Consider the following 72089-nt stretch of genomic DNA (forward strand, 5'->3'; position numbering starts at 1 on the left):
ACGAAGTCGGCCAAAACTTGGCCCTTTATTGCTGTTCTCGGCCTAAACTCCAGGTCAAACTGGCCCAGGGTTACTGCCCATTTTGCTATCCTTCCTGTTAAGTCTCCTTGTTGCAACAAGGACTTCAGTGGGTGCTCTGTTAGGACCACAATCTTGTGTGCCTGAAAGTAATGGCTCAACTTCTTTGAAGCCATTACTAAGGCCAGCATTAATTTTTCCAGTGTTAGGTATCTTGTTTCTGCGTCGGCCAAAGTTTTACTTACATAATAAACAGCCTTTTGTTCTCCTTTTTCCTCTCGGATTAGCACTGCACTGACTGCGTGTTCTGAGACTGCTAAGTACAAAAACAGTTCCTCCCCTGGTACTGGGTTGGAAAGAACCGGAGTTGTGGTCAAGTACTTTTTTAGGTCGGTTAAGGCGGCTTCACATTCTTCTGTCCATAGGAAGTCTGTGGCTTTTTTTACCAGGTTGAAGAAGGGTCTGCACTTATCTGAGCTTCTGCTGATGAATCTGTTTAGGACTGCGGCCCTTCCAGTAAGCACTTGAACTTGCTTTGCCGATGTCGGGCTCTGTAAGTCCAGGATGGCCTTGATTTGGTCTGGGCTGGCCTCAATGCCCTTTCTTGTTACCAGATATCCTAAAAATTTACCTGATCCAACTCCAAAGGCGCACTTCGAGGCGTTGAGTCGGAGCCGATATCTTTTGAGTATGTCAATGACCTCTTTTAGGTCGGCAAGATGACCCTTTGATTCCTTGGTCTTCACGACCATGTCGTCGATGTAGACTTCTACTGTTTTGCCAATCAGGTGCTTAAACATCTTTGTCACTAACCTCTGATAGGTTGCTCCTGCGTTTTTTAACCCAAAAGGCACTACCTTGTAACAGTACAGGCCTTTAGGGGTGATGAACGCGGTCTTCTCCTCGTCTGGAGGGTACATGGCAATCTGGTGGTACCCTCTGTATGTATCCAAAAAACTCATCCTTTCATGTCCTGAAGTGGCGTCTACCAGTTGGTCGATTTTTGGCAGAGGAAAGCTGTCTTTGGGGCAAGCTTTGTTGAGGCTAGTAAAGTCTACACAAACCCTCCATTTGCCATTCTTCTTTTTTACTACTACTGTGTTGGACAGCCATGTTGGGTACTGAACTTCTCGGATGGCCCTGGCCTCCAGGAGTCTGTCTACCTCTTCTTCTACTGCTTCGACGTGCATCAACGTCGGTCTTCTGGTTCGTTGAATCACAGGTTTTGCCGATCTGTCGACATTCAGTCTGTGGCAAGTGACCTCGGGGTCAATGCATGGCATGTCATAAGGTGTCCAGGCGAACGCCTCTATGTTTGCCCTTAAAAAATCTTCCAGTTCTTTCTCTTCTTCTCTAGCTAAGCCTGAGCCAAGAAGAAAGAAACGCTCTTCGTCGTCCTCCTGGACGAAGATTTTTTTTAGCGCCTCTTCGCTTTTTTCGACTGGTTCTTTCCCGACGTCTTCTAGGACTTCCATGTCCTCATCTTCAACTTCTGCGTTCCTTGGCTCTCGTATACTACAGGTGGACTTCATTGTTGTCGTGGACCAGTTTTTTGCTTGCAGTTGATCCCCTCTAACTTCTTCAATCCCATGCTCTGTTGGGAACCGCAGTAGTTGATGCAACGTTGAGGGAACTGCCCCCATTGCATGCAACCACGGCCTTCCCAAGATGATGTTGTATGGTGAGGGTGTGTCAATTACCAGAAATTCCGTCTGGATCTTCTTAGTGCCGGCTTGTACTTCCAAGCTTGTTGCGCCTAGTGGCCATGTCGGCGTTCCATTAAAGCCGACCATCGGGCCGCTGGATTATTCTTAGTCATCAGGGTGAAGGCCCGGCTCCTTGTAACATCTGACATACATGATGTCACAGGAGCTGCCTTGATCTATTAGGATGCGTTTCACTTGGCACTCCCCAACCTGGAGGGATACTACCAAGGCATCATTATGCGGATGTTGGACCAATTCCAGGTCGGCTTCAGTAAAGGCTATCATCGGCCCTTGGCATTCTTCTGGCCGATGTCTCTTCTCCCCGACTTGGTAGACATGCTGCAAATGTCTTACCTTCTGGGTCTCCCCTTTGACTTCGTTTTCGTTGACCCTTGAGTGGATCACATTAACCACCCTCGGTCCTCCTGCTTGTGGTGGCTGTGCTGGGGGAGGCGGCGCTGCTGGTGCTTGAGGCAACCTTGCCTGTTCTTCCCTTGTCCTGGCTTCATCGACCAGGTCCCTTAGAAGGCCTTGTCTCACCAGGTCCTCGAGGTGTGCTTTCAAGGCTCTGCAATCCTTGAGTTGGGTGTCCTTCTTCATTGTGGTAGGCACAACGTCTACCAACGTTCCTTCCCATGAATTCCCCTGGTGCTCTTGTCGGAGCCCTGAAATAAGGTTGGTTTCGAATTTGATCTAGGACTTTATGGATTGGGATTCGGAATACCGTCGTTACCGCCTGTTTACTTCTCAACTCTGTTTCTTGTTTGGTCGGCCCATTGTTGCCTCGGCCTCGCTTCGGCGAGCCGTTGCCCTTTTTTTGCTTTACCTCTTTGTTTCCCGATGTATCTTCTTCGGCTCTGGCATACTTCTCAATTCTTGCCATGAGTTCTTCCATGCTTTTTGGCAATGTTTTTGCCAAAGACTTCCGTAGAGGGCAGTCATCTTTCAGGCCGTTCTTGAAAGACACGACCGCTACCTCTTGGTTGCATTCGGGTATTCGGTTGAACACCTCGTAGTACCTCTTCGCATAGGCCCTAAGGCCTTCTTCCTTGGTGATTCTTAGAGCCATCAAAGCATCAACCCTCAGGGGTTGCAGCTTGTTGGTCACGAACCTGGCCACAAACATCTCGGCCAGGCCTTCCCATGTCTTTATGCTTCCCTTTGGTAATTTATGGAACCAATCAGATGCAATTTCCCCAAAGGATGAGTGGAATACTTTGCAGAGCAACGGCTCGTTCCCGCTATATAACGCCATTGAATTCAAGTATAGTCCAACATGAAAGTTTGGATCTGACTTGCCATCATAAATTTGAAACCTCGGCATACTGAATCTTTTTGGTGGTTCGAATTTGTCCAGTTCCACCGAGAAGGCTGTCTTCGGCTTTACTGGGGAGTTTACCTCGGCTTCAACATTCTGCTGCCTCCTTTTGTGGTAGTCCCTCAGGTCTTCTTTGCTCCTTCCTGGAGCTCGGCTGTCTATGGATTTTAGTCTTTTTGGTACACTGCTTTCGTCCTCGTGGTGGGCCCGTTTGGATCTTTCTCCATGGGTTGTGTCAAAGCAGAGTGCTTGCCTTTGAACATGCCGATGTTCTTTGGGCTCTGGATTCTTCATATGGTGCGTCCTTCGGGACTCTTCTTGCCTCGGTTCTTCTCGTCCGACTTCCCTAGAAGGCCGGTGAGAATGCCTTCCGCTCCTGGTATGCTGAGGGACGTCGGGGATTGTTTTTCTTCCGCCCTTCTGGGCGTTGGTTGCTGGCATCAGCGTATCTTGCAGCGGGTATGGTGGCTGCATAACATTATTCTGTATCATGAAGTTGACGACTGACTGAAGGTCTGCCAACTTGTTCGCCAATTCTTTTACTTCCTCATCCCTCCGTAGGCATCTGTCCCTCCATACCTAGAGGTTATCTTCATTGAAGTACTTTCCTTGGTCTGTCATTTTTTACGTGTCGCCTTCCTGGATGACGTCTTTCTCTCTGTGACCCTGGTCACGGGCTTCTGTATTGTGGTTGTCTCCTTCAATGTCAAGGTCAATTGGTCTGCCACTCCCAACGGGAGCGTCATCCCCAATATTTTCCTGCTGTCCGTTACTGGCCATCTATTCTTCCTTCGTTCCCACAGACGGCGCCAAATTGTGTGGGTGAAAATCTGACCACACTGCCTGCTTAGTAACCAGCTGGAGAGCACAGGCAGAATAGATGGCTTCAGTAACCTGTAACAGAAAGAAAAGGCTCCGGCGGTGGTTCTTCCACCCGGGGGCACTCCGACGATCAAGTCAATATATCTCTCAAAGATAATCAAGTGCAAAACTTAATACTCAAAACATAAATTGCATACCTTAGACCCACGGGGGTGCCTCTCTTTTATAATATACTCAATCCAAGTCCTACTAGAAGTATGACTTCTATGAACTCCAATTTAGTGCTTACTTTGGACTCTTTAAGAGATAAAGATAAACTCCCTAAGAGCTTTATCCTTATCTTGGTTAAGTCCCCTCTTCGTCTTAGGACTCTTGTCCATTATTCGTTTATCTCGGATTCCGATATCTTCGGAGTTAACCTCGGCCTCGCCGAGATCATCTCGGCGTCATGACCAGGACACGTGGCACCTCGGCTGACACGTCGGCGTCACCATGCCACGTGTTGGTATTCAGAAAATATATCCCCACAGAACATATCTAACACCTGATCTGGATTACTGTATTAGTGGAATGCATTGCTCTTGTTGCTATCTTGATCCTTTCATAACTAAAAGATAGTTGATTTGATGTGTCCTCATCGATTCATATTATCTCTCTCCATAGTCGACCTATTTTACACTGTGTTTGGAAACCTAGGAGAGAAAAGAAAAGAAATGATTATTTAAGTAATAAGAGAAAAGAAAAGAAAAGAAAAAAAATGATTGTGATTTCTCTAATTTTTGTTTGGAGAAGGAAGAAATAAAAGAAGAGAAATGATTACGATTTCTCTCATTCTTGTTTGGTTGGATTTCATTAAGATAAAAGAAAAGAAAAGAATTTATTTTATGTTATATTACCAAAATAACCTTTTTATATTTTCAATCATTTTATTTATTTTATTTTTATAGGGACAAAATTGGTATTACGAAAATAGTGGTTTCTTTTCTCTCCCAATCTCTCCACTTTTGGGAAGATTGAAAATGAGGCTTATAAGAGAAATGAGTTTCTCTCCATTTCTCTCACTTTCTTTCCATTTCTCTCCACTTAAGTTATCCAAACAAATAAGAAAAATGCATATCTCTCCATTTCTTTTCTTTTCTCTCCAAATCACTCAATCCAAATATAGCGTTAATGAACATATCATTGCTCTAGAGATTTAGGGGTACTCCATAATAGCTTAGCCACATTGCCCTTTCTTGGACTAAGTGTAATCCATTCCTTCACTCAGTGACTAACTCGTACCATTCTTTTAGGCATTCATCCAAGAGGATCATCTGAGACTTCATGTCCTCCACTGACATAAATGACACCATAGTAGTCTTTCCTCCTCCTTTTCTTACAACAATATCCTTAGATCCAATCTGAAGAACATCATTTTGAAACTCTGAGAAAGCATCGTAACTTTTCAGTTTGACAATGACACTATCATATAGCCATCCATTGCAAGCTTCCACCCCCATTATGACATGCCCTTCATTTCCTTTCCTATTACCCTGTAGTACTGCTTATGCGTAGGACTGATGAACCATCTTCTCCTTTCCTACCTTTCATCATTTTTATCCAAATAACATTTTGGTTTACCTCTTGGATCAACCACATTATTAGTCATCTCTCATTCCTTCTCATATCTTCTTACCTTCTCAAACTCTGCCCTCTTCACTTGAAGTTCTTTCTTTATTATTGCACCACATACCATTAGTTTTTTGAATTGCTACCTCGGCTGCCACTAGGCAGTCATATCTAACAAACCCAAAACTTGTTCTTGTGGATTTTCTAGTCTTACTTGGAATGAAAACATCTTTCACAATCCCAAACTTGGAATATATGGAGAACAAACCTATTGGATTCATTGACTATAGAAGATTATCTACAAACACAGTAAATACACCCAGTCTACTCTTTCCAGTACCATCCCTCTGATCATGGCTTCTTTTCCCATATAGAACTAGCTGCCGTCCTCCTGGTCCTCCTAATTCTCCTGCTCCTACTGGTATCATCTCTCATGACTAGTGATATTGATAGATTTATGATTCTACTTGTCAACCCGTGATTGTTTGAAACACTAAAACCTTAAAAAGCCAAGACATATATTACAATCAGCACTCGAAATTACATAATTTTGATACATGCATGGAAGCTCCCACAACATAAAACTACTCATATATTGCATATTATATGCATGCATTTTTATTATAGATTTTTGTGATTCGAATGATATATTTTTATGAGATGACTTATGTAAGTTTTTGAAAATTTAAGGAATTTTATGAACTTAAAACTTTTACAAATTAGACTTACGTAAATTTGTGTTTAACTTAAGTAATTTTATAAGATCACTTACGTAAGTTCATAAAAATTTATATAATTTTTTGAATTATGCCTATGGTGTGCAACCTTTAACATCCAAACACTGATGCAGAGAAAAAAATCCCTCTCCCACCCTAAACCATGGTGTTTAGGGGGGGATTTCAATGAAATTAGAAACATGGGTTAAATGAGAGGGTGTTCTAGGAGGGACAGATGTATAAGAGATTTAAATAATTTCATTGATAGATGTGAGGTTACAAATCTAAATTTTCTAGGAAGAAAGTTCACTTGGAGTAATGGCCAGGATGGTGGAAGATGGAGTAGGATTGATAGGTTTATGGTTCACCCAGAATGGCTGGAACATTTTAAAGTAAAATTGTGGGGCTTACCCACTATAATCTCTGACCATTGCCCATTATTACTGATGGAGGATGAGAGAGATTGGGGTCCAAGGCCTTTTAGATTTATCAATGCGTGGATTATGCACCCAGATTTCTCTCATTTCTTGAAGAAAGTGTGGAATGAAACAAATGTGGAGGGTTGGGCTGGATTCAAGCTACAAGTTAAGCTAAAATCTCTAAAGCTAGCTCTTAAGCAATAGAATTTGGAAGTGTTTGGGAATGTGAATACAAAGTTGAAACATGCTTTGCATGCTTTTGATTTGGAAGCTGAAATCAGAGAGCTAGATGAAGATGAAAAGGGGAGGAGGGCAGCAGTGAGGGGGGAAATTTGGAAGTTAAACAGAATGGTGGATAGGATTTGGCTACAAAAATCTAGGTTAAACTAGTTCTTGAATGGGGACAAAAACACTAGATTTTTCCATATCATGGCTAGTTGCTGGCAGAATAAGAACATGATAAGTTCGTTCAGTGAAAATGAAGAGGTAGTTGATGATCCTTTAAGGGTGAGGCAAAATGTGAAATTACATTTTGTTAAGCAATTTTCTGAATCATGGAAATGCAGACCTATACTAGGTGGAGATTTCAAACTTGTCAGTCATAGCCCTATGTCTGATGGTTTGGAGGTAGAGTTTACAGAACTTGAGATCCTATCAGTCATCAAAGAGTGCGATGGCAACAAAGCTCCAAGGCCAGATGACTCCAATTTATTCTTTTTTCAAAAGTCTTGGAAACTTATGAGGGGTGATGTGGTTCAATTTATGCAGGACTTTCATAGAAATGGCTGTTTGGTAAAAGGCATCAATAGCTCTTTCATAACTTTGATTCCAAAAACGGAGAACTCTGTGGATCTAGTAGATTTTAGACCAATAAGTTTGGTGGGCTCACTGTATAAGATTCTAGCTAAGGTACCTACTAATAGATTGAAGGATGTCTTACCTGAAATTATCAATGAGGCACAGTCAGCATTCTTAGGTGGTAGAAATATACTTGATCGAGTTTTAATTGCCAATGAAGTAGTGGATTGTTAGAAAAAATCAAGGAAGAAAGGGGTTAATCATCAAACTGGACTTTCAGAAAGCCTATGATGCTGTCAATTGGGAATTTCTATTCTCCATGCTTTCAAGTTTTGGATTCGGGCACAAATGGGTCTCTTGGATTAAAGAGTGTGTAACCTCTGTGAAATTATCTATACTTGTCAATGGTTCCCCAGCTGAGGAGTTTTGTCCATAGAGAGGGTTGAGGCAAGGTGACCCCTTGTCCCTTTTCCTATTTAATATAGTGGCTGAAGGATTGAACATCTTGTTATCAAGGGCTCTCCATATGGGTTTGATTAAAGGTATAAAGGTTGGATCCAATGGTGTTCTAATTTCTCACTTACAGTTTGCAGATGATTCAATTCTATTTTGTGAAGCTGAAGAGAATGAAGTAGTGAATCTAAAGAGGATTCTGAGGTGCTTTGAGATATTATCTAGGCTGAAAATTAATTATCACAAGAGTATGGTGTGTGGTGTTGGTGTACCTCATGACAATCTAGCAAACTTTGTTTCTCTGCTAAATTGCACTATCCAGAATTTGCCTATCAAGTATCTTGGGCTACCTCTTGGGGCCAATCCTAGAAGAAAAGTAACATGGCAGCCTGTTTTGGAAAAGGTTAGATCCAGACTTGCAGGGTAGAAGAGGAAGCTCCTATCATTTGCAGGTAGGCACACATTGATCAAAGCAGTTGTGTCTAGCCTACCTATGTACTACCTGTCACTATTTAGAATACCAGAGGGAGTAGCTAAGGAGATTGAAAGGCTTCAAGCATCTTTCTTATGGGGTGGCTCTGATCTGGAAAGGAAAATTCATATGGTGAAATGGGAGGAGATCACAAAAAGAGTCGATCAAGGTGGGTTGGGGATTAGGAGAATTAGGGAGGTGAACACTTGTTTACTCATCAAATGGTGGTGGAGATTTGGTCTTGAAGCAGGTGCTCTTTGGAGGAGAGTGCTTTGTAGTAAATATAAAATTGGGATTGACAAATGGAGTCCTAATTTTAATCTCACTAGCAGATATTCTAGCATTTGGAAGGACATCATTGCCATTGCTGATCAGAGATGGGACTTGGTTGAGTTTTTTGAGCAAAATTTTCAGATTCAAGTTGGGGATAGATCTAGAACCAGATTCTAGTATGATAAGTGGTGTGGGAATGTATGTCTCAAGAGAGAATTTTCTGGTCTGTTCAGCCTTGCTCAAACTAAGGAAGGCTCTGTTAAGCATTATTTTGATTTGAAAGGAAGTTCAATCGAATGGGTGATACCTTTCAGAAGGGCTTTGTATGAGTGGGAGGAGTTGGAAGCATCAAGATTGCTTAATTTACTAGCAGCAGCTCCTTCCCTCAGACTTGGTCTTGCTAATGTCCCTTGTTGGGCTGCGGAAACCTCAGAAGTGTTTTCCACCTCTTCTGTGTATAAGTTCTGTTTTGATAATTTCGGTTCTTTAGTTTGTCGTTGCAAGTTGGTGTGGTTCAAGCCTATTCCACCCAAAGCTCAATTCTTTGGATGGTTGGCTTGGACGAATAAAATCAAATCTGCTGAGTTTCTGCAGAAAATTGGGGTCTTGAGTAGCAAGTCAGATATTAATTGCGTTCTTTGCAAAACTGAGCCTGAGTCTGCTCGCCATGTCCTTCTCCTGTGTCCTTTTTCTTGGCATATCTGGGCTGCTATGTTAAAGTGGTGGGGTTTTTTTGGGGAATTGCCAGATGTAGTGGAAAAGGTGCTTCTCTGGTGGGATGGAGCCAAAGTTAGGAAATCAGAGAAAGTGATATGGAAAAGTATTCCTCTAATAGTGTTGTGGTCTATTTGGAAGCTCAGAAATGAGTGTAAATTCAAGAACTCAAATCCTAACCTTGATAAAGTTATTGAGTTGGTCAAAACTAGAGTTGCTATTTGGGCAAGGTCATCATCTAATTTAACCCAGTTTTCTGTGAATGATTTTATTTTTAACATGAATCAAATTAGAGCATGTATTGGTAGAAATGTAAATGTGTGAACTTTGGTGAGCAGTGTGGCCTTGACTGTCTCAGGTCTCTGGAACATTGGGATCCTGCTACTGATCTGTTTGTGATTGCTGTTCTATTTAGCTGGTGTATTGCTTATTGCTACTGCAGGTTTGGGTGGTATGGCTTGGGAGGCTTGCTGAAGTTCGATCATGTTCTGAGTTTGTCTGCTGCTTTATGCTGCTATCTTGTTCTGCTCTTTGCTGTTGTTATATATGGTGGTTCAGAGGCATAGTGCTGTTTGGCCTACTATTATATGAGATTGTTCTGGTCTGTGCAGATACTCTGAGGTTGCCTATAGTCAAAAATTGCTTTGCTGTTGTTGGAAGCTCTTTGGTTGGGAGCTGGTGTTGAATTAGAAATTGGGTCATATAGAATCTGAATTGCTGCTAAGTATGCTGGTGCTGGTTGGTGGTTTCTTGCTATTCTGTTTTGGTGAAATTTTGTATCAGATATGGAGGTGAATGATTGGGCTCAAAGTCTTGTGGCATGTATCAGAGGTTAGGTGTAGAGGGTTAATATGGGCTGTTAATGGTTCAGAAATGGAGGTGTGTGCTGCTAATTTGAGCTGCTATAATGAGGCTGATCCTGGTGGTGCTGTTATTGGTGCTTTTGTTCTATTTTTCTCTTTCTTTTGTGGGTTGTTTTTGATTGGTTTCTCACCAATCTTGGGTCAAGTGCTAGCAAATGATTTTACTTCCTTTGCGATGCTAACCTAGTTGGGATTGTTGAGGTTAGCTTTAATGCTTAGTGCACTTCCCTGCTTTGTTGATGTATTTTTGCATGTATTGTGCTTTTTTCATCAATAAAGCTTTATTTTGCTGATAAAATAAAAAAATAAAAAGAAAGGTTTCAATATTTCCTTTGCTTAAATTCTGAGAATATGAGACCCATTACAAACAAGCATCTATATTTTATTTTATTTTATTTGTGTAGCTAAAACAGTGAATAAAGTAAATATGAGAGTTCGGCCCTACAACAAAAACATACTTTAATGGCACTACACTAGTGGCATATTTTTAGAAAATGCCACAAAAAATGATATTTAGTGGCACGTTTTTGAAAAATGCCACAAAACGACAAACATAAAAGGCTCTAGTGACATTTCAATGAACAAGTGTCACAAAACTACAACAAAAACATACTTTAGTGGCACTACACTAGTGGCATATTTTTAGAAAATGCCACAAAAATGATATTTAGTGGCATGTTTTTGAAAAATGTCACAAAACGACAAACATAAAAGGCTCTAGTGACATTTCAATAAATAAGTGTCACAAAACTAAAACAAAAACACATTTTAGTGACTATATTAGTGGCATGTTTTTAGAAAATGCCATGAAAAAAATATTTGGTGACACATTTAGAAAAATGCCACTGAACCACAAACATATAAGGCTTTAGTGGCATTTCAATAAAGAAATGTCATATCAATTTTATGGCATTTTATTAAAAGCATGACACAAGAAATTTGTTTAGTGACATTTATCAACAGATGTCACTAAACTTTAGTAGCAATGGCATTTCCTCAAAAATGTCACTAAGCTAGGTAGGTGCAATTTACTTTTTATGGCATTAGGCAAAAAGTGTCATAGACAATATTTATAGCATTTTGAAAAATGCCACTAAGCTAAAAACTTTCCAAGCTATATAATGGCATTTTTTGGAAAAACAAAAAATGACAATATATTTTCAAAAAATTTAAAATGAACAAAATAAATTAAACTCAATATAACATATTTTTTTAACTGTACTTGTTACATGTATAAAATTGATCAACGACTTTATATGACTAAACAGGAAAAAAAGAATCCAAATTGCTCTCTTGTACAATGATAAAGTTTCATGAATTTTAGTCCCTCTAGTTTCAATTAGCTCGATTTTCACTCTGAAATTACGAATTTATCTCAATTTCTTTCAATTGCTTATAATTGTTGGGTAAATTACATCAATAATCCTTACATTTTGTTCTTCCATATAGGTTTAATTGATTCACTTTTGACACTTAATTTTAGATTTTACCCAACAATTTACATTTATAATTGTTGGGTAAATTAATTATTTTTTATTTCTTAACCAAATTAATTTTTAATTTTTAAATTTTTTTTCTAAAAATCAAACTATACATAGCCTAAGAATCTTTTGATAAGTCATTTCTTATGTTGGTAACTTATTTAATTATTTGTTAATTTTACGACATTTTTATCATCTGAGGCCTGTTTGGTAACCATTTCATTTTCAGTTTTCAATTTATATTTACAAAAATTTAAAAAACTGTCATAAAAACTTGTTTGATATTTTTTTTTGGTTCATAAATTGTTGTCTCAGTTTGTAAATTTGAGAAGAAAACGTAAATTCAAAAAATGAGTTTATGTTGATTTTTAAACATAAATTAAAAAAATTTACTAACAAATTTTTTTTTTCAAATAATTTTTTTTGACAAATAATTTTTTTCCCAATTAATTTTTTTTTCCAAATAATTTTTTTTTCCAACTAATACTAAATGAGGGGGCAATTGGTAATGCTACTTTAAACCTTAGGGAGGGGATTATAATTTCTAAAATGTGAGGGGTGTTAATGTAATTTACCTAGTGAGGGCAAAAATGGTATTTAAGAAAATTAAATTGTTGAGAGGGAATCTGTAATGAAACTTTAAATCTCAAGGGGAAGTGTAATTACCAAACAGTGAGGGGAAACTGTAATAAATATAAACTTCAGAAGGGTGTCAATGTAATTTATCCATATTTTTAAATGACAAATATACATATAAGTGACATATGTCATACTTTAAAATAATAAATTTGCTCAACTTGTTAAGTTAACCACAACAAATTCAGTGATAATTTTTTATTAAAAATATTAACAGTATTATTAATTACACTAAATTGACACAAAATTAAAAATTATAAGTTACAACTGATTCAATAAAAAATATAAGGACCAAATATTTACTTTTTAATTTAAGATAAGTTTTTTTCCCTTCTATGTTATACAACAAAGTAAATAACGAAACTGAAGAAACAAACCAAATTTGATACAGCAAAATCTGCATACCAGATTGACATAGAGACAGAGAAGGAAGTCCAAAAATTCTGAAATTGGTGAAGTAAATTTGATTTTGGCGGGTTAAAGAGGCGGGAGCCAAATCATGAAGCAAGGGTTTATCAAATGCCATCCTTATCTACCATCTACACCACAAATTTCCTATGTTTTCATCTTCTACGATCAGAGTTCATTAGGTATTCTTTCTCTCTTTCTCATTCTCATCCAACACACACAATACCTCTATCTTTCTTACTTATTTATGATCTTCTTGTTTTAGGCATATAACGTGATACAATCTGAAAATCTAATTCTGTAACTCATGAATTTATTAATTTTCATCTTTTAATATAAAAGGTTAGTTGTAATTTACTATTATTGTTTGTATGTTGTGATTGTATATAATGTCTTGTGAGTGTTTGTTGAGTTCACATGTAACTTCACCTTTGATTGAGTTGAGTAATTTCTTTTGAGAGTTATGTTCTAAAGTTGGTTTGGCACAAGACTTTATGCGTCTTGAAAGGCAAATTCCGATAATACTTTGTAAGTTTGAAAAAATATTTCCCCCTAACTTTTTTGACATTATGGTGCATTTGGTGGTTCACTTAGCATCTGAGGCTAGATTAGCAGGACCTGTGCATTATCGTTAGATGTATTCTGTTGAGAGGTAAAGTTTATATTAAATTACATATTTCTTTGCCATCGTTATTATATTTTACTTTTGTTATTATCGAACATCATTCAAAATTTTGTTTTTTGAACTTACCAAAACATAGGTACTTGAGTAGATTAAAGTCATATGTGCGAAATAGAAGTCGGCCGGAGGGTAGTATGGCAAAAGGATACCTTGCAAATGAATGCTTGACATTTTGCTCGAGGTATATGAAAGGTGTTGAGACACGATTCAACCGGATGTCTCGAAATTATGATGAGGGGGTAATGGTACCGAAAGATTATCTATTTTCTCAATTCCTGGCCGACCATTAGGTAAGGGCGTTATAGACACAATGGATGATGGCACAAAAGAAAAGGCACATCGATATGTGCTATTTAATTGTGAGACAGTCAACAAATTTATTGAGTAAGACACTCGACATCTGTAATCAATTATTATTATTATTATTATTATTATTATTATTATTATTATTATTATTATTATTATTATTATTATTTTACATACTTTTGCCACACCCTTACAAATCTTTTATATGGCATACAGACAACACCGTAGACTTGTTTCCATACAAAATCCACGTCTTCGTGAAATGGCCATTGATCGCATTCATAGTGAAACATTTCCAACATGGTTTGATAAACATGTAAGCAGTGTTTTGAAGTTCCTTAAATTTTGATTTGATATTAACTTCAACTTCATTCCACACTTACAAAAGTTATGTCGTCAATTGTTTGAAAACAGGTTGAGGAATTGCATAATGCAGGGGATAGTCAAATAACTGAAGAGCTTAGATGTTTGGCTCATGGTCCAAATAGAATTTTCACAAAATATAAGCGATACTTGATAAATGGTTTTAGGTTCCATACTAAGGAGATTGAGAGAAAGAGAAAAACTCAAAATAGTGGGATTATTGTCACGGCAAAAACACGAAGCTTTGCAAGTGGTAGAGATGGAAATCCGGTCTCTGGAGATGTTACATTTTATGGCGTGTTAACAGATATAATTGAGTTAGATTATTTGTTTGGGAAGAGGGTCGTGTTATTTAAAGGTGAATGGGTGTCACAATCAGGGAAAAGACAAGATAAAGATTGCACACTAGTCAATTTTGCATGATTAATGAAAGATGTTGAGCCTTTTGTGTTGGCTTCTCAAGCAGAACAGGTAATGTATGTAGAAGACCTGAAACACAAAGATTGGCAAGTTGCTATCAAGATAAATCCGAGAGATTTTTACGATATGAATGTGGGGTCTTCTGTGGACAATGTGGAGGCATACTTGCAGAGTGTTGTATGTAATACACAAAGTGGTGATGGGGACAATAATTTTGATTTGGTTCGGACAGACATGTCTGCTGCAATTGTAGATGCACCACTTTCTCAGGTGTTGAGAGACAACAATGTTCATGATGATGGAGATGATGATGGAGATGAGGATTGAAAAATCTAGAAATCCCCTAGATGTTGATTTGTGATTATGTATCAATTTTAAGCAGAATATAACAATCCCAATCAAACAATGAAGACAAAGAGACACAACGATTTTACGTGGAAAAAAACCACAATTGGACACCTCCAACTGTGATCAAAAAAACCACGGGCAACAGCCATAAGAACAATCCACTAAGAAGCTTTAAAGGAATTACACAGGTATACTCTCAATTACCTAGTGAATCCACAACGCCTAATTGAACCAACCTCTATGTGCCTCTTCCAACCCCATCTTCACCACGGAATTATCTTTCTGATGAGCCACTCTAGATTCCACCAAAGCTTCAGGCTCGAATTCTTCAGAATCCACAACTGAAGAACAACTCTCTCTTTTGTATAGCAAACAAAAACCTTTGATGTACTCTCTTTTAAACCATGAGTTGAATACTCAATAAAACATCAAAGAAAACTCACAAAGTATCCCCAGATATAAACCCTAGAAACCAAAAAGAAGATCTGGAGTAGTAATTCTAAAATCTGACCCAACATGCGAATTTATAGAATCTGTCCCGCGATCTCCGCTCGAGCGCCCAACAGCCCGCTCGAGCGTCTTCAGCAAAATATGCGCGTCATATAACAGAGGTCCGCTTGAGCGCCAGAAAGCCCGCTCGAGCGCAAAATCACATATCTCAGTACTTTTGCAGGCGACCAAAACTGCTGGAACCAGGGATTCTTCGCTCGAGCGCGGGTATGTCCGCTCGAGCGGACAGGCAATTTTGAATGCATTTTTGCATTTTGCTATGGGGGCGCTGCCCCTCGACCCCGCCGTGGCGCTGCCCCGGACCCGCCAAGGGGCGCTGCCCCCTGGACCCCCGCGAGCTGACTGGGCAGCTCGATGCCCGTCATAATCAGCGAAGTGGCAATCTTGAAAGCATTAGCATCACAAACTTCTCTGAATGGCACAATTCGGGTTGGATTCGCATCTAAACACTTATAACCTCACTGAAAATAAAAAATGCGAAAATAAATACAACTGAAAGGAGTTTTGTCAAACGGGATTGCCAAGAATAAAACCTAACAAGGAAGAATTAGATCTTATGTGACTGTTAAACTTATTGAACATTGCTAGTTATTTATATTTGAAAACAATTCTATAGTTTCATTTTGTTATCTTTCTTTATCATTGTTTTTGTTAATTTAATTGATTGTTTGAAGAATGAATAGTGCGTTTTTAATTTAACTATGTGATTTGCATATGTGGCTACAAAATATTTATTCACTCTATGTTACATTTAGTCACTACCAAGATAGCAACGCCATAAAGGTGAATTATGATTTTTTTTTTGGGTTAATTTTCTTCAAGTATTTTGTTCATTTGCAAATAATTTATTTGGATCATTCTAAGTTTACAATTTGATTTGTCTATTTCACTTGAATCATATTAGGATTCATCTATAAAGCAAAAGGCCTATGGACCCATATCTTCAGTTTCGCACAGGCAATGTGGAAGAGTTTAGTGAGTCAGCTCCATCTGAGATACAACCAAATTCTAGTCAACCCAATGATAATGCAGGTATGCAAGTTCAAACCTTATAAAAATGTTATTATTTCTTCGTATATCATTTATTATTAGTATTATTATTATTATTATTTTATAACTAGATGGTGCTAGTGGACAAAAGAAAACTAGAGGTCCCACGCAAATGCGTAATATTTGGGGTACTCGTGATGATGAGCGCCTAACAGTCAATTGGAACAAACTTGGCCAACTTGATGACAAATTGGCAATAAAGTTATCATCGTTCATTGGAACTATTGTGCGTGATGGGAAAAATGCACCACTCACTTACAAGAATTGGCATAAAGTCCCAGCACATTACAAAGATCACATATGGGCACTTGTACAGGTAAATGACACAATATTGTGCGAAAGATGATCACATGTGAAAAATAGTAAACATGAGTAATGTGATTAAAACAAAACTCTTTATAATTTTGTTTATTTTTAATTTTTTATGTGGGAAGATTAATTTTTTATTGTTGTATTCTTCTCTCTCTCTCTCTCTCTCTCTCTCTCTCTCTCTTGTTCTCTCTCTTTTCAGTCAAAGTTTGATCTTCCAAGTCATGCTAGGAAGTGGGTTATGAAGTGCTCTGGTAAGAAGTTAAAAGACTAGAAGGCAAACATAAAGAAAAATTATTATAAGAACCACTTGAGTTTTGACGAACAAAAGCATTATAAAGATAGTAGAGTATATGCTGATCAGTGGGAACACCTTATTAAGTATTGGGCCATCGAAGAAGTAAAGGTATACTCGATCTAATCATTATATGTTATTTTACTTGTTGTAGTTTGGACACCATTAATTTATGCATTTGTAATTTTAGGCACAAAGTGATAAAAACAAAGCAAGTCGTGCAGAGCGAAAGTATAATCATACTACTGGAACAAAAAGTTTTCCACGTGTTCAAAAGGAGCAGGTTAATTCATCTTTTCATGTTGTATATTTAATATCATAAGGTATACATAATGTGACATAATGATATAATTTATATTTTGGAATATATTATTTTGTAGAAAAATAAGTTGGGACACTCTCCAACTCGTGCTCACATGTTTAAAGTATGTTATACAAAGGAAACAGGAACCCCTGAGGCAACGAAAGCAATGATAGTATGTACCAAATAATTATGTCCATTTGAACTTGTAGATTAGTTAAAATTTCCACATTATAGTGTTGAGTTATTGAAATGTATATATTAAGTTATGTTTTTTGCAACCTTATAGGATGAAATGAATGAGAGGACAACCTTAAATGCAAATTTATCAAATAAGGGCCCAAATGATGCATTTGGACAAGTGATGGGTAAAGAAAAACATGGACGAGTTCGCATGTATGGATTAGGTGTCTCCCCGTCTAATTTATGGAGAGATACATCTGGTCATAAAGCAAACCAAGACACAACAATGGATGTTATGGAAGGTGAAAATTCGGAGCTAAGGTCCAAAGTTTCCCATGTTCAGCATGCTTCGAATAACTTGACAAACACATCTAATCAGGTAGTTTTTTTAATAGAATTTATAAGTTATTGATGTTTTCCTACACTTATATATGCATACATATGTCTATGTGTGTGTGTTTGTAAAATTAAATAGTTCAAATTTGGTTAGGCCACAACAATTTCTACTCCTCTCGACATGGCAACTCGACATCAAGCATGATCTTTGTCATCGATACAAGATGCTTCTCTTACTCAGGTACCTATTAAGAGCTAATCTTATATATCACATTATTCCCAACTTTATTTTAGAATACCATGCAATACTTATTTTTCAATTAACCAAGGAATGAATATTGCGGAGATAAATTTCATTATTTAAATCTAGACAATATGTGCTACATAGTCTAAATCATGACATGACAAAGTTTGTGCTATTTTTTTTAAAAAAAATTAATTTAATTTTCTTCTAAAGCTTTAACAAGACATCTCTCCATCATTTATTACCGCATGGCCTCTTTCTGATTCTCTCAAAATATTGCTTGAAAGTAATTAGTTGATTGTCATTTTTCACAATTACGTTTGATTTACATCGTTGAGGTTAGGTGATCCTGATATTGATAATGGACATGGTTTTGATTGTCGTTGATTGGTGCTTTTGGTTGTTATTGATTTTTGATGCTATTGTTTGATATGGTCTAAAGTTTTACGGTTGTTACTTTTATATAATTTGTTGTAGTGTAGTGAACCAATTAAGTAATTAAAGCATTTGGCTTGCCTATCTACTATAGAAATCCATATCACTTTCAGTTGTGATCATCTTCACTCTAGCACTTTGTACTAGTTTTTTTTTAAATATTATTTATTAATTTTAAATATACAATTACTTAAGTAGTTAAATCTTGATTTACAGGTGGGAGATATAGTTGTTTTAAAAAGTATTATTAGGCCAACAGAAACAGTTGCAATCGGAGTACTTAAAAGCACAGACGCATCTAAAGAAGTAGAAGGGGAAGAACTAGGACCTGACTATTGGGAGGTACATGTTCAAGTGCCAATCAAACCTAATGAGAGCTTGATCCGATCATATGGACTTGTCAAAACAATTGGACAAGCTATTGGAGCTCATGTTGCTTGGCCTGCTCCATTTGTGGTATATTTCTTTCGTAAATACTAATTTTATTAACAAATTTATATTAACTTAATATAGTTTCAATTACCTTCATATGTTTATCTTTTGGATGCAGATTTCACAAGTTATGGATGCTAGCCGAGAATATTTATACAAGTGAGGTTGAGAATTTGGGAACTAATTTTATTTTTGATAATTTTTCTCTTCGGAATATGCATATCACTATGGCTTTTTAGAATTTATGGTCGGAATAATTTTCTTTTAAATTGTTTTTACTTTAACTTTGTTAGTGTGGTAGAATATTTAATAATTTTGGATTGAAATTTTAATGAATAATTGATTGTGGCTTTTTTTTTTTTTCATGTGATGATCTTATGGTGGTAATATTTGTTTATTATTATAAAAATATTACAGGATGAATGGATGTCAAATTAATATATGATGTGGCAATTAATATTTAATTGTTTATAAAATTGATTCAATTTTTATAGGTATTTACGCATGCATAATTGTAGCTTTTAAAAGTGTCAATGAAAAAAATATATAAGTGGCATTTTATAGTAGTGATAGTAGCTTTGCAAAGTGTCACTAAAATAAGTTCCAAAGGCACTTATATTTATTTAATGGCACAAATGAATTGGATTTAGTGGCATTTATGAAGGTGTTATAAATATCAATTGTGGCATAATAAGCGTCATTAAAAATCCATATCGTGGCATTTTTTAGATTGCAAGTCTTCTTTAATGGCACTTGATAGTGTCACGAATAGTGTCTACCATGACATTAAAGTGTCACTGAAAGGTTTTAATGTTGATGGTGTAATGACACTTGTAGGTGTCACTAACTCTTTTTTTAATGGCGCTTGATAGTGCCACAAATAATATCTACCATGGCATTAAAATGTCATTAAAAGATTTTAGTCATGATAGTGCAGTGGCACTTGCAAGTATCTACCATGGCACCCGTATCTACCGTGGCACCGATAGAAGTGGCACTTGTTCAAAATGCCACAAGACCAAAAAATGTCATTAGAAGAATAGTTTTGTAGCACTTTCAAATGTCACTAAACTAAAAAAATGTTGTAGTGCGGGCGTGGATTTCTCTGGTTTTTAAAACAATTATCAGTCACAATTGGATTGGGTTTTGATTGTGTATACTAGTTGGAGCATCTCTTTCTATTTAATTTTGTTTAAGCTAAAACAGTGAATAACGCAAATCATCAAATTTCAATTTCATCAAATTAGTTATTTTAATTTTAGTAATTTTGATTCAACAAAGGTACTTAGTAGCTTTGGCTAGTTAAACATTAAATGATATATTTTTGATATGTTAAGAGGTACTTGTGTTTGAGTTTATACAAGATAATTTAAAATAAAAATAGCATTTAAATAATGTAGGCTAGAATAAAGAGTTTGTTATAGAGTACATTGAAAAAGTGTATAGCAGAAATAAAAAAAATAAAAAATAAAAATTTAACTTTTGAATTAAAATATAACAAAATCTTACCTAGTTTTATAAAAATGCTCTGAGATGGGTTTGATGGCAGTAAAGCAAGCATATTTCAATCCATGATCATTTTGGTGTTTGGTGTTTGTTTTTCTTAATTGTGTTTAATTGTTTGATTTAGGGTGAATTATAAATACATTGTTTGAGATTTGTTTAAAATACAAATTATTTCCCATGGTCTGAAAAATTACAAATATTCCATTGTCTAAATTTTTTATTTAATAAAATTAACTAAAAAAGAGAAATTTGTAACTGCTCTCCTATATAATAATAAAATTATCTAAATTATTAACTGAAACATATTTATGACATTATTAAAAACTGTTAATTGACTTGATAATTTATTAATAAAAAGATCAGTTGTTATGAAATTAAAAATTTCAAAACACGGTATGTAATTTTCAAAACTAAAAAGGATAACTCATATATAAAAGACACTTCAAGGGTGGATTTATAATTTATCCTTTGACTTATGTTTTCAAGGGGTTGAAATTGAGGGTCTGGTTTAGATGGGTGTGAAAAGAATAAAAAAAAATTGGGTTTGTTACTCTAGGCTCTATTCAAATAGAAAATATAAATAGGGAGAGAAGGAAAAGACTCTTTGGGGGATTTTGTTTTATTTTATTTTTTGAATGATAGTAGAGATCTAGATATTTATATTCATAAATTCACTCATAATAATGTAGCATAAGAGTTGAGACTACCATCATTAAATATGTAACAAATTATTTCCTTTAGTTATTCAGTCCTTAAATTATTCTTATCTTTTTACCCCTTATCATAGGATCAAGTCATGGGATTTAAGGTGTGATAGCTAAGGGGTCTTATCAAGGATAACACTGTGTGTAAGAGAGAGACAAAAAAAGCTATGAAGGGAGGATGGAGACCGGTGCTGCGTAAATATGGTGGTCAAGGAAATAGGAACAAAGGAATAGAGGATGCTATGCTTTTTTTTTTTTTTTTTTTTTTTTGATCCGCAAAAAAGCAACTATATTGATGAAAATAGAAAAGCACAAAGTACACGATAATTTACATCAATACAGAGAGAGAAGTGCAAAAGTATCATAATGAGCTAAATCATCCAAACTATGTTGGTACCACAAAGCCCACCCTATCATTTGCTAGCACCCCAAGTTGGCGAACAACCAACCAAAGCATAACAACATATCAGTCGATTGCTGAGTAGTCCAAGCATAGCAGTATGGCTGCCCAAGCATCAACATAGTGTAGACGTCCACGAACGTCCTGGGCGAAATCCCATTTTGTTCATTGGGCCTTACTATAGTTTGGACTCAATATCACGGTCCTGTATCTAATCTCGCGGAGTGCAATGCAAGACCGATGAATCATCAAAGAGTCCAAATCTAACAAATCGTTTTGAAAATTTGATTTTTAGAAAGAAGTGCCAAACATGGACTGTTTTGCCAGATACAAAGTCGCCACCTAAATATTTTATTTTGGGAAAATTTAGGAAACCCTGACTTGTGCCTAAGGCCACGTGTCCGTTATCACTAAAGTTGCCTCGGCTCGGGAACTTGGGTACGATTGGGGAAGGTCATTTCATGAGCACCCCCACTCGCCCAATCAAAGATCGGCCTCTATTAACCATGATATCGAGTTTTGAAAACATTATGTGCTCTTATTCCGATTATTAGCCTAGAATTACTATGTGATGCAGACAACATACAAGTATAGACTGGATCGTTTGAGTTGAAACAAAATATTTTATGTTTGTTTATTTGAAAGATGGTTTGATGGTGCTACTCGCAAGTAGGCTAAGACGTGGATTTGCCACCCTCAAGTGGGCTTAAAAAAACATGATTTTGCCACTCTCAAGTGGGCTTAAAACTCTCAATTGGTGAATTGTTCCAATTCAAATAACCCAACCTTTACCCACAGGCATTCAAGCAGTTATATCACATAAGCAAATAGCCTCATGGTAAGCATGCTATCATGGCAGTCACTCACACGCATGCAAGGATGCTAAAGCATAAATACTTACCGAGTACTCCAAGCCAAAGAAAAAATCTAATTAGAAATCATGCATGAATCCTAACTATGTTGAAATGCCTAATGCAATACATGCAAAAATGCAACTAAGATAGGCTCAACTATTCTAAAATGACATATGAAATGCAACAACTGATACATGTATTCAATTCAGAATTGAAATACAATGCAGTTTGTATGATGCGCCGAGCCCGGTGCATGCAAGACAGATAAATGGATGCAAACATGCGAGCAAAAGTATGCTAATTGAAACGTGCCCTAAACTAACCATCATAAGCTGGTAAATAAAAGGGAGAAAGACGTGGAGTTGGAAGACATGCATTACGCACACACGCATACTTATTACAACATTGCCCTCATCGGAGGGTCCGAATGAATAGTACAGAATAAACTAGCTAATCTAAGCTAATTAAACTAATTATTGCACAGCATTAATTAATTACCGAATTAACTAAGTAAGGAAACTAGCATGCCTCGGCTCTGTTCCGAATGATAGAGATGCATGCATGCTCAAGTCGCCTTGTCAGGAAATCCATCGCGTTGTCCCGATTTATCTCTGCTTGCAACTGATCCCAGAACACTGTACAAAGCTTCAGAAAGCTGCTGACCAGTTTTTGCTGCTAGTTTCCGGTTTGCTGTAACAGAGAGCGAGAAAGGGGCATGGCAAAGTATTTTCAACATATGTGTGCATGACCACTCTCCCCATCATTGCACAAGCTCCAGGGAGTGTAGTCCTCGATCCTCGTGCCACCAATCATGTATCTCGATGCATGATGGCCGAGGAGTCGGATTGCACGATTCGATGTAAAATGAATGCACATATAAACACAACAAGGCCTAAACTCCATCATGGGTAATCCGGAGTGTCGGCGACCGAGAATCGAGGCACGTTTCGTCACTTGGAGTACGAAACGTCCCTCATTTCCTGTGTTTGGACTAAACCCTATTCCAAACACAATGCAATATATATGGCATACACAATACGACTAGCATGCAACCCTAAAGGCAATGCAACCTAATCATGCTAGCATGCGAGGGATGATATGCAAACATGCAACTAACATACACAATGCTATGAACTAAGAATGACATACTCAATGCACATGAACTATATGGCATACGCAATGCACATACGAAGATGGACATGCATGAAGACATGAACAAGGCATACACAATGCGACGATCAAGCATGCGACAACATGGATATGGCATACATAATGCAAGATGGACTTAAACTAAAATGAATGGGCCTCAGCCACACTCAAATCAATGGCCATACATGATGAAAATGAAGCAATAACACACATGCAAACATGCACAAATGCAAGGGACCAAACCTAAGGCACAAAGTGCAACTCTACCAAAGCATGGCAAGCATGAAATATGGCATACAATGACATAAGTTCTAGCTCTGAAATGGCATACAAGACGGTCTCGAATCATGTAAACAACTCACCCGATGCATGTCGGATGGCTCAAGTACCAAAATTAGTGAAGTGCATTACACTAGAGGTATGCAAAGCGATGCACAAATGACCAAATCAGCCCCAAACAGTCCCTATGCAGGCCCAAAATAGTAGGAAAATGGACTAAATGGTGGCTCAAATGGCACGAAAATGAAGCTCATGCAATGGTCTATCAATGAGGCATACAAGCACAACCCTCAAATGCATATAAGGAGTGGAAAACATGGGAACATGGCAACCTTACATGCTCTGAAATACCATGCACAATGGCCCCAAAACATGCAAACACCTCAATATAAGCATGCAGTAGGCTTCAAAACTCAAAGCTAGGCAAGGGTATTGAACTACAACCATGCATAGCAAACATCATTCGACCATGAGGCCTAAAAATAGAGCTAAGGAAGTCCAAAACATACACAAAATTAGTTTAGAACATGGCCAAAATATGCTAGAATCAAAGGCCAAAACAACATGCATTACAAGCTAGTGAAGATGATTTACACTACAAGCATGTGAAGCATTCAAGAGGCCACTAAACCAGCATAAGACAGAGGTATGACATGCCAAATAAAGCCTAAAAACCCACTGAAACATGGTCAATGCACGCAAGAATGACATGTTCCTTTGATAAGCTATAAAGATGATTGTTCTACACATGCAAGGTGGACATCCAATATGACAAAATCAGCTTTGAACAAAGCTTATGCAGGTCCTAAAAAATACCAAAAAAGGCCTGAAACCAGGCTTGGAGGCATGCAAGTATAGGCTCCTTTGTTAGGCCAAATATGCTAGAAAACAAGACAAGGAGAGAATGGGTCACCCCTCTCTGATTTTGGCTCCCAAAACAGTATATTAACCACTAAAAATCCACTGGATTTCAGTGGTCAAAAGGCCAAACAAAGATCAATACAAAGGCCTTCATACATGGCTCAAAACAAGGCAAAATGAAGCATGTAAGGGGGTAGATGACCCCCAACAACAAAGTGACCTTAAACAAACATGAAAATGACCTCAAATTTTTTTTTTCCAGTTTACACCAAAGCTCAAATATGCTTGCAAGTATGGCTAAAAGATAGAGCAAAATAAAGCATAAAAGAGGGAGTAGTGTGTTACCCTTGTAGCTTCAGCAAAACCAGCAGCTTCTTGGACCAAAAACTAGCTCTTTGAGACCTCTCAAGACCCTCCAAGAACCTTAGATCAATGGTGGAGGTGTGTGGCTATAAGGTGTGGTGTTAAAGGCTAAGAGCAAACACCCTTTCTAAGCCTAGAATGTTGAGATATAGAGAGATATATGTGCTTTTCCTTAGACAAATTTTTTTCAACCTCTCTAAAGGAGGGGGAGGCCCTCTCTTATAGAGAAACAAGAGGGTTCAAGCTTCTTGGAGAAGCAAGAGCAAAAGGTTCAAGCTTCTTGGAGAAGCTAGAGCAAAGGTTCAAGAGGTTCAAACTTTCTCAAGAAGCTAAAACAAGGGTTCAAAAGGTTCAAGTTTCCTCAAGAAGCTAAAACAAAGGTTCAAAAGGTTCAAGCTTCCTCGAGAAACTAAAACACGAGTTCAAAAGGTTCAAGCTTCCTCAAAAAGCTAAAACGAGGGTTCAAAAGGTTCAAGCTTCCTCAAGAAGCTAAAACAAGGGTTCAAAAGGTTCAAGATTCCTCAAGAAGCTAAAATAAAGGTTCAAAATGTTCAAGCTCTCCAAAAACCATGCTAAACGGAGAAAGTTAAGCGGTCCTGAACTGAGGCGCACGGCCGACGACTCCGAAAATCGAAAACTGGTCTCCAAACGGGAACAGTGGTCTATGACCACGAAAAGTAGCCTACGGCCACTGAGAGATGGTCTACGAGACCTCTCCCTCCATTTGAGAAGAGAAAACAGAACCTGGTTCGTAAATCGAGGCAAAGCACAAAAGAGTCCCGAGGTCCGGAGGCAAGGCTCTCAGCCGAGACTTTGTAATCTCAGAACGAGCACAACATGCGTCATCACCGAGCGCTCAATTGATGACGTCTGAGTCTTAAGGTTGGTCAAAAATGGGGTATCTACACATAGTAGTCCACAGCTGAGCAAAAAATAATCCAACAAAATAAAACCTGAACCAGCTACCCCACAAAAATAAGGCCAGAAGCAGAGCTAGATTGACAGCAGAGTAAGAAAAACAGAATCTGAGACAATATAACTGCAATTCCACCCATCCAGGTTCAGCAACAGGCAAAACTGATTGCAGGGCAATCCTAATGAACAAAAGCCTACTAGACATACTAACTACATCTTCTAACTTGATGTATAATAAACACAAACTCATTTACGGTGGACCTTGCTCAATTAAGTGATATTTCATCCAAGGTTCCACTCTAACTATAATGAGCTCACGGATATCTTCACAGGTTGGATACAACCCCTTTAACAGATACTCATTCCAGAACATTGAGCATGGACAACCTCATAGTATCTGCACATGCCAACAAAACTACAATACCTAGTATACACCCTCTTTCCCTGCACCAAACACCTCAGAGTAGCAGCATACAATAGAGAACACAGTAAGTGAGCACACCAAAAGCACTACTGAGCCTAACAGTCCCACAGAATAGACCTCGAACCCCATATTTCAACAAGCAAGACTTGCAGCCATTTTTACAGGACCAGCAACGGAACAACTACATCAACAATTTAACATACCAGGGAACCACTCACAACAAAAGGTTGAGGATGAAAATTAGCAACTGTGGCCAAATCAGAAACCAGGCTTGCACAAGCTCAGTCAACTCCTATGCCTAAAACAACATTGGACCTCAAAAACCAGGCCTGCACAAGCTCAGTTACAATCTCTAATGCAAAACAATTAAGCTTAACTAGATCAACTCAAAACACAGAAATATACTCACCTGCCAGTAGCACAGACCAAAAAACATCAGCCAACCTGTGGACCAGCATAAGATAAACTAATACAACAGACCACTATCAAGGCTAGAGCCTGAACATAGCTAGGAAGCCAAAAGAGAAAAACACCCATTTGTAGTAAACACACCAATCATCAGCAACAAACACACCAACAACAGCCATACTCTGTTCACCGCAGACTTCTAAACAGGTTCCAGTGAGCACTGTTCCTCTATGAGTTACTCAGCCAAATAGATAGACTAACAGATGGTTAGCTCAGCTCCCATTCCTAATACAGAATTGAACCTGAGGCAAATTGAAGACTACATCATTAACAGAGAACTCAATTTTAGCTAGGGAGGATTTGGCCCACAAAGCTATTCTTGCTTTGACAACCTCACATAGTGACTCAAAATTTGGCTGGGAACCATTTAGAATACAATCATTTCTATGCTTCTATGTGGACCACAAAACAGCCAAAGGCACAACCTTTCACAGTAGTTTCTCAGTCTTTTTCATTCTGCAAAGCGACCACCATTGTAACAGCCCTTCCTCTGAGTTTGGTATAGCCCACTGAAAACCCCACCATTTCATAATGTTAGACCACAACAGCAGACAAAAGGACATAATAACAAGATATGATTAGCAGATTCCACCTCAGCTTGGCAGAAAACACAACCCACATTAGCAGAAAGAGCTAAGATCTCAATTCTCTGTAGGAAGCTAGAGGTTTTCACCTTGCCTTGCCAAGCCAACCACCCAAAAAATTTGACTTTAGGTGGGGCACAATTATTCTAGACTACCACTGCCATTTTCCTAACAGGACCCAAGGAGAGTTCATAACTTTTATACACTAATGCAGCAGAAAACAAACCAGATGGATCAACCTTCCACTTCCAAGCATCTTGTTTGGTGACCCTCATTGCTAAAGCATTCATAAAGAAGGAATGAAGTCTACTAACCTCCTCCTCTTCCCATGCCAACAGAGCTCTCCTGAATTCCAAATTCCATACCTGAGACCCTCCACTCTTGTTATAAAAATCAAACACTACTCCTATATCATCAGTAGACAAAGAGAAAGTCTCGGGAATTCCTCTTTGAGGCTCAACTCCCCAGCCTATTTATCCAACTAGAAATGAGTTCTCCTACCATTCCCCAACTCAATTGCTGAGTTTGTAAGGTACTGATTGAGTAGCATAGGAGTAGATATAATTGCACCAATGATCTATTCACACGGTATTTATGGATGATCTACCAGAATCTATGGATCTGAAAGGGTTGTATGCACTATTTACTAAGTTCAAGGTTGTGAGGGATGCATTCATTCTAAACAAAAGGAGGAAGATGACGCTATCAAGATTTGGATTCATACGTTATAGTTGTCTAGTGGTAGTAAGAATGGCATTTCAGAAAGCCAAATGGACTATGGTGCGACAACAGAACATTGAAGGTAAAAGTAGCAAAGTTTGTTAAAGGTAAGGAAGTTAGGCAGGGGCCATTAGAGATATCAGTTGGTATGAGAGTTGTAGGTAGTACTAGTGGGGCTTCTGCTGTGGTACAAGGGAGAAAGTCATATGCCCATGCTATGAGTGAAAGAGGACTAGTAGCCAATACAAGTATAACCATAAGTGGAAGCAAAATTTTGAAGGGTTGTGTGATTCAATCAAGCTTAGGATTGCATTGTTGGTCAAAACCTCAAGCCCTTCCTTGAAGTACTTAGTGAGTGACATTATTTATAATTTATAAGAAGTTAAACTCTGCATGTAGGATGTTAGTTGAGTTGCTATTGGGTGTGGCTACTATTTGTTTGAATTTTGGGTGTGCTCTATTGCTGTGTGTGGCTGTTGTTGTTTGTTCTTTTCTCTTGTATGCTGTTTGTTGTGTGACTACCTCTTGCCCCTCCTTCAAGTAGCTAGTAAGTGTCATTATGTATAAGCTACAACAAGTTAAACTCTTGATATAGGGTGTGGCTACTAATGCTTTGAATATTGGGTGTGGCCTGCTTGTTTTGTGGCTACTGCTGCTTTGTTCCTCTGCTTTGTTCAGCTAGTGTTGGTTCCTCCCCAACATTATGCTTTGTTCCTATATTTCTTTCTTTCTTCTTTCCTCTTTATTGATATAATCTCATATGAAATTTATGTTTTCTTCATCGATAAAGATTCTGTTTGCTGATAAAAAAAAAAAGGTAATAAATTAAAAGTTGACACATATTCTACTATATCATTATAGAGAGAATTATGAATACCTTTTAAACATCTCAAATATTTTTCGTTTTTTTTCCCTCTACATGTCTTGCTTTGTGTTCTCTATGTCTACTGAATGGATGCAAGCTCTTATATGTTGTTTTAGACATGTGTGCAGTGACAAAATGTCTGGAGGTGTATGGACTAAAAATGTATGGAGATGAGCGACTCCCTACATTAGATATTAATGATACAATAATCATAATTTAAATATATAATTAACCCATTATTAAATAACCGAAGAACATGAGCATCATGTACATTAAGGAATTGTGGTTGTTATTTTAGGTATGGTTGAAAATGTCTTTGGTTACATCGCAAGCAATATTTGGTTATGACTTATTTTCGTGTTAGTTATAACTCATTATAATATTGGTTATTATCTATTGTGGTTATTATTTTAGTTATAACTGAAATTTTTTTTAGTTATATCTCAAGTGGTATTTGATTATAAATCATTATGTTTGTTTTAGTTATACGAATGAAAGTGATTTTTTTTTATTAGCAAAAGATAAATTTTATTGATGAACCAAAAGAGTATTACATCAATAAAAAAAGCAATGGGTGCAAAGAGTATTAAAGCGAAACAAACCAATCCCAACTAGGTTGGCATCGATAAGTCCGGCCTATTATTTGCTAGCACACCATCAAAGTTGGTAAGTAACCAACCGTAATAAAAAGACAACCAAAACAGGGGACACATAACCAAGCACACACAAAAACTCCTATGATGACAGAGGACATACAACACAAAACCGCCACAGCAACCTTCCTCAAGAAAGCTTGACAGCATCACAAAATGTTGCAACTAAACATTCAACCTTCCCTTATAGTAACGGTTACCAAAAACTCTTCTTCTTTGCCTCTTCCCCAGCCCACCACTGACCCAATAATGCTGCAACTACTACTCACCAGATTCTTATAGATTAGCTACCATGACCATGACAGAATACTACTGCTGTTCTTCCTTCCACACAGATCAACCTACAACAGCGTTTTAAATCCAGAGGTAGCATAGCATCAGGACTCTGCAACTGGATCAAGCTTTCCTGTGACACAGCAGTTGATAGCAGTTCAAAACAAATTGCAAGAGTTCAACTCCACCATGTTCTCCAAATCCACCATAATCAAACTGAGGTCCAAACTCCACCTAACCAATCAAAAGCAGCCAAAACAAGGAAAACATAACAACAATGCAACCAATGCAACAGCAGTCGTCCAAGCAGCAGCAACAAGCAACCAAACAACCAATGCATCAACAACCATCAAACAACCAAGCAACCAGCAACTGCATATTAGAAGCACCCAACCATACATCAGCATTATACCAGTAACAGCTACAATACAACAAAAAAGAACAATCAACCCCTACCAATACACCTTCTAATCTGATTTAGATTATAAATAAAATCACTCACTGGGTATTGCCAATCCTCTGATGATGAACTGAGTCAAAGAGCCAATCTAGTTTTGATAAGCTCAGCTAAGACCTCAACATCAGCACTTGCCTTATTAAAAACACACTCGTTCCTTAACTTCCAAATAGACCACAGAGTAACAAGAGGGATTGATCTCCAAAACACCTTTTCTTTCTTCTTAAACTTCACTTCCTCCCACCAATGCATCAGAGAAACAACTGTACTAGGAATTACCCAATGAATCCCCCACCACTTCAACACTGATGACCAAACCTTCCATACAAAGGGGCAATGAAGGAGCACATGTGTTACCGACTCCAAATCTTGTTGATAGAAGCAACACAAAGTACAATTTCCACCAGATAGGACCCCAATTCTCTGTAAGAATACATAAGTCTTTACCTTATGTTTCCAAGCAAGCCAGCCAAAAAAATGAACTTTAGTTGGTAAGATCTTATTCCATAGAAAACTACTAACCTTAAGGTAATTTCCATCTTCCAATGAACAAAGTTTGTATAGAGAAGATATCGAAAAAATACCTGATGTTGTGGCTATCCATTATGGGTAATCAATTCTATATAAGCTTATTGAAGGACCAGTTGAGAGAATAGAGAATAATCTCTACAATTCCACATTTTCCTATTCAAACAACTCTCTTCTAGGTAAAATACTCCACTCCCCTAAGGTATCCTTGAAATCTGCAAACAGGTGAAGAGAACCCCTCTTTTCCTTTGATAAGCTGTACAATCTTGGAAACTTTATTTTCAAACATTGGGAATCACACCACACATCCTCCCAAAATCTGACCCTAAAACCATCCCCCACCCTTACTTTAAAATTATTTTGAAAAGACTCCACTAAAGAAGGGTGTTGATTAGCCACTGAACTAATATCAATCCATAATCTTGACTACGAAGAACTGTTTCCAGGAAAAGGTAGCCAGGTACACTCCTCAAAATTCTACTTACTGTAAATCACTCTCCTCCACAGCGCATTTGTCTCAGAAGCAAATCTCCACCACCACTTGAGTAACAAGCAAGAATTAGTAATTCTAACCTTTCTAATCACCAAACTATCATATATATAGTTTTTTTTTTTTTTTTTTGATTGGCCAAAGAAAATTTTATTGATAATAATCAAAACAAAGGATTACACATCAATAAAAAATCATAGGGAACAAAATTGCATCATAGTTTAAACATGAACATCACATAAATTAATAAAACAATAGTGTAACGTAGAAGGACCTAGTTAGCAATTTTTTGGGGGGTTTGACTTCTTTCAAATTGCCATATCAACTCGAGAGAGTGTTTAGATTGAGTAGGCCCACTTTTGAACCGATTTTGATGATTTGAAGCGTTCATTTTTTAGGTTCCGTTAAGTACAATATTCAGCAAGTATACGTATGAATCATATTTGTTTTAAAAAATAGACGACAAATATAATTTTAAAAATAACCATTTATTTTTTATAATATAAATTTGATTCAAACACATAGTTACTGATATTCGCTTATTTGATTTGTTGCATAAATATTTTACATAGAGAGTCCTAAAGGCGAACAATTCAGATCATCGCAATCAGTCTCAAAATGGGCCAAGCAAACCCAAATGATCCCTTAAGTTGAGATAGGCAATATCAGAAAAATGTAACCCTTTTTTTTTTATTGATTAACAAGAGAAAGTTTATTGATTAAATAAGAGTACATAAATAATTGATGCAAATATCAATAAAGAGAGGCGAGTGTACAAACACCAACAAACTATAAATGACTGATACAAACATCAACAAGCATCAATGACTTTTTATCTCCTTTTTGGAGGGGAGTGAAAAGCAGGAGGCTCATTTAGCTTCTATATGTCTTGATTTTTGAAAACGATTTTAGTCTTTTGAGTTGTGTTGCGATTCGTTTGGTGGATTCATTTGGCATCAAAGAGTTGCATTTGCTTTAGCTTCCTCTATGTTAGCCCTTCGACTCTTGTTTTTCTCGTCTTTTGCGGTATATACTTTTGTTGTTGGTTGCTCGCCAACAAATAGGTTGTTTTCTTTTGTGTTTGCCCATGATTTTGCTACAAGCTTTTGTGTCAAACTAGTTGAGATATGTTCTCCAAACAATGATGTAGCTTCAACACCTAGATTTTTTTGTATTGTTGTAATACTTTTGTGCTTTTACAAATTACACCAATAATATATATATATATATATATATATTTTTGTCAATAAAGAAAGAGGTTTATTAATACCTTAATTTGGATCTTAGATTCACTATTCATAGATAATTTTGTTGTTTCCCTCTTCAAACTATAGATGGCAACAAATCAAATTTTTCCGATTTTGTGTGTAAATTTTTTTAAACTCAATTATTTTAGTGATGCAATTTTATATTTTACTATAAACTTAACAGTTTTAACTAAACTTTACCCTATCCAATCAATACTATCTCAAACCATTTATATTAAAGTCAAGTCAGAACAAATAAAATTGAGTTGGGAAATTTTGCCATCCATGCATCAAACTGAAAATAAAAAATATAAAAAAAAAATCATTTTTAATTCTTTACACTTAGACAACAACGGAAAAATTGGATTTGATTTTCCCTTTACTCATTTTTTTTTTTTTTTTTTTCCATATTGCAAATCCCACTCCAAATAGCAATACCATGGTTATATAGGGAGATTCACCCTCCATCTACTCACGGGGTAACAATTTGATGATCTTGGAATAATATTTCAGACCATTTAAGTTTTGATTTGACACTTGGCTAGTTATTTCTAAGAAAATAATATAAAGTGATAAATTCAATTATTTATATCAATGAAAATCAAATTGGAACACTCATGTGTGAATCTACACTCATTTATGAACACATATCTTCACCAAACAAATGAAACAAACCAATAGGCAAAGAACAAATTAATCCTTAAATAATTAGGAAAAGTTTACAATTTATCAATTCAACTGAACATGGAAATCTAAACGTTGGTATTTGGAAACGAAATTATTGAAGCTTGGAACACAGAAATAAGAGAATTTTTAAAAGATTCGGGACATGGATTTCTTCTGCTTGGCTCAATTGAAAACCCTACAATTTTTTCTAATTTCCCGGCATTTCCAACAAGAACTTCAATTCCCCCCATCTTCACTATCGCCTTTGCGAAACCTTGTTGGAACCCAATCGCATTGCTTGCAAAACCCGTCACAATAGGAGCACTACCTTTATCCAAGGCAAATTCTTGATCAATTTGCATCACACCTCTCTTTAACTTAATTTGATGGTAGTACTCGTTATCAAATACGAAAGATGTGTTTTGATCAAAAAATGCAGTCGGGTCAAGTTTCCCAGACCCTTGGAAGTTCGAAAGTCGATCTTGAAAAAAACCACAGTGAGCAACACCAATAGTATGTGCACCCAAAAGGGTGACCATGTCCTTGAGAGTGAGTTTTTTGGCTATGAAGAATTTGAGTGCCTGTGAGATAGAAAGGGATGGGCCTGGCAAGTTCACAAGGTTCGGATTAGAGGCCAAACCATCTCGTCTGCCGGTTGGGACAGCGTAGTTGGGCCCACCGGCTAGGGCCACCGAGTCTCAGGTTGCTAGGGTTATGATATCGACATAAGAGACTATTCTGGGACATGCGGCCTCAAGGTTTGACTTGGCCTGGTCGATGAGATCAAATCCTCGGACAGACTGGTTTGGAAAGGCATCTTTTTCGGATTGCATAGTCTGTGTTAAGTCAATGAGTATGGATGCATCACAACCCTGTAAACAATTTTCATCAGACAAAAGAATTAGAGCTTTGTAATCATGCATAAATGTGTAATTCTTTTAAAATGAAACAAAATGGAACTTGGAGGTAAAATTATTTTACTTGACTGTATTTGACCAAACTTGATTCTAATAGAAAATATTTTGGAGAGCATTAATAGGGTAGGGTCGAGTGTAAAGGTAGGTAGGCCAAATTGTCAAAATTAGTGTAAAGTTTGAAATTGTATGACTAAGATAATTGAGTTTAAAGTTAAGAACACCCGCACAAAATTCGAAAATCTCGACCCATTGCCATCCCAAACTTAAAGTTTGATATTGTTGAATATATAGGCCGTCTTGATGCTTCGTGTTTTTTTTTTTTTTTTTTTTTTATGTTTTCTTATTTTTAAATTTTTTTAAAGTTAATAAAATCATAAAAATTTAGACATAATTTAAGTTTAATGTGATAATATCATTTGTAAAACAACACAACCACAAAGAGCCAAATCATTCTCTATAAAAATGTTGTACATTAATTATGTTTGTGTATCATTACTTTAAAATTGAAACTTGTTGTATCATTATGTTTTAATTTTCTATTTGTATAACCGTATAAATCTGTAATTAATATCAACTGCTATATTTTGGGTTCTAGCCTAGGACTCCTAATATCAATGCAACCCGGTTCTCCCATAAGAATGAAAATCAACGTGAATTGACCCGGCCACTATATGTATCGGTTCGTAACTAATATAGCTGTTCACCGCCAATACCATTGATTGAGATGAATCTCCTCCTCTCTCTACTTTCTAATCATATGTATGAGTTACAAAATATTGAATGAAAGAGTCATCCCATGCTCAATTTTTTTTTTATTTTTTTCAACTGTTAAATTCTTATCCATTTTGATACATTTTCCTGGGAAAAGTATCAGAGACTTATTCTAGGCATATATTTGAACGTTCAACATAATTAATTTAATTTACTTTGCTAAACGTAATTGAGAGATTAATGTTGAATTTAAAATGATTGATTCTTTTTTAAATAAACTAATTTACACTTCATATTTATTTAATTTCTTAATTGATGTTATGAATTAAATTAACAAAGCATGAAAAATTAATAAACAAAAAATGATACAATTGAAACTTCATGACTAATTTGATAAAAGCTGCAAACTATAAATATAATTTATAATTTGTTCATTTTTATATCAAATTCAATTATTGTCCGAAGCGATGTGGCATTTGTTTATAATATCATTTATATAACAGTAAGACTATGGAGCCTTCCCAATTTACCCGAAAATTACAAACTGGCCAATTGTCAACCCACCTCAAAGTGGAGGCTTTTAAGGAAAAAGTAGCTTTCCAATTAATTAAGTTATCAATTTGTTATTACTATACAGAGACGAGTAGAGAGAATCCCCCCCCCCCCTCTTCAAAATATGTCTTGGGATTGTAGTATCATGATACACACAACTAAAAAATAAAATAAAATAAATACGTGATCCAAATATATATAATTTTGTTTGGTTGAGTTTTTAGAGTTTGTGCCCTAATTTCTTTTTTCAAAAGTTAGAAATTAGTTTTGACAAAAATAAATATTAAAAAACACATTTTAAAATTTTAAAATTATTATTTACCAAAAAAGGGAAAATCATATAAAAAGAATGAGTTTTTTTTTTCCAAAGTCATTTTTGAAATTTTTTAGAATTTTTTAGAATTTTTTTTTGGGGGAGGGGGGGGGGGGGTTGAAAAAACAAACAAACAAATTGAATGAGAAACATTGACATAGGTTCATTGATTTTTTAATCAAAAGAAAAGAAAAAAAATGTTCATATTTAAAGATGAATTTATTCTTTTGGTAAATTGTTTATATGAGGCTTAACTAAATTAATTGGTAATCACATATCACATATTTATGTGAGGCTCTTTATTTTATTTTTTTATTATTTATTCATTTTATTTTATTTTTTTAATGTACGTGAGTTTTATTAATAATCTCTTATTTAGATTCATATTAATTTATTCTCTCTTTATATGAGTAATATTAATTGAATTATGTTAAGGCAAGTTTATTGTAGCAATTTGAAAATTCTCTTTGCTTGAGTGTAAGAGTGAGCGCTTGAGCAGTCTTTTCAGGCGTTCAGTGCATTGCTCTGCAGTCTAAGATTTTGCTAGTATGTAATGGCACTCGAGTGCAAGTTTATCCCCTTGAACGGTCTGTTCATTTTGCTGTTGGAGATATTGGGAGTTTGTCATATTCACTTGAGCGCAGATTTTACTGCTCGAGTGGTCTTCTATCTCTCATGCTCGAGCGCCCGTTTCGCCGCTTGAGCGATCTATTTGGGATCAGCTGTTTGAAGTCACTTTTTTGGTCAAATCTCTTTCACTCTTTATACTCTTTTCTATTTCTCTCTCTCTCTCTCTCCCCCCCTCTATTTCCATGCTTCAAGCTCTTATACTTTGGATTTCATCTCTTTAGAGTGAAAATCTCACCCTAATTCCTTATACTAGAACATAGAGCACGACGAGAGTTTTATTTTGATTCGAGCAGATCATCTTTTCGTTGTGGTTAAATTTTTGGATTTTCTCCTCTTCTTTTCCAGAGGTAGGGATTTCTTTTCTTTTCTTCAATATTTTGCTATAGATATACTTGTGGTATTTTATGTTGGAAAAATTTGAATTTAAATTTACTCCAATGGTTGTGTCTCTTGAGATGGAAGAGTGTGTCCTTTTGAAGGCTCACAACCTTTCTGAAGAGTCACATAGAAGTCTATATATTCCATCTCCCTCACTTCAATTTGGTCAGTGAATTGTCATTTTCTTCTTCACTTTGCATTATTCTTCATATTTTCTGAGTCTCATTTTCCTATAAAGAGAGTTCATGCACAGCAAAGTTCGCTAGGTTTGCAATAGTAGTGCTGCTAGTGCAAGACATTGATCGTTGTATCCTGGGAGATAGACGTCCACTCAACCGTAAGTACCATAGCGGGGCGAATCTGTCTTAAGATTGTTAGAAAAAATAGTACCAAACTATAAGGAAAATATAAATTAAAAATATATAAATGCTTTTTAGGCAAAACCAAAAACTGAAATATATCAACATAATAACGTGATAAAACTTACAGTACATAAAAAGGATAAAACCTGATCGAGTCAAGTGTGTGACACTCTTTCCTTAAGACAGATTCGTCCTTGAAAGCCACTTTGGTAATTGTCGACATAGTCAACAATACTGGATAAGACAAATAAGATGTAAATGTATTTATACAGTGATATTTATATTCCATGTTGAGATTGGAATTAAGGATTGCAGTAAACAAAAAGAAATTAATTATGGCTAAAGAAATATCATTTGACAAAGTGTTGTGGCCACAACCGGTATTAGTCATTTCTTCTTTGTACTGCAAAAGCAAGTTATGAAGTTTAATTGTATTTTAGACAAATTGGTATTGTGATTATATTCACAAAGCAATTTACATCTTGTTATTTAGTTCAAGTACGCCAATTAATGATATGTTTTGATTTATCTCAGAATTGTGGGGGTGTATTAATATTTGTGTGTAATTATACACCAGCAAGAGAAATTAAGTTTCCTTGGAATGCTTAAAATGTCGGGTGCTTGGAAAATTTTACCTAAGTAACGATTCCGATTGTAGGTCCACAAAGAATCTCAATTCTTTTTATAGGTCAAAGTTGGAGTAGAAGCAAATATGGTTTCATTTACTCCTAAGGAACACCTCTATGTTTAATATTTAAATTTGAAAATAGAAGTGACATAGAGTAACGGTAAGTCTCGATATAATCAAAGACTTAATACCGTAAGACATTTGCTTTTAGTTGTGCATATTGTCCAAGGGTAATATAGTGGATCCACGAACCACTCAATGATATATAACTGAGAAGGTCAAACGGAAAAATAGCGGCCGCTAAACAAAAGTTTGACTAAAAAGCAAATGAGGGAAAGTTTATCGAGGGGAATGTGATTAAAGCCTATTACATCAGAGTCATCATAATGGTAACCCTACTTAGATGACTGGAGATCCCAAAAACTAAGTTCAAAGGGACAACTAAGTTATGTGTGGCTCGCCAGAAATCACTAAAGGAGTCTAACTTCTATCCATTCCTATGATGAGAGTGATATTTGCAACATGTGTTGTATGTAGGGGACTTAGGGTAAGCTATGCTTTTAATGATCACTTATATCTTGAAAACCCTAGAGGGGTCTCTTTCAAGAGGAGTATTTAAGAGACTCGAAATAAGGATCACCTATATGAGTATGAAGGGGCCGCTTCTATGAGAATTGATAAGGCTAAATTTTCTAAAGCACTCATGAAACATCAGGACTTGCCCAAGGCCAAAATGGGTACAATCGTGAGAACTAAACTGTGTTTGGAGATATTCTGTGTGAATTCTATTGTCTTGGCTTACACAAATGGCTGAACAGTTCAAGGCATCACGTCCATTGATTAGCTAGTAAGTCCGATAGGCTTTCACTAGGGAAGGTTCAAAGCTGAAAGCTACCTATCCCGATGCAGGGTATTTCCTTAATGTACTCTCTCTTTGTCTGCATGTTGTTGCACGTCCTTTCCGTAAATTTCATTCATGTGGGGGATTGTTGGAAAAATTTGAATTTAAATTTACTCCAATGGTTGTGTCTCTTGAGATGGAAGAGTGTGTCCTTTTGAAGGCTCACAACCTTTCTGAAGAGTCACATAGAAGTCTATATATTCCATCTCCCTCACTTCAATTTGGTCAGTGAATTGTCATTTTCTTCTTCACTTTGCATTATTCTTCATATTTTCTGAGTCTCATTTTCCTATAAAGAGAGTTCATGCACAGCAAAGTTCGCTAGGTTTGCAATAGTAGTGCTGCTAGTGCAAGACATTGATCGTTGTATCCTGAGAGATAGACGTCCAGTGAATCCTAAGCATCGGTGGAAGGACGAATCTGTCTTAAGGAAAGAGTGTCACACACTCGACTCGATCAGGTTTTATCCTTTTTATGTACTGTAAGTTTTATCACGTTATTATGTTGATATATTTCAGTTTTTGGTTTTGCCTAAAAAGCATTTATATATTTTTAATTTATATTTTCCTTATAGTTTGGTACTATTTTTTCTAACATTTTACTATTGCATAAAATCGTGGGTTGGAAGGAGATTTGTGAAAAATATGTAGATGTGAGTTAGGGTTTTGAATATAAGGAGTAAATCTTATATTTTAATGTTGATCTTGAGAACTTGAAGTCAATGAAACTTGATTATGAAGATTGAAATAAAAAGCCCTAATTATTTTCTATTTAATAATGTTGGGAAATGAGATTAATTGTTAATCTCTTGATTTTTCTTTGAACCATATTGATTATTATGGAAAGAGATGTGATATAAGAAGAGAAATAAGAAAATGGGCATCAAAATTTGTTTAATTGTAATTTTATGATGATTAGAAAGAAATTGATTAAGTGGTTAACTTATTTATGTGAGACAAGCAAATGAATAATTGTTACGTGATTGAACATGTTGTAATTGTGAATAATGGAAATTAAATTCAATTGAATATAGGATTTGCACTATGTTATGTCTTGTTGGTGAGGTTTAGATTTATTAAAATTTTGAGAGTTGTGTTATATAATGATTAGAGATTTTGTCTTTGGCCATCAGTCGATGATGATGTTTATTGTTGTAGAATAGGCTATACATATTACATGTTGTTGATTGATTATTTAATTTAGAACGTTATGGAAGGTGATGAGCGATATGAAGGGTTCGTTTCCTTCCAACTTGTGACTGGTCAAAACATGGCGCATTGACAAAGATTATGCATTCCTTCTAGTTTGAGCTTGGTAAAGCGTGGTTGGAGGTTTTGCATTCCTTCTAGATAACGACTGGTAAAGCGTGGCGCATAGAGATAAGGTTTGCTTACCTTTTGGCTTGTGATCGGTAAAACATGTGAATTGTTGAGGTTATATGGAGGTTTCACTTTTGTTCCAACTAGCTACTAGTAAAGCATGGCATGTTGAGATAAGTCACAATATCTTTCGGTTAGCGCCAAGTAAATCGTGTTGTGGTTTGGGGACTCGTTATTAAAGAGATTTGGTATCATTGAATTCATTAAACTCATATAGTAATGTATTTGATCTATACATACAACAAGTCTTATATCATAACCATGGTTTATATAAACTCAACATCTAACAGTTTATTAACTACAGTAAAATAACAACCTAACTAACCCTAACTCTATTAGTTATTCAGTTAGTCTAGGAAGTTGATCTGATGGTTGTTGTTGATCTGATGGTTATTGTTGGTCTGATGATGGTTGTTGTGGTGGTTTATCATTCCCTCGCAAGCTGATGGGTGAAGGCACAACCAACAGTTTGGACTGAAGCAAGTGAAAGCGAGCAACTGATAGAGGCTTTGTAAGAATGTCTGTTATCTTATCAGAAGAGGCGACATATTGGACAGACAAAAACTTGGCGGCCACTCGTTCGCGAACATAATGATAGTCGACTTTGATATGCTTAGAACGAGCATGGAAGACAGGATTAGAGATGGCAGAAAGATTGTCGCACCAGAGAGTAAAAGTGGGAAAAAAGATATGAAGATTTGTAAGAAGCATGCCCAACCAGCTAAGCTCAGCAGTAGTTTGAGCTAACGCGCGATATTTCGCATCAGATGATGATCGAGAGACAATGGGTTGTTTCTTGGCCGACCAAGAAACCAAGTTGGGACCAAGAAAGATACAAAACCCAGTAGTAGAGCGGCGATCAACAAAGCTGCCAGCCCAATCAGAGTCCGAGTAAGCATGGAGAATAAGAGGACCATGAGAAAACAGAAGACCAAAATGGATAATACCTTTGACATAGCATAAGATACGTTTGACAGCATGAAAATGACTAACCAGAGGACAGTGCATATGCTGGCAAGCTGAATTGATAGCAAAAGCCAAGTCCGGACGAGTAATAGTTAAGTATTGAAGGGCACCCACAAGACTTCGATAAAGAGAAGGGTTGTCAAAAGGTAGCTCAACATTAGAATGAGAAGACAGAGAGGATTTGATAGCCATAGGAGAAGCATAGACCTTACAATTGAGCATTCCAACTTTAGCCAAAATTTCTGTAGCATACTTAGCTTGATTAAGGAAGAAACCAGTTAAAGAGGAGATGACAGAGATGCCAAGAAAATAGTTGATGAAACCTAACTCTTTCATAGAAAAAATAGTGTGCATGTGAGCAAGAAGAGAGGTAATGAAGGAAGGATCACTACCAGTAACAAGGATATCATCAACATAGATAACCAAAATGGTAAGAGAAGTAGAGGTTTTGCGAACAAACAATGAGAAGTCACAGTGACTGGAAAGAAAACCTTGAGAGAGAAGGTAGGAGGAAAAAGTGGAAAACCAGGCTCTTCGAGCTTGCTTAAGGCCATGCAAGGCTTTGTGAAGGTTGCAGACCAAATGAGGGCGAGTGGAATCAATAAACCCCTGAGGTTGGGATATGTAAACCTCTTCATCCAACACTCCATGTAAGAAAGCATTACTGATGTCAAGCTGTTTGATAGACCAATTGAAGTGAAGAGCAAGACACAACAAAATGCGAATGGTAGGTTGCTTGGCCACATGACTGGAAGTTTCCTGGAAATCCACACCCTCTTCTTGAAGATAGCCCTTAGCTACCAACCGGGCTTTGTACTGAGCAATGGAGCTATCGGAGTGAGTCTTTAATCTGTATACCCATTTACATCGAATGGCCTATTTGTTGGGTGGTAAAGAAGCAAGAGACCAAGTGGACTACTTTTGTAGAGCCTGATACTCTTCAAGCATAGCTTGAGTCCAAGAAGGAGACTGAGAAGCTTCTTTGAAGGAAGAAGGTTCAGTTACAGAAGTGGCAACAAAGGCAGTAGCAGGAAGATGAGACTTAGACCTGGTGACCATAGGATGAATATTGTGAGAAGCTTGAGATGGAAATGGTAAATCAATAGTCAAGGTAGAGATAGGAATAGACGGAGCTAGTGGGTGTGTTGGGGCAATTGCTGGTGGAGTTGATGGAGGAACAGACAGAGTTGCGGTTATTGGAGGAGCAAACAGAGATGTTGGTGGAACTGTGGGTGATGAAAATGCTGTAAAAGCATACAGAGGAGCAAACAAAGATGTTGGTGGAGCTGTTGGTGATGGAAATGCTGGAGAAGCAGACTGAGAAGTTGATGAGATGACTGCAGCTGCAGTTGGTGCTGGGGCTGCAGGGACAGTAGCTGCTAGATGAGACATGGGAAGGATATTGGATATAGTTTGTGGACTAACATGCGGAGAAGAGGTAGACTAGAAAAAGGAATATAACTGAGGATGAGAGGGAGATGAAGAAGACAGCGAAGAAGAAGAAGAAAAAGATGCTCATCAAAAACAACATGGCGAGACGTGTAAATTTTGTTGGTGATAGGATCCAAACACTAATATCCTTTAATAGCAGGATATTAACCAATAAAGACACAAGGAATGGAGCGAGGTTGAAGTTTGTGAGAAGTATATGGTTTTAACCAAGGATAACAACGGCAACCAAAAGTACGAAGAAAAGAGTAATCAGGTGGCTTATGAAAGAGAACCTCAAAGGGACTGAGAAATTGAAGTTTAGCTGTAGGAAGTCGGTTGATAAAAACAACTGCAGTAGCCAATGCATCAAACTATAACGGCAAGGGTAAGGAAGAGTGATGCATAAGAGCAATAATTGTTTCAATGAGATGGCAATGCTTTCTTTTGGCAACCCCATTCTGTGCAGGAGTATAAGGACATGTGAGCTGATGCAAGATGCCTTTGGAGGACAAAAAATTCTGAAATTCTTTAGCTAGATATTCACCACCATTATCACTTCGTAAAATTTGAAGAGAAGTAGTAAATTGTGATTCAACCATGGCCTTGAATTCAAGAAATTTTGAAAAGACTTCACTTTTAAAATGCAGAGGATATAACCAAGTAAATTTACTGAAGTCATCAATGAAAACAACATAGTATTTAAATCTGGATACAGAAGTAGAGAAAGGGGCCCCTACATCTGAGTGTATTAAAGTAAAGGGCTTATTAACAGTAGAATTTGACAAAGTAATTGGTAATCTATGTGTCTTAGAGACACAACAATGAGAACATAAACCAGTGGTAGTGTGTGAAAAGGAAGAAAGTTTAGAAGTAGTAGCAGTGTGTTGAAGTTTCTGGAATGATGGATGACCTAATCTGAAATGCCAATTAGGTGCAGAAGTAGAAATACTGTGATAGCAAGTAGCTGGATGTGAAGCTGACTGTGAACTAGATGGAGAAAGCTGATAAAGACCATTAGAATGGCAACATTTATGCAAAATTCTGTTAGTAGCCTTGTCCTGAATTGTAAAGGTATTAGTATCAAAGTGATAGAACAGTTGTTGTCAGAAGTGAGTTGGTGAACAGAGAGCAAATTAGAAGAAATGGAAGGCACATGGAGAATTTTGTTAAGAAGGAGAGAAGAAGGTGTTGGAAGAATACCTTTACCTATATTGTGAATAGGAAGTGAGGAACCATCTCCAATAGTGACTTGATCTGGACCATGATAGGGCTCATGTAAAGAGAAATTAGTTAGATCATTAGTAATGTGATCAGAGGCTGTGGAATCAATGTACCAGGCAACTTGTGGTGAAGGTGGTGATGCAGAAACAACATAAGCTTTAGGAGTAGAACGAGATTAAGACTAAAAAGAATTATCCATTCTGTACCAGCACTCTAAGGCAGAATGATTCATTTTGCCACAAATCTGACGGATAACAGCAGATGAGGAACAATGAGGAGCATGTTGTGAAGCATGTTGATAAGACTGCTGAGACTACTGAAAACCAGAAAGCCTTCCTCCTCTTCGAAAACCTCTATAAAATCGGCTGCCATTTCTGTTGAAATTGCCTCTATAGCCTCGACCTCCTCCAGAATTAGTAACAGCAGAAGTGCTTCCAAAAGACCTAAAATTGGACGAATAAGATCTGTGACCACTAGTGGATGCATAAGCAAATGGAATTTCAGAGGCATGAGTATGCTTAAGAACATGTTCAACATGAATCTCTTCAGGACAAAGTAAAGAGCACAAGGACTCTATGGAAATTGGATCTGATCTTACTCGGATTGTGGTCTTGAATGCACTGTATTCATCAGGAAGACCATTGAGAATTATGAGAACTAAATCTTCATCATTCACAGAAGAAGCAACTAAATGCCAATTAATCTGCAATGGCTTTGATTTGAGACAAATACTTTTCCATAGTGGATCCTTTTTTAGCCAATTGACCAGGCTTATTCTTTAACTGATGGATGTGTGATCGAGATAAGGAAGTGAATCTCTTCTCAAGAACAGACCAAACCTCACCATTGGTTATGCAATGGAAAACAGAGGTGAAAATTGTTGGAGATAGGGTTGCAGTGATGCAACTCAATAAATGTGCATCAATGGTTAACCATTGTGCATGTTCTGGATTCAGAATTGCTTTAATGCTTGCATCAACTACAGTAGGAGAAGGACAGTTCTTCGATCTATCAACACAACAGAGGAGTTTTGTTGTTTTAAGTATATTGTGCCTGTTTGGCAGAAATTATTTACAGCTTATTTTAGCTTTCAGTTTAATTTAAGCTATTTTGACGTGTTTGGTTTAGCTTATAGCTTATAGCTTATAGCTTTGTGGAAGTCAGAAATCAGCTTATTCTTTGAGTGGGGCAGGAGATGCTTTAAGAATAAGCTGGAAATCAGCTTAAGCTGAAAGTTATAAGTTATAAGCTGTTTAGGCATAAGCTATAAGCACTTTCCCACAGCTCTACCAAATAGGGCTATTAAGCAATTGATTCTTCCAGATGATGTAGTTGGATGAATCCAACTTAACAGTCACAAACTAACTCAGATTTGAAATGAGAACAGAAAGATTTGATGGAAGAGGAGAATCAGCATCATCCATTGATGAAGACATTTGTGACTCTGTCAATGATCACAAATTTGCTGGATCACAAATCTGCCATTGAAGGACCACAACTTGTTGAAGCTAAAGAGGCTCTGATACCATAAAAAGATTTGGTATTATTGAATTCATTAAACTCATAGAGTAACGTATTTGATCTATATATACAACAAGTCTTATATCCTAACCATGGTTTACATAAACTCAACATCTTACAGTTTATTAACTATAGCAAAATAACAACCTAACTAACTCTAACTGTATTAGTTATTCAGTTAATCTGGGAAGTTGATCTGATGGTTGTTGTTGATCTGATGATGGTTGTTGTGGTGGTTTATCAGTTATAGTCAGCTTTGTGGTATTGGATTGAAAGGTACCCAACTGTCCTTTTAGGCCGAGGTAGGTAAATATCGGAGTATATGAAGGTGTTTTATCGTTGAATGACTTGTGGTATATTGATATACAATGATGTACACGATGGATGTAATTACTATGTCTTGAATTGTCAGTGATATCATAATCAGTTACTTAATTTTATGGAATGGTAGATGGGTGGAAGTGAGAGTGTAATCAACTATATGAGAAATCGTTTTTGTGAAATTAAATGGATTTGAGAAAATTATTTCTTTGAGATATGAGAAAATTATTTCTATGACTCGTAAAAATAAGAAAATAAATGAGTTTTATTGTGTTATTAAATATGGATCCTCTTTAAAAGATATACGTACGTATTTGTATTTTGAATATAAAAAGACACCTTATATATGTGCTTATAACTCGAGCATCATGATCATGTTATTCAATAAAATGTTATTGTTTTGAACCACTGTGGATCTCTACTGGACCATTATGTTCATCCTAATCGTTGAATAATTTTTCAGGTATGGAGTCGGTTACATCGAGCAAGGATCAAGAAGTTGATTTTTATTGAGGGTTAATGTGTCGTAAAAATGACGTCGTTTCTTCATTGTAATTATTTATTTTGTAACATTCTATGTAAGCCTAAGGGCACAGATTGTAATCTGTTGTAATTGTGTACTTCATCATTTGTATTATATGAGAGAGAATATTCCTTTTATTCATTGTAATCTTGCTTCCACACTTATGTTATATAATTGGACTTTAATGAAGAATTTGGTAATGTATCCGAATAATAAAATTTGGGGGCATTATAGTTATTGTGTGTATATATATATATATATATATATATTTCCTTTTAAATAAAAACAACCTCCATATTGAGGTGTACTACTATGTGGGCAGTTGGTAAATTTTTGGATAAATTAGGGAGGTTTCCTGGACTTATTGATGATATCAGCTTCCCGACGACCCAATGACTAAAGAGAGAAGTAGTCCGCGTGTCTTAAACCAGCCCTTTGACATCTTTATCCTGCAAAACAAGACCAAAAGGATTTATCGATGGGTGTCTTCCTTTTCGGTTCTTTGATGGAGAAGTTAGACATTTTGCTTGAGGATATAGATATAGATGATATGATAATAGTGTGCTGAATGTGTCATACATGGGTAGGGTTTCTTACTTGATACCTCAACGGATTTGTGGCATCCCTCTTAGAGGGTGCAGCATGGTGTATTTGCCTTGGGAGCCATGTTTTTGACATTCTTACGGGGTCAGGTAGTAGGTGAGGGTCCAGAATTCTAATGTTGTCTGACCACCACTTTTGGTGCTAGTAAGGTTTAATGGGAAATTGACCTTACTATTGGGGTTGGCCACCTTGGTCCTCAAGTTAGATGACCAATCGAGCTGGCTCGTAGTGTTGAGCTTGGTCTTCTCTCTCCACGAAGGGTGTGGGCCAGATTAGGGTCTTGGGCCTTTGTGTCGAGTTGGGCCCCGATCATCAATATCAATGTAATAAATGAAAGATGAGCTAAAACATCAAATAAATAAAAGATAAGTAATTTGAATATAAAAATTTGATGATCATAGCATTTAGTTGAAAGAAATTCTTGTTAAAGATAAATATTTCATAGCAAATAATAGTATTATTTTTTACTAGGAAAGGTAAGGAAGTATCAAACCAGAAGATAATAAATCCAAATAATGAAAGGGACAATGATAATGAAATGAAATGAAATGAAGCCCATGGCTTCTTTGGTTGCATGCCTTTATAACAACTTTTGAAATTTACTTTTGTTAGATTATTAAATTAAATATATATAAATATTATTTAATTTATAAAGAAAAGAAAAAAGTGACACGTACCACTTATATGAATAAAATCAATTTAATAAAATTAATATTAATAATTAACATGGCTTATGATAGGAAATTATTTCATTATACATTGTGAAATAATATTGAAGTAGTTTTTATTTTTTATTTTTTATTAGCTATTGAAATTGGTAATTACTAAAGTGTGTGTGCTTTTTTTTTTTTTCAACATTTAAGAGGGGCTGGGTCCATTTGCGGTCTCTCCGTGCTTCTTCCCCTCTAGTTTGCGGTGGGTAAGGATTTACATTTTGAAAGGGAGACATTAGAGAGAAAATGAAGGGTAAATTAGTTATTTTATATTTTTCTCACCATTTTATAACTAATTGACATTTTTTCATGTATATTGTAATCATTTTAGATTCTCCATATTTTGCAAATCTTTTTTGATTAATTCATTTATTTTAGGAGAAATTATAAATTAATGATAATTTTCAAAATAATTACAAATTTATAATATTAACTATTAATTAAAAACTAATTTTTCAAACTTACACTAAATTCGTATTTGTTATTCGGCGGATAAAAAGTCTACACACAGAGTCCGAAAAGAGAGTTATACATTTTAGAGAGTTGAGTCAATAAGATTGCAAGTTGGGAAGTCAAAAATGGATCACGCCTATATATAGTTTAGTTATAGTCAGAATGAGAGAGCAACCTTACACGGTTTCTTATTTTTTTATATTAAAACCTTAATTTATGTACATGTAATTTGATGTGATGTGCGAGTGTTGGTGTGAACAGTGGATGTCTCTCTCAACTTTCTCATAATACTTTGCAAGTGGTAACTTGGGCTATACATGGAATTTTATAAATTAAAAAACATTATTATAATTATTTTAAAATAATTTACTATTTATCTTGTAGTATACATAAAATTTATAAATTAAATTTTATATTTATAATATTTTAAATTATTAATTTAAAAAAATTAAAAAATATATATATATATATATATATATATAAGTCTAAAGTGTAATTTTGATAATTTGTATTAAAAAAAATTAAATTTGATTAAATGAGATTAAATGAGTTATGACATACTTTTTCTTATTATGAAAATATACAAATTTAAAAGTTATAATCAAGACAAATATACAATTTTATTATTAAATGTGAAGTGAAATGATATTTAATAATAATTAATATGATATTTCTATTATTAATCCAATAATTTAAGTTACATTTATTTTGATTTCAATTTCATAACTAAAAATACAATATGAATATAATATACACATGGATTTCTAGTCTTTAATAATAATAAGGTTTTAAAATATTTCAAACTTTCATTATTTTCTTTTAATTTTTTTTATCTAATTTAAGTTTAAATTTGAATAATTTTTTTGATTCTATATGAATTACTTTAACTTTTTCATTAATTTTTTTTATCAATTTTTAAAAGAATCTCATTCTTATCCTATTTTTTTTTCTTTTCACCAATTTTGATGGAAAAAACAATAATTTTAACATTTCATCGCTTTAAATTTTTATCAAATTATAATTTGATAAAAAAAATATTAAGAGTTGAAGATTCTCTTAATTGGAATTATAGTGAAATAACATCTTCAAATAGTCAAAGTTTGACTATGTGGTTGGTTGAAATGTATAATTTAATTAATTCTCATATTTGTGTAAAAATTGACACTTATGATTACATCATTATAAGTCAGACTATGGAAAAAAATTTTGAGGTGCCAAATATTTTTCATTTGTAAATATCCTACATATTAAAAAAAAAAATTTAAAAATGTGTAGCTTTGGGATACACTACAACATTTTCTTAGTTTAGTGACATTTGAAAGTGCCACAAAACTATTCTTCTAATGACATTTTTTGGTCTTGTGGCATTTTGAACAAGTGCCACTTCTATCGGTGCCACGGTAGATACGAGTGCCACGGTAGATACTTGCAAGTGCCACTACATCATCATGGCTGAAAACTTTCAATGACATTTTAATGTTATGGTAGATATTATTTGTGTCACTTTCAAGCACCATTAAAAAAAGAGTTAGTGACACTTGTAAGTGTCATTACACCATCAAGACTAAAACCTTTCAGTGACACTTTAATGTCATGGTAGGCACTAATCGTGATGCTATCAAGAGCCATTAAAGAAGACTTGCAATCTAAAAAATGCCACGATATGGATTTTTAATGACGCTTATTATGCCACAATTGATATTTATAACACCTTCATAAATGTCACTAAATCCAATTCATTTGTGCCATTAAATAGATATAAGTGCCATTGGAACTTATTTTAGTGACACTTTGCAAAGCTACTATCACTACTACAAAATGCCACTTATATATTTTTTTCATTGACACTTTTAAAAGCTACAATTATGCATGCGTAAATACCTATAAAAATTGAATCAATTTTATAAACAATTAAATATTAATTGCCACATCATATATTAATTTGACATCCATTCATCTTGTAATATTTTCATAATAATAAACAAATATTACCACCATAAGATCATCACATCAAAAAAAAAAAAAAAACCAAAATCAATTATTTATTATTGAAATATAAATTTATTTATATTGCAAGAAAAAAATCCCTTGCCAAAATTATTAAATATTCTACCACACTAACAAAGTTAAAGTAAAAACAATTTAAAAGAAAATTATTCCAACCGTAAGTTCTGAAAAGCCATAGTGATATGCATATTCTGGAGAGAAAAATTATCAAAAATAAAATCAGTTCCCAAATTCTCAACCTCACTTGTATAAATATTCTCGGCTAGCATCCATAACTTGTGAAATCTGCATCCAAAAGATAAACATATGAAGGTAATTGAAACTATATTAAGTTAATATAAATTTGTTAATAAAATTAGTATTTACGAAAGAAATATACCACAAATGGAGCAGGCCAAGCAACATGAGCTCCAATAGCTTGTCCAATTGTTTTGACAAGTCCATATGATCGGATCAAGCTCTCACTAGGCTTGATTGGCACTTGAACATGTACCTCCCTATAGCGACCCCGGTCTTTTTCCTTTAGATTATTGTATCCGGACTTAGGTTCCGTGGATCCGGTTAGTATATATTGGTTGTTGTCGTCCTTTAATCTCTTTGTATTTGAGTTATAGGATGTGTTGGGCGGGTCTGTTACAAGTCGGTTGAGTTTAGATGCCAAAACTAGTTGTCCAGATTTTGACTTGTCCGCTCGAGCGGGAGTTTGACGCTCGAGCGGGGATTCTTTTGTTGCTTGTTCGCTCGAGCGGGGGTTTTGGTGCTCGAGCAGGATTATCACCCATCCAGTATTTCCTGTGCAGTGTTGGACGCTCGAGCGTGGGATTGGACGCTCGAGCGGAAATGTGTGAGTGCCGCTCGAGCATGGAGTTGGACGCTCGAGCGGGGACCTGGTTCTGCAAAAGTACTGGGAGTGCGTATTCGACGCTCGAGCAGGAGTTTGGACGCTCGAGCGGGGAGTCGACTACATCAGTCCGTGATTTCACTTTTTGGATCACTTTTTGACCTACTTTTCTTTCTTAACTTTTAAAAACCGCCCCTTGAGAGTCTCTCTCTCTCTAAACCTGCCTTCTCTCTAAGAATTGATCTACCTAGGGTGAGTGTCTAACCTTAGTCCTTTATTAAAAAGATAGAGTGAGTCAAGGGCTTCCATTTAATCTGAACGTTTGGTGGTTTGGAGCACTTTGGAATTTAGGTCTTCATCTTCGTCTTCTCCATTCGGGTTATTTTCTTCGAGGTAGGGATTTCCTACTCCATCCTATAAGTTTTGTTCTAAGTTTTGGTATTTTGATATGTTGGGAGTACTTTGGTAATTTTGGGAAAAACCCTAGTTGTATTAATAAATTAATTTGTATAATTAATTTAAGGAAATTGGGGAAATTGGTTAAATGCATAAAATTGAGGAATTCATTGATTAAATGGTGTAGTTGGATAATTAAAATCACTCGCCTATTGAATTGTTGATATATTTATTTCCAGTCTAGAAATAACTGTTTTGGGCTATCGGTGGAGGATAGTCGTGTTTGTTGTAGACATTGCATGTGGATTAGGGAAAATTGAAACTAATTAATTTGTTTAAGTCATAAATTTAGACTATTGAATTAATACAGAAATTACATGTATTGATTGAGCATTGCATATGCATATTGTTTGGGAGGAGATAGGGGATGTACTCCACGGTTTAGGGGAAGATAGGGGATGGACCTCTAAACCGGATTTTGTTTGGGAGGAGATAGGGGATGGACTCCATTAGCATCACTATTATGTGTGCTTATTATATTGAAGTGTTTTTACATGTTATTGATACAGCACTACAATGTGTATGAAACGGGAAGTATGAAGTGTTTTGATATGAGCCTGAGTCTCATTTGTTTTGTTGATATTGAAAGTAATGTGAATATGATATATAGTTCACTGTTATAAGTTTGGCCAGGTTCTGAGCCATGTTGATAATAATGGAAAGTGAAATGTGTCTTAGACATTAGTGTCATGAGACTGTATAATGATACAATTGATTATCTTGGTTATCCATCTATTGAATGCTATAGCTTTATTCAATGCTTATATTTGGTTTAGTATTTTTTCTACTGGGCTGTGGCTCACCCTTTATGGGAACATCATTTTCAGGTTCAGGTGATAAGCTACCTCCAAGGACTTAGCTTGGAAGGATTTGACTTTTGGATTTTGAAGACTATCTTCAGTTAGTTGTTTTGATTTGATAGTACATGTAAACATTCAAGCCTAGGGCTTTACTTGTATACGAGTTAGAACTCATATTTTTGTGTCCAAGTGTTGGCTTGGAAAGATATAAGCCCGTAGGGCATTTAAATTGCTGTTACATGTAATGCTTTTATTTAGAAATACTCTGATGAATGAGATAATGAATTGTTTACTTTAAATATTGCATGTCACTGACAAATATATAATGAGTCTATTTTGGGGGCGTTACAACTTGGTATCAGAGCGTACCGGAGTTGAATACTTTGGGTACGTGGGAAGTGATTAGTATCACAATGGGTTCGTCTTGTTTGATAGAGACTTAGTGAAATGTTATATGCTTATATGATAACATGTTTATGTGATTATGTGGGTATGGAATGTAGTTTCTAGGATGTTAATTGGACCCTTGAGTTTCTAGTAGTCTTGTTGGAAAGGCACTTGATCAATGCTGCTTCCAACCGAAACTATAGTGACGCTTCGAGACTAGTATCATCCAGGAATGAAATTCGTAGGTGCTTATGTGATTATGTGCTTATGTGGAATGAATTATTGTTATTCAATGCATTAGGAGCAAGTGTTTAGCTTCGGCACATTTATTAATGTGCTAACGTCTTTGTTTTCTTTATTAGGATGTCAGGACGAGGACGAGGGCGCAGTAGGCGTGGTAGGCCGGGTAGGCAGGGGGTGCCTGTGCCAGAGGAGGTTCCGGCAGTACGTGAGGGAGTTGGCCAGGGCAATGTGGCCGAGCCAGTAGGCCAGCAGGCTATGGGCGCTCTAGCCCGAGAGATAGCTGGGGCATTCAGGGAGTCAGTAGCCATTCTCAGAGCTGAGAATCAAGCGCGGGTTGTTGTTGCGGATGCAGGACCTTCCTTTCTGAAGAGGGAGTTCTTCCGGTCTAACCCGGATGAATTTGTGGGTGATCCTAAAGAGCCACTTAAGGCAGATGAATGGCTCGAACAGACAACAAAGACGTTTGAGATGCTTGGCATCGAAGACGAGGGGTTGAAAGTGACCTTGGCATCTTTCCAGCTGAAGGGGGATGCGGGTCAGTGGTGGAAGTTCACTAAAGGTCGTATAGGAGGTACATGGGAGGCTTTTGTGAATGCTTTCCAGGAGAGGTTCTTATCTCCAGCAGTTAGGGAGAAGCTGAGAGACCAGTTCTGCCAGCTTAAGCAGTCGAGTTCTTTAGTGGCCGAGTTTGAGGCTGCATTTACTAGCTTGTCTAGGTTTGCACCCGAGTTGGTGGCGTCTGAGGAACGTCGTTGTATCGAGTTTGAGAAAAAGTTGAGGCGTGGCCTCAAACTGCGAGTTGGGGGAACTATGATTCGGGATTATGGGCGTATGGTCGATGCTGCAGCCCACATGGAAATCATGATGCAGGAGGAGGAGGAAGGACAGAAGGGCTCCAAGAGGAGTCAAGATGGTCAGAGTGATGGTAGGAGACAGAAGGGTTTTAATCCTCAGCAGTCTCAGGGTAGCTTTTCTAGATCGACTTTTCCTGAGCCGAGCGCTAGTTCGGGGAAAGGCAGTCAGGGAGACATTACCTGTTTCAAGTGTGGCCAGCTGGGCCACAAGTCTCCAGTTTGTCCTCAGAGGGGAGGAGTGCAGAGAGCAGCATCATCTTCGGCTCGATCTCAGAGCCAGAGTCAGGGTAGAGGCCAGCCACTCTTGTGTTATCAGTGTGGTCAGCCAGGGCATATGAAGAGGTATTGCCCGCAGTTGGGTGGCACACCTGGTGCATCTGGTTTGAGGCAGATTCAGGGTCAGCAGCCAGCTCAGTCGGGTCAGGCCTTGAGGGCCAATCAGGGGGCTTCATCGTCCCAGTCGGTGCAGCAATCTTATGCTCCTAGGGGTGAGCAGGTTGATCAAAGGTCTTCTGGGCGCGTGTACGCTGTTACCGCGCAGGATCTTGTGCCAGCACCATCAGTTGTGAGAGGTACCTTCTTGTTTTGTAACTCGGTTGCTAGTGTTTTGATTGATGCGGGTGCATCTCATTCCTTTGTGTCTGCTGCATTTGCATCTGTTTTGGAGTTGGAGTTAGCGCAGTTAGCATCCCCTATTTGTGTAGTGTCACCTCTTGGGGGTGAATTAATCTTGAAACAAGGTGTCAGGGGTTGTGATATAGAGGTCGCTGATCATAGACTTCCGTTTCCTTTTGTAGTTATGCCCATGAAGGGCTTTGATGTTATTTTGGGTATGGATTGGTTATCGTCATACCGGGCAGTAATTGATTGCTACCGCCAGAGGGTCACTTGTTGTACCGTGAGCGGGGAATGTTTTCATTTTCTGGGGGACCGGGTTGGTAGTGTTTTGCCACCGGGGTATGATTCGCGAGGGCGAAGTGAGCTTAGTGGTCTACTTGCTAGCTTTGAAAGTGGTGAGTGTAATGTGACCCAGACTGTGTTGCCAAGAGTTGTTTGTGAGTACTCGGACGTCTTTCCCGAGGACCTTGTTAGTTTGCCACCTCACAGAGAGATTGAGTTCTCTATTGACTTAGTGCCCGGCACGGCGCCGATTTCTATGGCACCTTATCGTTTTGCCCCAGCTGAGTTAGTTGAGTTGAAGATCCAACTCCAGGAGTTGCTAGATAAGGGCTTTATACGTCCTAGTGTTTCGCCATGGGGAGCACCGGCCCTCTTTGTTAAAAGGAAAGGTGGTGCTTTGAGACTTTGTATAGATTACCGGAAATTGAATCGGGCTACGGTTAAGAATAAGCACCTTATGCCTCGTATAGATGATCTGTTCGATCAGTTGAAGGGTTCCCGTTGTTTCCCGAAGATATACTTGAGATCGGGTTATCATCAGTTGAGAGTCAGGGAGGAGGATATTCCGAAGACGGCATTCCGTACGCGGTATGGCCACTATGAGTTTTTGGTGATGCCATTTGGGCTCACCAATGCACCGGCAGTATTTATGGATTTGATGAACCGGATATTCCAGAAATTTTTAGATCGTTTTGTAGTCGTCTTCGTGGACGACATCCTTATCTATTCACCTTCTGAGGAGAAGCACAAGGAACACTTGAGAGTGGTGCTTGAGTTACTTAGAGCCCATAAGCTTTATGCTAAGTTTGGGAAGTGTGAGTTCTGGCTAGAAGAGGTCAAGTTCTTAGGCCATGTAGTTTCTGGGGAAGGAGTGTCTGTTGATACATCCAAGACTGAGGTAGTGCAAGATTGGGCACAGCCTGAGAGTGTGTTTGAGATCCGCAGTTTTCTGGGGTTAGCTGGGTATTATCGCCGGTTTGTGAAGGATTTCTCCAGGTTAGCTTCACCTTTGACTAGTTTGACTCGGAAGGGAGTCAAGTTTGTATGGAGTGAGACTTGTGAAAAGTCGTTCCAAGAGTTGAAAGTTAGACTGACCACTGCTCCAGTCTTGATTATTCCGGAGAGGGGGTTGGGTTATGCAGTTTATTGTGACGCCTCACGAGAGGGTCTGGGTTGTGTGTTGATGCAAGAAGGGAAAGTAGTTGCCTATGGCTCACGTCAGTTGAAAATTCACGAGAAGAATTACCCTAGGCATGATTTAGAGTTAGCAGCTGTGATATTTGCCTTGAAGATTTGGAGGCACTATCTGTATGGTGAGAGGTTCGAGGTATTCTCGGATCATAAGAGTCTGAAATATCTATTTACACAGAAAGACTTGAACTTGAGGCAGAGGAGGTGGATGGAGTTTATTGAGGATTATGACTTCGAGTTGCATTATCATCCGGGGAAGGTCAATGTGGTGGCCGATGCCCTTAGCAGGAAATCTGTTGGTGACATAGCTAGTATAGCCATCCGAGAATGGGAGATGTTGGGTGCACTTGGGGAGTTTGATTTGCTTGTAGGCGAATCCGTTGAGGCTGCGGCCTTGTTTTCTGTTGTTGCTCAGCCTACAGTTGTGACTCGAGTGTTAGAGGCTCAGAGGGGTGACCTTGAGGTAGAATCCCTCCGTGAGAAGATTTTCGGTGGGAAGGTTGAGAAGGGTTTGACGATGTATCCCGACCTGAGTGTGAGATACCGAGACCATCTGTTTGTGCCGGAGTCTTGTCGAGAAGAGGTACTCTGAGAGTTTCATCATTCACGCCTTGCGGTGCATCCGGGAGGCACTAAGATGTACCGGGATTTGGGTCGCCAGTTTTGGTGGCGGGGTATGAAGAGAGATGTGGCAGCTTTCGTGTCTAAGTGCCTTACTTGTCAGCAAGTGAAGGCCGAGCATCAAAGGCCAGCGGGTTTGTTACAACCCTTGCCTATTGCCGAGTGGAAGTGTGAGCACGTCACTATGGACTTCGTTATAGGCCTTCCGAGGACTCAGCGGGGTAGTGACGCCATTTGGGTGGTTGTAGACCGGTTGACTAAGTCGGCGCACTTCATTCCTATGCGCGTGAGAGATTCGGTAGACCATCTTGCCGACTTGTATATTCGGGACATAGTGAGATTGCACGGGATCCCAGTGACGATCGTCTCGGATAGAGATCCTCGTTTTACTGCTAGGTTGTGGCAGAGTTTGCAGAGTGCCTTGGGCACCAAGTTGACCTTTAGTACGGCTTATCATCCGCAGACTGATGGGCAGTCCGAGCGTACTATTCAGATCCTTGAGGATATGCTTCGGGGTTGTGTCCTTGACTTTAGTGGGACGTGGGAGAGGCACTTACCATTGGTGGAGTTTGCCTACAACAACAACTTTCAGTCTAGTATCGGTATGGCACCGTTTGAGGCCTTGTATGGCCGACCGTGTAGGTCTGCAGTTTGTTGGGCCGAGGTGGGTGATGCACCTTTGTTGGGTCCGGAGTTGGTTAGGGAGACGACGGAGAAGGTTGAGCTTATCCGTAGGAGGCTTGTTACAGCCCAGAGTCGCCAAAGGAGTTATGCCGACCGTAGGAGGAGGCCTTTAGCGTTTGAGGTAGGTGATCATGTCTTTTTGAAGATATCACCTAGGCGAGGCTTGATGAGGTTTGGGAAGAGTGGGAAGTTATCCCCTCGGTTTATTGGTCCGTTTGAGATCCTTGAGAGAATTGGCGAGGTTGCTTATCGGTTAGCTTTACCGCCGCAGTTGTCCGGAGTTCATGACGTGTTTCATGTGAGTATGCTTCGGAAGTATGAGCCGGATCCATCACATGTGTTGGATTGGACCGATTTAGAGGTAGATGAGGATGCCTCGTATGAGGAGAGACCGGTTCGGGTCTTGGATAGGCGGGATCAAGTCTTGCGAGGCAAGACCATTCCTTTGGTAAAAGTTTTGTGGAAATATCACGGGGTGGAGAAAGCCACTTGGGAACGTGAGTTGGAAGTCCGCGAGAAATATCCAGACATGTTTATCGATTTGTAATCTTGTATTTAGATTTTGAAATATTGTTGAACTTTAGAGCTTTATATATGTCTTAAGCTGTAAAACATTGAGAATGTTTTGGTTAATGGAAATATTTTGGAACTTGTCTCGAAATGGAAGTTCAATAGAACATTGCATATGTTGAATATATTGAAAATTGTTGAAATTGAAAGAAAATTGCATAGTGTTAATGCATGTGGAAATATATGTTATTTTACATATTGAGAAATGCCTCTTGATAAGAGATGAAATGGCCGGTGTTGGGTCAAGTTGTTTATTTTGAGTTATCATATTGTTGGAATTTGAGAAAAACTTGTTTTCGAAACCTTATGCTTAATTTTGGGGACGAAATTCTTTTAAGGAGGGGAGGTTATAGCGACCCCGGTCTTTTTCCTTTAGATTATTGTATCCGGACTTAGGTTCTGTGGATCCGGTCAGTATATATTGGTTGTTGTCGTCCTTTAATCTCTTTGTATTTGAGTTATAGGATGTGTTGGGCGGGCCTGTTACAAGTCGGTTGAGTTTAGATGCCAAAACTAGTTGCCCAGATTTTGACTTGTCCGCTCGAGCGGAAGTTTGACGCTCGAGCGGGGATTTTTTTGTTGCTTGTTCGCTCGAGCGGGGGTTTTGGTGCTCGAGCGGGATTATCACCCATCCAGTATTTCCTGTGCAGTGTTGGACGCTCGAGCGTGGGATTGGACACTCGAGCGGAAATGTGTGAGTGCCGCTCGAGCGTGGAGTTGGACGCTCGAGCGGGGACCTGGTTCTGCAAAAGTACTGGGAGTGCGTATTCGACGCTCGAGCGGGAGTTTGGACGCTCGAGCGGGGAGCCGACTACATCAGTCCGTGATTTCACTTTTTGGATCACTTTTTGACCTACTTTTCTTTCTTAACTTTTAAAAACCGCCCCTTGAGAGTCTCTCTCTCTCTAAACCTGCCTTCTCTCTAAGAATTGATCTACCTAGGGTGAGTATCTAACCTTAGTCCTTTATTAAAAAGATAGAGTGAGTCAAGGGCTTCCATTTAATCTGAACATTTGGTGGTTTGGAGCACTTTGGAATTTAGGTCTTCATCTTCGTCTTCTCCATTCGGGTTATTTTCTTCGAGGTAGGGATTTCCTACTCCATCCTATAATTTTTGTTCTAAGTTTTGGTATTTTGATATGTTGGGAGTACTTTGGTAATTTTGGGAAAAACCCTAGTTGTATTAATAAATTAATTTGTATAATTAATTTAAGGAAATTGGGGAAATTGGTTAAATGCATGAAATTGAGGAATTCATTGATTAAATGGTGTAGTTGGATAATTAAAATCACTCGCCTATTGAATTGTTGATATATTTATTTCCAGTCTAGAAATAACTGTTTTGGGCTATCGGTGGAGGATAGTCATGTTTGTTGTAGACATTGCATGTGGATTAGGGAAAATTGAAACTAATCAATTTGTTTAAGTCATAAATTTAGACTATTGAATTAATACAAAAATTACATGTATTGATTGAGCATTGCATATGCATATTGTTTGGGAGGAGATAGGGGATGTACTCCACGGTTTAGGGGAAGATAGGGGATGGACCTCTAAACCGGATTTTGTTTGGGAGGAGATAGGGGATGAACTCCATTAGCATCACTATTATGTGTGCTTATTATATTGAAGTGTTTTTACATGTTATTGATACAGCACTACAATGTGTATCAAACGGGAAGTATGAAGTGTTTTGATATGAGCCTGAGTCTCATTTGTTTTGTTGATATTGAAAGTAATGTGAATATGATATATAGTTCACTGTTGTAAGTTTGGCCAAGTTCTGAGCCATGTTGATAATAATGGAAAGTGAAATGTGTCTTAGACATTAGTGTCATGAGACTGTATAATGATACAATTGATTATCTTGGTTAACCATCTATTGAATGCTATAGCTTTATTCAATGCTTATATTTGGTTTAGTATTTTTTCTACTGGGCTGTGGCTCACCCTTTATGGGAACATCATTTTCAGGTTCAGGTGATAAGCTACCTCCAAGGACTTAGCTTGGAAGGATTTGACTTTTGGATTTTGAAGACTATCTTCAGTTAGTTGTTTTGATTTGATAGTACATGTAAACATTCAAGCCTAGGGCTTTACTTGTATATGAGTTAGAACTTATATTTTTGTGTCCAAGTGTTGGCTTGGAAAGATGTAAGCCCGTAGGGCATTTAAATTGCTGTTACATGTAATGCTTTTATTTAGAAATACTCTGATGAATGAGATAATGAATTGTTTACTTTAAATATTGCATGCCAGTGAAAAATATATAATGAGTCTATTTTGGGGGCGTTACAACTTGGTATCAGAGCGTACCGGGGTTGAATACTTTGGGTACGTGGGAAGTGATTAGTATCACAATGGGTTCGTCCTGTTTGATAGAGACTTAGTGAAATGTTATATGCTTATATGATAACATGTTTATGTGATTATGTGGGTATGGAACGTAGTTTCTAGGATGTTAATTGGACCCTTGAGTTTCTAGTAGTCTTGTTGGAAAGACACTTGATCAATGCTACTTCCAACCGGAACTATAGTGACGCTTCGGGACTAGTATCATCCAGGAATGAAATTCGTAGGTGCTTATGTGATTAGGTGCTTATGTGGAATGAATTATTGTTATTCAATGCATTAGGATGCAAGTGTTTAGCTTCGGCACATTTATTAATGTGCTAACGTCTTTGTTATTCAATGCATTAGAAATACTCTGATGAATGAGATAATGAATTGTTTACTTTAAATATTACATGTCAGTGACAAATATATAATGAGTCTATTTTGGGGGCGTTACACTCCCAATAGTCAGGTCCCAGTTCTTCCCCTTCTACTTCTTTAGATGCATTTGTGCTTTTAAGTACTCCGATTGCAACTGTTTCTATTGGCCTAATGATAGTTTTTAGAACAATTATATCTCTCACCTGTAAATCAAGATTTAACTACTTAAGTAATTGTATATTTAAAATTAAATTGCTAATATTAAAAAAAAAACTAGTACAAAGTGCTAGAGTGAAGATGATCACAACTGAAAGTGATATGGATTTCTCTAGTAGATAAGCAAGCCAAATGCTTTAATCACTTAATTGGTTCACTACACTACAACAAATTATATAAAAGTAACAACCGTAAAGCTTTAAACCATATCAAACAATAGCTTAAAAAATCAATAACAACCAAAAGCACCAATCAATGACAATGAAAACCATGTCCATTATCAATATCAGGATCACCTAACCTCAACGATGTAAATCAAATGTAATTGTGAAAAATGACAATCAACTAATTACTTTCAAGCAATATTTTGAGAGAATCAGAAAGAGCCCATGCGGTAATAAATGATGGAAAGATGTCTTGTTAAAGCTTTAGAAGAAAATTAAATTAATTTTTTTAAAAAAAATAGCACAAACTTCATCATGTCATGATTTAGACTATGTAGCACATTTTGTCTAGATTTAAATAATGAAATTTATGTCCGCAATATTCATTCATTGGTTAATTATAAAATAAATGTTGCATGCTATTCTAAAATAAAGTTGAAAGTAATGTGATCTATATGATTAGCTCTTAGTAGGTACCTGAGTAAGAGAAGTATCTTGTATCGATGACAAAGACCATGCTTGATGTTGAGCTGTCTTGTCGAGAGGAGTAGAAGTTGTTGTGGCCTAACCAAATTTGAACTTTTTAATTTTACAAACACACACACATAGATATATGTATGCATATATTAGTGTAGGAAAACATTAATAACTTATAAATTCTATTAAAAAAATTACCTGATTAGATGTGTTTGTCAAGTTATTCGAAGCATGTTGAACATGGGAAACTTTGGACCTTAGCTCCGAATTTTCAGCTTCCATAACATCCATTGTTGTGTCATGGTTTGCTTTATGACCAGATGTATCTCTCCATAAATTAGACGGGGAGACACCTAATCCAAACATGCGAACTCGTCCATGTTTTTCTTTACCCATCACTTGTCCAAATGCATCATTTGGGCCCTTATTTGATAAATTTGCATTTAAGGTTGTCCTCTCATTCATTTCATCCTATAAGGTTGCAAAAAACATAACTTAATATATACATTTCAATAACTCAACACTATAATGTGGAAATTTTAACTAATCTACAAGTTCAAATGGACATAATTACTTGGTACATACTATCATTGCTTTCGTTGCCTCAGGAGTTCCTGTCTCCTTTGTATAACATACTTTAAACATGTGAGCACGAGTTGGAGAGTGTCCCAACTTATTTTTCTACAAAATAATATTTTCCAAAATATAAATTATATCATTATGTCACATTATGTATACCTTATCATATTAAATATACAACATGAAAAGAGGAATTAACCTGCTCCTTTCGAACACGTGGAAAACTTTTTGTTCCAGTAGTATGATTATACTTTCGCTCTGCACGACTTGCTTTGTTTTTATCACTTTGTGCCTAAAATTACAAATGCATAAATTAATGGTGTCCAAACTACAGCAAGTAAAATAACATATAATGATCAGATCGAGTTTACCTTTACTTCTTTGATGGCCCAATACTTAATAAGGTGTTCTCACTGATTAGCATATACTCTACTATCTTTATAATGCTTTTGTTCGTCAAAACTCAAGTGGTTCTTATAATAATTTTTCTTTATGTTTGCCTTCCAGTCTTTTAACTTCTTACCAGAGCACTTCATAACCCACTTCCTAGCATGACTTGGAAAATCAAACTTTGACTGAAAAGAGAGAGAGAGAGAGAGAGAGAGAGAGAGAGAGAGAGAGAGAGAGAAAAGAATACAATAATAAAAAATTAATCTTCCCACATAAAAAATTAAAAATAAACAAAATTATAAAGAGTGTTGTTTTAATCACATTACTCATGTTTACTATTTTTCACATGTGATCATCTTTCGCACAATATTGTGTCATTTACCTGTACAAGTGCCCATATGTGATCTTTGTAATGTTCTGGGACTTTATGCCAATTCTTGTAAGTGAGTGGTGCATTTTTCCCATCACGCACAATAGTTCCAATGAACGATGATAACTTTGTTGCCAATTTGTCATCAGGTTGGCCAAGTTTGTTCCAATTGACTGTTAGGCGCTCATCATCATGAGTACCCCAAATATTACGCATTTGCGTGGGACCTCTAGTTTTTTTTTTTTTGTTGTCAAGATTAGTGCGCATTATAAATATTTTTTGTTTAATATGGAAAAATTGTCAAGATTAGTTTTAGCGAAGTTGCTTCAAGCAGTAAGCAGTTAAACTTGCTTTGAAATCAAATATCTATAGAGAAATAATAATCGTTAACCATTTTGCTGGGAAGCCTTTTGAGATAAATGGACATAGTTCTTGGTGGTATGGTTAATAATCTTCCTTGTCACCACTCTATGTGCTGACTTGAAATCCAAACAAATCTTAAGAATTTACTTGGGGCTTTGTGGGCAATAGTTAAACCAAATATTGGAATCCAACATGTCAATTTATTTCTCCACTTTAAACTTCAAATATTTAAAATCTAAATTCTTTTTGAATTTTTCTCAGAATATAATTCCTTTCGGTTTTCCTTTGGGATCTTTGTATGTTTACTTAGATTGGAGATTCAAAGGCAGCACAAACTTTTTCTAAAAAATTGAAAGAGTTAACCCAATCAAATACATTTTTAAGAATGCAAAAGGGATGGTGCAACTTTTAGTAATTATTTATTTATTTATTTATTTTTAGTGTGATGGGATTAATTATTTATGTTATGAGATCAACTCTTAGTTAGATGATATATAATTGATTTTTATGTAATGAGGTCAATTATTTATTTATTTTAAAATTGTGACTCTTTCATTAGGCTCATTCTTATATTGTCATTGTGTTGGTTTTGAGAAAAATGGATTTTGATTTTACTCTATTTCATAATCTTTCAATTTGCTTATGATTACTGTGTGTATGCTAAGAATTGGAACAAGTGGGAACAAAACTTAAAAAACTGGGTACTAATTGATTAGGAGGAGTGCTTCATGTTATGTTTTGACAACGCTCTTGATTTCCTTTTAAATAAATGAAGTACTAATTTAGAAGGATTGTTTTTTTTCTATTGAGATAAGAAACGTCTTCTATCCCTTTCTTATACTTTTTCTTATACATGGTTGGGTTGCTGCAACGTTGTGTTCTTGCTGCCCAGGAGAAGAAACCATACTGGTTGTCCTACCTAGGTGCTGCCACTGCCACAATATTGTTGTGCCCAGATTTTGTTGTCAACAGGGGTGCTTTATTATTTAAGACGCATTTCAGCCTTATAACAAAGTATTAGTTAACTGAATGTCATGTTGAAAAACACTTGGTTTGTCCATGGGTTGTTATGTTTTTGTTGTATGATATGGTGTAAATGAAGAGAAATCGTATATCAGTTTCCTCTGTGTGTATGTCCACCATTTAAAACTGCTGTCAGGGTAACTGAAAAGGTTAATTTGAAATTTCCATAAAGCTGGTGAGAGATATGAGCAGCTGAGTTTGAAAAAAAAGTTGCCCGTTCCCATTAGATGCTCCATGACACCTCATGGAAGGTAACAACTATGTTTTTTCTATTTTTAATGCCAATGGAAAATGGTCCAGTGTTGTTACTCTCACCAGAAAACTATTTTGTTTTACTTCTTATGATGCCATCCTATAAGTGCCCTCTCAGATTTTATCATGATCTTTTTTGGCCTCAACACCCAATTATGTTTTGCAGTATATTTTGAGGATGTATTTTGGTTTTCATATGCAATTTTAGTGGGGAAGAAAAAATAAAATTGAAGGCATTAAATGATGTTTTAGCACAAACCAAACTTGGGTTTTGTTGATTTGTTCTAATTTGCTGCTAATCTCTCTTAGGATTGGTTCTAACTATTTGTTTCAAGCTATGTTGTTAGCTAACTGTTTGTAGGTCTTGCTGGCCTCTTTTATGGAGTGTGTTGAGTGATGTGAGCCAAAAATACTCTTTCTTGATTGACAATTTTATTTGTGGATTTAATGATATTTTTCATTGTTTATGCTAAAAATGTATCTTTTAATATAGTTACGTACGATACAGTTACTACGAAAGAAATAATTATAACTTCATTATCAAGTATGGCCCCATGTAGTTATAATTTTTGCATCTGCCACTGGTATGTTTCAGTTAAATCATCATATGACGGCATATGATAGTAAATTTTAGGCATAGCATGGTACCCCAAACATTGGATCACATAACTAACTTGGAAAAATAGAATTCGTCTACCCATATCACCAAATTATTATCCATAGAAACCCAAAAAAAAAGTTTAAAAAAAAATTCATCAACAGCCACATAAACATTGAACAAATATCTAATATAAAATCAAAACAAAATCTAATAAAAGGAATTTTTTTAACTTTTTTTTTTCTTATTCATCCTTACAACAGGAGAAAAAAAAAATTAATAAGAGCAAACTTATGCAAGATCTCATTGAGACATTTAAACAAACACTAGCATGTCATTATATAAAATCACAACATAAATACAATAATAGTAAATCACAATTAACCCTTGATATTAAAAGATGAAAATTAATACATTCATGGGTTAAAAGATTAGATTTTCATATTGTATCAAGTTTTATACGAAGATCATAAATAAGAGGGAAAAATAGAGGTCTTCTGTGTGTGAGAGTGAGAAAGAGAGAAAGAATACCTAACGAACTCAGTAGATTGTAGAAGATGAAAAAACTGCAAATTTGTGGTGTAGATGTTAGATAAGAGTGGCGTGAAAGATGAAGAATGAAAAACCCTGGCTTCATTATTTCACTCCCGCCTCGTTATCCCGCCAAAACTGATTTTGCTTCACCAATTTTAGATTTGTTCGACTTGTGGATTGGGGTATCTCAGATTTGTTGGATTCGTGTATTGGATTGCTTCACCAAAATCAATTTTATCCCACAGCTACTCTAATTCATTTGGTGTAGTTTAGTGATTTTTTTCCTTTGCTTTCCCGTAAGTCTCAGTTCCTCTGTTTTTATCAAATCTATAATCTATACTCTATATATATATATATATGGAGAATTGGTAATGAGGTGTTAAATTGGTATACCAAAAGTCAATTAATTTATTTACATTGGTAATGAAGTGTTAAACTGGTATACCAAAAGTCAATTAATTTATTTATTTTGAAATGATTTTGTTCACATTTTAGTATCAAAATAAATAAATAGCAACTTGGGTACTTACACTCTTAATTAGATTAATCTTAAGTTTGTATGAATTTGGTCTAATTGATAATACTGTTAGTATTTTTGACGTAAAATGATTACTAAATTGGTTGAGATTAATTTATTGATTTAAGCAAATTTATAATTTTGCCTCTAAAAGAATGACATATGCATTTTTTTCATTAAAAAAATGCTAACAATTAGGGCAAATTACACTGTTAGTCCTCTATTTTTTGCTATTGTGTAATTTTAATTCCTGTAATTTCAATTAAATTGATTTTGACACAAAGTTTTTTTATTTTGGCTCAAATTAGTAATTTATCATTATATAGGAGGCCAATTTCAAATTTTATTATATTGAGCTGAATTTATTTGAGTTCAATTTTGTACATGTGGTTAAGTACAGTTGAAAAACATATTATATTGAGTTCAATTTATTTATTTATATTTATTTTGTGCATTTTAAAAATTTTGGAAGTATATTGGCAATTTTTTTTTTTTTTTAAATGCCATTAGATAACTTGGAAAAGTTTTTGACTAAGTGACAGTTGTCAAAATGCCATAAAAAGTAACTTGCATCTACTTAGTTTAGTGACATTTTTTAAAAAATGCCATTGCTACTAAAGTTTAGTGGCATTTGTTGATAAATGTCACTAAATTAATTTCTTGTGTCATTCTTTTATAAAATGCCATAAAATTGATATGTCATTTCTTTATCGAAATGTCACTAGAGCCTTATATGTTTGTGGTTCTGTGGCATTTTTCTAAATGTGTCACCAAATATTCTTTTCATGGCATTTTCTAAAAACATGCCATTAATATAGTGTCACTAAAATGTGTTTTAGTTGTAGTTTTGTGACACTTGTTCGTTGAAATGTCACTAGAGCCTTTTATGTTTGTCATTTTGTGGCATTTTTCAAAAACGTGCCACTAAATATCATTTTTTGTGGCATTTTCTAAAAATATGCCACTAATGTAGTGCCATTAAAGTATGTTTTTGTTGTAGTGATATGTGTTTATCAGTTTTGTTTTATGGACATAAACAATTGATGTTTCAATTTAAAAATTAAAAAGTAAAAAAAAAAAATAGATTGGATTTTTAGAGATAAAAGAAGCCATCTAACTCTTCTATATAATATTTAATATGGACTATTTAATCCCATAAAAAATAGAAATTATATGTAGAGATTATCCCTATATATTATGCTATTAGATATAACTATAGCAATAACAAATTAACTATAATATATATGAAAAATTATTTTAAGCTTTAATTTTCAATTAATTGAATTATAATTAACAAACTAACAAATAGTTGTAATTGTATATGGGATAGAAGAAGGATAAAAATAAATAACACAATGATATTTAAAAGTTTTAAATTTACCTAATATTATAGTAAAATCTTGAATTCTCAATAATTTTTCACATTTTCTATAAAATAAAATGACAATAAAAAATAAAAACTTTTGATACCCATATTTTTACTTCAATTTTATGGTATTCATTGAATAAAATAAAATCCGATCAAAATCATTGGTACATAATGGACACAGATACTTCGATTGCAACCATAATCACTAATAATTTTTCTCTGCCATGCAAACCTGTTAACAAACACATAAACCTCACTAAAACCGAAACCAATCCAAAACCAAAACCAAAACCAAACCAACGGCAGAGAAAGAGAATCACACATGAAAAAAATAAAATTAAAAAACAAATAAATTTATGGAATGAGAAAATGTTACTCCAACAACTTATACCTCACCTAACCCAATTCGTTAATTCATCCGCCAGTGCCCGCGAAATCTAAGAGTTTGAATGACCAATAAGATTATTCTTTAAATAAGACTAAAAAATTGATTAATTTATCTCATTAAGTGATTTAAAATTTTTAAGAAAAATAGATAATTCGATTAGTAAATCATAATTCAAATTTAGATATTGTCATATTTTTTTTGAGATCAATGTCTAAATTCTTATCTTTTTATTTTTTATTGGGAAAATTATAGTGGTAGTCCCTGTAATTTACCTTTTTTTTCATTGTGGTCCTTGTTGTTACAATTTAATCAATTTTGCCCCTTAATTTTACAGATTAAGTTATATTGGCCCAATAAATAATGGCGGTTAAGTTTGATGGACAAAAAATCAAATGATGTTTCAATTTGGTCCATGTAGTTTACAGGATGTGTCAATTTGGTCCTGTTATTTTGAGTTTCCTATAAACTACAGTAACTAAATTGACACATCCTGTAAACTACATGGACCAAATTGAAACATCATTTAATTTTTCGTCCATCAAACTTAACTGTCGTTATTTGTTGGACTAATATGACACAATTCATAAAATGAAGGGGCAAAATTGATCAAATTGAAATAACAAGGATCAAAATGAAAAAATGAGTAAACTACAGGAACCATTTGCATAATTTACCCTTTTTTATTTTTGTGTGGTTTCTACTTGGTTTGTTTTTTTTTTCCAATTTATTTAAGATGGAATCGTGGGTTTCTATATATGTATATATTGCCAATTAAATTTATCTATGATTTCTATTTGTTTTTAATTATTATTATTTAGGTAAGTTATGATGTGAGTTAGATATGGGATAGACATGTGGGTTTTATTGATTTAAAGTATGATGGTGGGAGATATTTTCAAATTAGATTTGTTTAGATAAGCTTTAAAGACTTTTAAAATTTAAAATTGAATATTGAGATGCAAAGAAATATTTTAACAGAATAAATAAAAATCAAATTTATTAATTTTATTTATCTGTATATCTGATTTTTGTTTTTGTTTTTGTTTTTTTTTTGTTGTTGTTGTTATGTTATAATATAATATATAAGATATAGATAGATATTCACAACTTTCACGAAAGTATTACCTGATTTTTTGGGAAAGGGAGAAGGCAAGCAAGTTTTACTATTTTTTTTAGAAATCGGTGAGAGAGATTAGGATGAAGAGATTATGTAATATTTTTGATATATTTCCATTTGAAATTCATAGATTAAAGGATAATTATTATTTCTAAAATAATGAAATAAATAAATCAGTCAATAATTTTTTTTTTCAAAAATCTATTTTATAAATTGAAAAATTAATAATTTTAGAAAATTAATTAATTTGTCCTATTAAGTGATTCAAAATTTTGATAGGCATACATAAAAAAAAAATAGATAATTATATTATTAAATCATTAGTCAAATTTAGATATTGTTATATCTTTTTGAGATCCATATCTAAATTCTAATCTTCTTTATTTTTTGTGTGGTTTTTATTTATTTATTTTTTAATTTATTTTAGATGGAGTTGTGGGTTTTTATTTATTTTTTTAAAAATTTAATTTATATGTGGTTTCTATTTGTTTTTAATTATTATTATTTAGGTAAGTTATGATGCGAGTTAAATATGTGATAGATATGTGAGTTTTATTGATTTAAAATATAATAGTGGGAGATATTTTCAAATCAAATTTGTTTAGATAAACTTTATAGATTTTTAAAATTTAAAATTGAATATTGAGAGACAAAAGAAATATTTTGATTGAGTAAATAAAAATCTAATTTATTAATTTTATCTGTTTATATATCTGATTTTTTTTCTTCTTACGTTATAATATATAAGATATAGACATATACCCACAATTTTCATGAAAAATATTATTTGATTGAGGAGAGAAAAGGAATGCAAGTTTAAATTTTTTTTTTTTTTGAAAATTGGTGATAGAGATTATGATAGAGAGATTATGAAATATTTTTGTTATCTTCCCATTCTTATTTCTAAAATAAATAAATAAATAAATCAGCCAATAGGTTTTTTTTTTTTATCTATTTTATAAATTGAAAGTTCAATAATTTTAGAATGAGAGTTTGGAACTCTTAAGAGGCTTCTCATTAGAATCCCCCTTTTTTCTTATATAATATATAGATATAAATAGTTACATTTGTTTTAGATATTTTTTTAATATACAATTTTTTTTTTTAGACTTTCTATAAAAATAATTTAACAATCCCATCACAAACTATAGTGTATGGGAGAAGTTGAAAAGAGTGCTGCAGTAACTATGACAGAAGTTAAAAAGATTTTTGGTTTAGGAGAAGTCAATAAATGCTGAAGTTATTTATTTTTTTAAATCAAAAAATTAAAAAATTAGAATTAGAATATTAAAACTCTCACAAAATTTGTAGGTTCAAAATCTATTTTTTCTTATATAATATATAGATAGATAGATAGTACAGGAAGGGAGGGACGCTTCACTGGAAACAAGCTTGCAAGTTAAAAACAAGGACTAGAATAAGGAAAGCTTTAAATCCCACAAGTCCGCATTTGCGACTCAATTTCGTTATAAAAATACCAGGATACAATGTGATTATGGGGGTGTTTGGCAAGAAAAAAAATAGCTTAGTTTAGGTTAAAATTCACAAAAAAACAAAATAGGTTAAAATAGATAATAAGACAAAATATCACATCAAACCCATAATCATTACGCAATAGTCATTGTTATGCGGTCTATTGAGTTTATTTTACCATTAATTTTGATAATTCAAGTTTTAAATTGGGGCTAAAAAATCTTGTTCGGATTAAATTTTTTAACTTTTTTAATTTTTGTGAGAGAAAATATAAAATGATTATGATTTGGATGTGATATTTTATCTTATTGATTTTTTAGCTTATTTTGTCTTTTTATGACTATTTTAGCCCCTGTAGACACTCAATTTTTGACTGCCCTTAGGACTTGGGCACCACTGATTGATCATTCGATGGCGCAGGCTATGCTATACAAAGGTTCGATTTCTTCGGCAAGAGAAGCTCCGAATCCGAACCTTACACCCCATTTTTGGACCAAAACTATTTTAGACCTTAAAATCCTCTCTTTCAAAATATTTTTGAAAAGGTTTCTACGATATTCTGATGCTTTCATTTCGTTTAAATGTTGCGCTTTTCCGTAAACCGAGCAAGGACAAGGTGAAAATGCATGAAAAAGAGGTGAAATCTTCAAAAAAAAATCTTTCAAAACATCTTCGTTAGAGGTTTGGAGTTGAAAAAAATTGGACACTTGGAATTTTGATGAGCAAACTTTCTTGCACACTTGGAATTTTGATGTGAGGCTGCCACCATTGGAAAGAATACTTTTGAGGCTTCAATTTAGGCTCAAGAATGACCTGCAAAGGAGTCCCGATAAAGGAGATACGCCTGCTTGAAGTCAGGGTCAGAAACCAATTTTTACTTTGCAGCCACTAGTGAAGCTTGTCAGCCATGTGTCGGTCACATATGGAGTTTGCCAGCCATAGGTTGGCCAGGAGCGATCCTTGTTGGCCACCAGCGGTGGCTGGTCAGCCACCAGTGGTGTCCGATGGGCCATAAGTGTCCAAAAAGCTTAGATTTTGCAGATATTTCTCCTCTAGCTGTTCTACACTGTGCCAGCTGTCCTATATTCAGATGTTTTTGACCTGAAGCCATATTTTTCTATATATAGAGGCCATTCTCTATTGTTTTCAAGGTTAGAAAAAGTTTGGGAGCCTCTCTCTCTAAAATCACTCTCTCTCTCTCTAGATTTCTCTCTCTTGCCCTTTTGTGCATACAAGTAGAGATACACTTCTTCTTTGCCTAGATATCCTTGATCAAATCTTCTTATCTTTGGGCTGAGATTCCTTGGGACCTTAGTTGAGCTTTAGAAGGTGATTTTAGCTTGATTTGGTGCCTCATTTATTCCTAAAGTGTGTTGTGATTCAAGAAGTATAAGACTCACCTTTTAAACTTATTTTGCATAACTTGTTTCACCATCTTTTTGTACTATTTTTGGCCTGGTTTTCAACTATAAAACCTTTGTTTTTCAGTCCTAAAAATGGTGGTTTGAGCCTTTTTAAGTTAGGGGGTTGTCCCCCATTTTGACTTTTTGGCTTGTTAAGCTTTTTGTGCTATCTTTCCTCACATTCAAATCAACTTTTTTGAGCCTTTTTCCCACTAAAATTCAGAGGTTTTTCAGTGACAAAAACCTCATTTTGAAGTCCAAAATTAGAGGGGTTAGCCTCCCCTCCTTGTGCCTTGCTTCCATGCCTAGGCTGCTTAACATGTTAGCTTGATTTTCTAGCTTAACTTAGCTTAATTCAAGCATGTTTTAGGCTCTGTTTTGACATGTTTCAGCTCTATTTTGGGTTGGTTGGAACACTTGTGACTTGCTTTGTATGCTTGTAGTGCAATTGTGCTTAATAGTTTAGCTTGTGCTATGTTTTGGCCTTTTATTCTGGCTATCTTTAGCTCACTTCAAGCATGTTTTGGGACTCCTTTTAGGTTGTCTTAGGACTGTTTTGAAGTGTTTTTTTACCTTTTGAGCTTTGTATTGCATACCTATAGTATAATGGTCTTCACTAGCTCATTGTTTTAAAGCTTTAAGCATGATTTGCTTGAGTTGATTGCATGTTGTAATGTCTTTTTACATGTAATTTCAGCATATATAGATTTGTCACATGCTCATTTGTTTCACTCTTTCA

The 72089-nt window shown here is 35.9% G+C and overlaps 1 protein-coding gene, 2 long non-coding RNA genes and 1 pseudogene across 3 annotated transcripts; 3 read left to right on the forward strand and 1 right to left on the reverse strand.

The window, feature by feature from the left end:
* Window positions 1–13690: 13690 nt before the first annotated feature.
* On the forward strand, window positions 13691–14782 carry LOC145789058 (uncharacterized). The gene is made up of 3 exons (XM_082897919.1): window positions 13691–13771; window positions 13910–14009; window positions 14108–14782. The coding sequence occupies exons 1-3, from the start codon at window positions 13698–13700 to the stop codon at window positions 14477–14479; spliced, it is 546 nt and encodes a 181-aa protein (XP_082754045.1). The 5' UTR covers window positions 13691–13697; the 3' UTR covers window positions 14480–14782.
* A 1673-nt stretch (window positions 14783–16455) lies between these two features.
* LOC114322669 (uncharacterized) lies at window positions 16456–17851 on the forward strand. The gene is made up of 5 exons (XR_014345799.1): window positions 16456–16700; window positions 16896–17099; window positions 17179–17271; window positions 17369–17464; window positions 17579–17851. It is a non-coding gene; the product is annotated as an uncharacterized LOC114322669 (long non-coding RNA).
* A 15657-nt stretch (window positions 17852–33508) lies between these two features.
* On the reverse strand, window positions 33509–34248 carry LOC114290130 (peroxidase 44 pseudogene; annotated as a pseudogene).
* A 2013-nt stretch (window positions 34249–36261) lies between these two features.
* LOC114290131 (uncharacterized) lies at window positions 36262–46220 on the forward strand. Its single transcript, XR_003638886.2, has 2 exons — window positions 36262–36795; window positions 46020–46220. It is a non-coding gene; the product is annotated as an uncharacterized LOC114290131 (long non-coding RNA).
* The last annotated feature ends 25869 nt before the right edge of the window (window positions 46221–72089 follow it).

This window comes from Camellia sinensis, chromosome 12 (genome assembly GCF_055761805.1).
Source record: "Camellia sinensis isolate YWXY chromosome 12, ASM5576180v1, whole genome shotgun sequence".
Lineage (NCBI taxonomy): Eukaryota > Viridiplantae > Streptophyta > Magnoliopsida > Ericales > Theaceae > Camellia > Camellia sinensis.

What these genes read in the sequence shown, in the direction of transcription:
- LOC145789058 (XM_082897919.1), top strand. Translation starts at nt 13,698, where the DNA reads ATGGATGATGGCACAAAAGAAAAGGCACATCGATATGTGCTATTTAAT. An exon ending in ACAGTCAACAAATTTATTGA is followed by an intron (nt 13,772 to 13,909) that starts GTAAGACACTCG and finishes TATGGCATACAG; the next exon opens with ACAACACCGTAGACTTGTTT. An exon ending in CAACATGGTTTGATAAACAT is followed by an intron (nt 14,010 to 14,107) that starts GTAAGCAGTGTT and finishes GTTTGAAAACAG; the next exon opens with GTTGAGGAATTGCATAATGC.